This window comes from Ixodes scapularis, unplaced genomic scaffold (genome assembly GCF_016920785.2).
Source record: "Ixodes scapularis isolate PalLabHiFi unplaced genomic scaffold, ASM1692078v2 PGA_scaffold10__122_contigs__length_95168666, whole genome shotgun sequence".
Lineage (NCBI taxonomy): Eukaryota > Metazoa > Arthropoda > Arachnida > Ixodida > Ixodidae > Ixodes > Ixodes scapularis.
In genome coordinates, this window is record NW_024609836.1 from 49,680,743 (window position 1) to 49,732,965 (window position 52,223).

At 47.4% G+C, this 52,223-nt stretch overlaps 3 protein-coding genes and 1 non-coding gene across 4 annotated transcripts in view; 1 reads left to right on the forward strand and 3 right to left on the reverse strand.

The window, feature by feature from the left end:
- LOC120842406 overlaps positions 1 to 3,709 on the forward strand; it is a 3,832-nt gene extending 123 nt beyond the window's left edge. The window contains 2 exon segments of the mRNA XM_040213500.1: positions 1 to 3,008; positions 3,011 to 3,709. The exon segment at positions 1 to 3,008 is cut by the window's left edge and continues 123 nt beyond it. Coding sequence (XP_040069434.1) covers positions 1 to 3,008; positions 3,011 to 3,255 — 3,253 coding nt within the window. The 3' untranslated portion in view covers positions 3,256 to 3,709.
- Positions 3,710 to 28,128: 24,419 nt separating this feature from the next.
- Positions 28,129 to 28,316, reverse strand: LOC115329531. Its single transcript, XR_003920122.2, has one exon. It is a non-coding gene; the product is annotated as a U2 spliceosomal RNA (small nuclear RNA).
- A 127-nt stretch (positions 28,317 to 28,443) lies between these two features.
- On the reverse strand, positions 28,444 to 32,307 carry LOC121834778. The gene has a single exon (XM_042288551.1). The coding sequence runs from the start codon at positions 32,305 to 32,307 to the stop codon at positions 28,444 to 28,446; it is 3,864 nt and encodes a 1,287-aa protein (XP_042144485.1).
- A 15,683-nt stretch (positions 32,308 to 47,990) lies between these two features.
- LOC8043278 (glutaredoxin-related protein 5, mitochondrial) lies at positions 47,991 to 49,227 on the reverse strand. The gene has a single exon (XM_002416171.4). It carries the CDS (start codon positions 48,854 to 48,856, stop codon positions 48,404 to 48,406), a length of 453 nt encoding a protein of 150 aa, XP_002416216.1. The 5' UTR covers positions 48,857 to 49,227; the 3' UTR covers positions 47,991 to 48,403.
- Positions 49,228 to 52,223: the final 2,996 nt, after the last annotated feature.

The window sequence follows — 52,223 nt, forward strand, 5'->3', positions numbered from 1 at the left end:
TTCGTCTCTTTTAGAGGACTCGGTTTCTTCTTCTGGCAGAAATAAAGGGTGTTCTAGTGAGATAGTGGGTCAGATGCCTCTAAGATGCATTTCTTGTAATGTACCAACAGTGCATGGTCAGGCTGGTGCAGATGCTCCTGTCAGTGGTGCAGATAGGGTGCCTTGCACACCCTTTGGGTTAGGCAAATTAGCTGGAGGGGGCACTCTGGGTCTAGGCGTCACATTCAGTGACTATAGCGAGTTTGAATCTAGCTATAAGCAGTGGCTAGCTGCCAAATTCACTCCCATGAGAATTGGTCACTCTGAAAAAAATTTGTCTAGTTGCACAAGCCCTACATCTAAGGACCCCTTCCCTTATAGGCGTATCACTTTTGAGTGCTGCCGTGCTGGGAAGTCTCGATCTAGAGGAAACGGCATCCGAAACAAGCAGAGGTATCTTGCGACAGGATGCCTATGCAAGGTGTCAGTTTCTTTAATTGTGGAACCGATGCCTCATTATAAAGTTCACAGCATGGTAGAGGGCCACAACCATCCCGAAGGGCCAGGGTTCGAAATGTGGTATCCGCAGAACAGGCTTCTAAACAAGGCTGAAAAGAAAGAATTTGAAGACGTCCTTTCATGCAATGTTAAACCAAAGGATTTGAAAGAGTTGGTATTTAAAAAGACTGGAAAGCATATTACATCGCAAGACGTTAGGAATGTAAAGCATGAAAATGTGAGGAAAATCGAGAATAGTCTGCATCATGGTTCTCTCTTGTTAAAGCAAATGGAAGATTTAGTTAAAAAATGTCCTGGTTGGATTGTACACATTGAAAAGGATTCTAGCAATCAGCTTTTGTTTGTATTATTTCAGTCTAACTTAATGAGGCAGTTCACAGAAAATTATTCAGAGGTATTATTTTTCGATGGCACTTACAAGGTTAATATTGAATGTTATATTCTTCATTCAGTACTCTGCGAGGACAGCACAAGCCATGGGAGACCGATCTGTTACATGTTTGTGCAGCGGGAGACTAAAGAAATTCTTCAAGCAGCTATAGCGAAGTTCCTCGATTTAAATCCTGCTGTGGTGTCGAATTGTAATGTAGCGGTGATGGATAAGGACCTTAATGAAATGAATATTCTTGCACAGCTGCTACCAAATTGTAGAATTTTGCTATGCTCTTGGCATGTGGTAAAGTATCTGCACCAAAGAGTTTCGCAACTTTGTTCTAGCAGAGTCGACAAGCAAGCCGTTAAGTCTCTCATATCAAAGCTAGTTTTCTCTTATGATGACAATACTTACCAGGAACTCTTGGAAGAGCTTGAAAATGAAATGCAAAAGGAGCTTGAAAGTGAAAAGCAAAAAAAGTCCAGCTTTCTTGAGTTTTATTATAAAAATTGGCACGACTGTAGGGAGATGTGGGTGCATGCATACCGTCGTAACATCTATACCTTTGGGAATAACACTAACAACAGAATGGAAAGCCACAATCAAAAGATAAAGCAGTTTATGCACCAGCGTATGCATTTAGTTGATGCTGTCAAAGCCTTGGTTCAATATGTAAACCATGATACTTTATCTGTTAGCTTTGCACAATTCCAAGAAACCATGCTGTGCCTTGACACACGAAAAATTGATGCATTTCATATTCAGGTATCTACCAACTGTACAGGATATGCTAGCAACTTAATTTATAAGGAGTATGAATCTTACTTAAATGGAAATCTTGCATATTGTATGAATAATGGACAGCATACAGTCAATAGTAAAAGTAATTGTTACATTGTTTCACAGGATTTAACTGCCTGTACATGCACATTCCAAAATCAGTTCCGGCTTCCTTGTAGACATATCTTTGCTGTTAGATCTAATCTTTCAGTGGATCTTTTCGATGTCAAATGTGTTGCATTTCGGTGGTTAAAGTCTGGCTTTGTTGAAACTGATGTAGATACTGCACAGGCAGTAGCGCAAAAAATTAGTTTGAATGTATCAACTAAAGGAAATCCCAAACTGGACACGACGGAATCAAAGTATAATTACGCTTTAAGTGAGCTCTCGGAATCGTGCAAAAGCATAGCAAACACTTTGGCATGCTGTGGTAAATCTGAGCTGCTCGAAAAGTTATCTGAAATAAAGAGTTTTTTTAATAACCTGATAACCTATCCTAGGAATAAGACTTCCAAAACAGTATTCAATCAAGATGAACAGCAGGATTTGAAGCAGGCTCATTGCAAGGATGAAGATGAGCTAAATGAAGAAGGGTCATTTGGTAGTGAGGATGGCATTGTAGAGAGCCCTGCTAGTATTCCAAGCATTAAAAGGGAGGAAATTTGCAATTCGAGCACTGTTGAGCGTACGCAATTAAAGCAGCATTTTGTGGACCACAATTATTGCAAAAGTTTAGACATGAATACAAACTCTTCAGACATAATTACTCTGTCTCCAGAACCGGAATTTCATAATGAAAGAAAACGTGCTGAAGTTTCACATACTGTTGTAGATCTGACCTGTGACGAAGTATTGGATAAAGACGTATTGATTGTTCCATTGAATAAGTCTCCTCGTGGTAGGCCCAGTAAAAGAAAGAGGACATCTAAAGTGCAGGCATTGCCAATCATGAAGTCTGGTAAAAGTAGCACTAATTGTAACATCAGCGACCGCAGCATGCTTCGTTTAGAGCGTGCAGCACGTTATATTACGCAGCATGATTTATTGTGTGAGCAAGGCATTGAATGGTTAAATGACAATTTGATCAATGAGGCACAATCACTTATTCATACACAGTTTAACCATGTTGGGGGGCAACAGGATGTTCTTCTTGGCCCAAGATTGTTGTTTAAAAAGCAAGATAAATTTGTCCAGATCCTTCATATTCCAGATCATGAACATTGGGTGACTATTACAAATTATGGGGCCCCAAACAATTCAGTATTTTTATTTGACTCCCTCTTCGAAGAAATATCAAACAATTTGGTTTCTCAGGTCTTAAATATCATGGGATTAGATTTACATCAGCTCATTGTTTATGCCAGATGAACACATATGATTGTGGGGTGTATTCTATAGCCAATGCATATTGCATTGCATCTGGACAGGATCCATGTTCTCAAAATTTTGACCAGAGTTCTATGCGAGGCCACTTATTACGATGTCTTTATGATGGTGAAATTTTACACTTCCCTATTACAACTTCACGTGTGCCTAGAATGAAGCGTAGAAAAATTTGTTATGCTGACAGGACATTATTGCTAGATACGAGTGGACATATGTAATAGAAGCTGCATTTTTTTAAATACCAAGTGTAACAAAAAGGTGTGGCTTTAAATGTTTGATTTACCAGTCACAACCACCTAATGTTTGTTCCTTCAGAAATGAAAATCTTAAGTTAATGCTCATGATAACGATAAATATAAAATAATTTCCCTTTAATATAAAGAATATTTAGCTTTAAATTTAGCCGCAGCCAATGATGAAGGGTTGCCTGAGCCTCTACTTCTGTGTGAGCCATAGGTCCCAATCTGAGGCTTTACCTTTAAATTATTTTATTAATTTGCAAGAACCTGCATGGATTATCTGCAGGTATAGCCTAAATTTATTAAGCATAAAGCTCTGTGAACATATACTAAACTTTTATACATAAAACGGGTAGGTTCTGCTTTTGTTACTGTACTCTTGTTATTAATTGTGCCAGTCGGGTCTTTAGCTTTATTGATACTACAGTGTGAGTCAAAGGAATCAACGGCTGATTGACGGCTGATTGCAAATATTGGTTTCTGAATGTATTGTGCTAAGGTCCTTCACAGAAATGCTAAGCAATGTGCATTAAAGGTATAGAAGTTCCATTGATCAAACTACCTAAGTAAAAAATTAGGATGGAAAAACTTGAAATCACTACCCACGGCGGCGTCTTAATGGCGAAAAAGCCAAAAGATGTTGGCAGTGCTCTCTGCGTTGACAGGTGGGGATCAGCAGCGAAGACACAACGAATACTATTTCAGCATCAGCTTCGGTGATGACACTGCTGTTGTCAGTGGCTTGTTTTTGAGGTTTCCCTCATTGAGGCGCACCTCACCCAGCGTAGAATTGTAGAGGAGTCTGGAGGTAGCCGCCGAAACTCCACCCAAAAAAGTCAGTGGACCTATTTTGTTCTCTTACACTCTCCAGAACAGAGCAACCTTCACTCACTCGTTGGGAGCTAAGTGCACCCCAAAACAGCACGGATGAAAGTTGTAGACAAGAAAAGTGATGCGGTAACAACCAGAGAGTGCAAAGTAGACAGCGACATGTAGCCGAAAATAATTGCAGAAAGAAAATGAGACAACACAACTGTTTTGTTTGTGTTTTATCTTGAATTTTTTGTTTTATTGGTAGAATAAAACACTCATGCACTGACAATTCGTGCAAAAATAAAAAAAAGATTGCATCGCCTTTAGTTTAGAAACGTCATCCGCTATTGCACCCCTCCAGATGCCCATGTGTCAAGTTATTGTCTGCAACCGCAGCACGATTCAAGCGTACCGCCTGTAGGCTCTCTAACCGTCTGTGATTTTACGTGCCTCCATCTGTCGGTTGCACCAGACACCTTTTTTTTATAGCAGACAGCTGTCGAAGGTAGGGATTTCAAGATTTTGGTCTCTAACTCTTTACTCAGGTAAGTTTAATAAGTAAGACTTTTATACCCTTGATCAACGCTCTTCAGCCACCCCTCTAAAACATTTAAGTGCAATACATTCACGAACCAATTTATGCAATCGCTTCAAACGGTCATCGATTCCTTTGACTCGCCCTGTAGATACTAATTGCACTAATCAAAATGTGTTACGCGAATGTTTAACAGCTATCTTCAATTATTTCAATGTATAGAGCTCAGCAGAAGTCCTCCAGCTGGTTAAGCAGAAGGTATAATCGAACTTCAAAAAATATTTCATACGCTCGAAAACAGCCCGTCGAGAATTGGCCGGTTTTAATCATGCTCACTCTCTTTTACATGGTCACATGGCATTCAAACTGTGTACTAAATTCAAAGTCATGGGTCATCATTCAATATTAAAAATAGAAAGTAGCATGAACCCCATTTTTGTGGCCTCCAAATATGTACATTGAAAGAAAAAAAATGTTGCACAGGTCAGAGGAAGCACATGTACACATCATTCTGAACATGGCGACGTACCGCGGGCTAGACAAAACGATGGCGGCGCACGACGAACGTGGGGCCGCTACTTCGCAACTGTTGTTCATAGTACCGGCCAATTGATCTTCAAGCACAGAGCATCGAGCAGAAGAGATATAAGTGTGAAACAACCGCACGGGCAAACAGTGCACCCAACTTAGTTGTTGTCTGCTTCGCTTGCTGAAGAAGAAAAAGAAGTGCAGTTGGGTGTCGCGATGTGGCTTCTGATATCTCTCTCCTCCTCTACCTTGCTTCCTCCTCCTCGGTACAGATTGTCCACATGTCTCGGTCATGAGCTTCTGTGCTCATGTTTTGGTTTCAAGCAGTGGAGTTTTTTTGGCCTTGTTAAATATATATGTGACTGTAGCAAAATATTGATTTGGGTAGTCTCCTGACATCATATTAAATCGCCTGGCAAAAAATTAAGAAAAGCCTTTGTGTGTGTGGGGGGGGGGGGAGGGGGTTAGTGTTTCTTTAACCACAATTTCTATAAACTTCCCAACGTTATGGGACCGACTTGGCTTCTATTAGTATGTGACTAAAAGAAGCCGAATGGTTGCAGCTTTTCTTTGTTTTTCTTTTGATTTTTTTTTCTTTTTAACCTAGGCATATCAAACAGACAAGAAAGAGCTTGAAGATATTTATAAGAATTCTCAAGCAGCTACTTCCATGGGCTATGGTAGTAAAAGGAAAATGAATATAGATGCAACCATTTGGGCTGTTTAGTGACTCGTGACCAAGGAGCAAGTCTATCCTGAAACATTAAGTAGTTCACAGGAATCGTGTTTGCGGTTCCTAATTTGTGTCATATATTTGACTCGGGTCGGTAAACAAGGTTGTGGCATAAACACAGCCAAGCATGATTGATGCTATAAATAGTTAAAAAAATATGATGCAAGAAAAATTGGAGGGCTACAGCAGTTTGACTGGTTGGTATCCGGGCTGGCTGATTGTCACAATAGGATTGTGCGAGTTTTCAGAACTTCTGGTTGTGACATCAAATAACATACAATTCGATCTGATTTCGTATCAAACACTGAGTACTTGGAAGTTCTGCAATAATTCACATGTTTGTGTTCTGTTCTCGCTGGTTAGTGTCCTATAGAGCGCTTCTCGCTGTACACTGGTGTACTGTGGTGGAGCAAATGCCACGAAGCAGGCATTGCGATTTTGCGTGTCCTGCTTTGTTGCAGCACACCTGCATGCTAAGGGGAAAGCATTCCTCTAGAGCAAGACGTGACAATTTTCTAATGAAACTTCGGCTTGCATATATGGTAGATGGACTCTGATATTCTGACGATATCTTTTTCCATTCCTAGATTTAGCAAGGATGCTCCAAAATTGCAGAAATATTTATATGGACTTTTTAGGTTCATGTTTTATGCCAACTTTTTTTGTCTCGTTGTCACTTTTATATATGTGCGAGTAAATTGTAACTCAATTAGCTGAAGTAGTGGATGCAAGCTTGGGAAGAACCTTAAAGGAGTTTAAAATGTAATTTACGTTTGTGGGCAACCTAAGGATCCAAGTCATTCGACCAGGTGGCCTGCGTGCCAAATGGTCCACAATCATTCCCACCACGGGAGTCAAGTACAATTGGCCACGCGAGCGGCGCTCCGCCGCTAATAAACAGCTGTTGCAGCGGATGTGTGGGAATCTTGGGATCGCAGCGCGGGCGATGACAGTGAATAAATGATTACAGGTTGTTGAACCAGTGCATTGTGTCATTCTCCGAGATAGGTAGTACCAAGTGGATTCCCACGCATTTAGTAATCAAATGACGAATGCTTTTTTTTAATGTAGAACTGCAGTTTTATTACAGCCTCTAAAACTTAGAGGAAACAGATTTAGGTACTCAAAATTATTGTATTTTAACATTATTTCACTGGATGAAAACGAAGTGGGCGCTCATGCCCCAAAAGTTATCTTAGCTGCTTCAAGAGCTGTTCCAAAACGACTCAGACCAATCACATGACTTGTCTTCTGAATGTTTGCTTCTGGTGCATATCAAGACGCATGTCTTAAAGGTAACTACTGAATAGTTTCAGTAAATAAATTTTTAATTTATTAATTAGCTTAACGAGGTGAGTTCTATCCTATAGCAGCAAGCAGATGATGAAACTTTTTCTGCCATTTCATTTGTTCTTGTTTAGGTAAGCAAGAATGCTTCGCGATCCGGAATGTTACATTGCTTCACTCCTGTGCATCGTGTTTTTTGAAACCGACGAATCAGAGTCACTCACTCCTTAACCCTGGAGCCGCTGCTGAATGTGCCTATTGCCTCCTGGGACTTTAACAAGGTAAGCGGGCTTGTCTCATGCACTGCAAATCAGTTTTTACAGGTTGGAGATGGCCAAACAGCAGGATCCCTCAACATTGGCTTTTGTGACCTTCTGTGGTAAAGACACATCACCAAGTGCATCCTGCCAAGAGTGCAGAAGCTGAGTTTCAACTTAAAATTAATTGCAAAGGAAATGAAGGAAAAGGCTAAATATGCAATTAACAAAGTATAAGTCGAGATTTTCTAACAATATTTTTATTTGTAACCATAATTGGAAATTTTGTAAAGCCTAACCTCATTTTTACAACATATAATTTAAATTATTTTACAATTGTTTGATGTGTATTGATGAAGCATATAAATAAAATTGCATTTCAAATTGGTACATGTGTCTTTGTGTCATCAATCTAATTTACTGAAACAATACCAGCTGAAATGCTTTTGACAGTTTCATAACTGTGACCTATGTTTAGTTTCTTCATTGAATAATTTTTACAAGGCAAATTGTTCGATTTTTTATTTGTGCCGTGGTAGGATTATTTTTGCTCTGGGTAGTAAAATGTTATTTAACATTAAACAACCAAGATCTAGCATATGTGTGTGCAAAAGCTCGCAGGTCTTCGTCTGGAAGGCAGGCTTCTCCCACCGTTCACAGGTGTATTGCAGGGAAGTGTTGTTGGAACTTGAAAAATACTATTGGCCTGGCTGCTGGCCATAATTTTTTTTTTTGTTTTATTAACAATGTGTTTCTTTTTGGTTCAACATGGACACTAAGCTCTGTTGCAACTTAAAGACAGTGGAGGAGGCCACCCCTGCCAGCCACAATTAATACTTCTCCAGCGTCTGCTTTGCTATGGAAAGAGGAGTGATCTGTAGGAGGGGGTCTTACTAGTCTTGTAAAAGGGTATGTGTGCTGCAATTGCTTTCCTGCAGCATGACACTTCATTGGAAGGAAGAAGGCAAAGCTAACAATTGATGGGCACTGCAAATAGATGTGATGCATTTGATGAGTGCATCTTCCATTGGAACTGGAGAGCTTTCTAAGTGCTGGTTCTCACCGCCATGTGCAGGGCATTGCCAACACTTGACTCCTCAAAACATTAAGAATTTTTCAAGTATTGCCATTTCATCATGCGAACAGCACTTTTATTACAATCTTATTTTAGTTGTAGAATACAACTAAACTGCTGACCCACTTCCTGTAATATAAAGGCCCCATTGCCTTTTGGATGAGTACATGGGTTTTTGTTGCTACTATCCTTACTCCATAGCAGAAGCAGAGATGCCTGCAAGGCACAGTGATGCCCACTCTCCCACAGAGGGTATGGTACTAGACTCCCTCTGTATGAATAACATCTGATTTTGAATGTGTCTCCATGTGTTTTTGTGCCACCAGGGAAAAGTGGCAAAGTTCAATTTATAGGTGGAGTGTCCACAGTTTTCACAGGAAACGCTTGTGTGAGGTTCATTGGAGCAGCACTGACTTGTTCAACCTGATCCAACCTTGCTTTACAGGTTTCTATTTGTCTCTTGAATTTATTGGAATTTGCATATAAATAATGTGCAGATTATAAATTCGTTGATTGTTTCAAGAGTGTCATGTGAGCTTCTTTTAAACGCTAGTGGGAAAGGCGTACACGGATGCAATCATGTGAAGCTTGTGTGAATATGAAACGTAAATCTTGAGTATGTAGCAATTAAAATTCAAGAACTCCTATTCTCCTAACTTCTAGGTTAAAATTGTAAGTAACCAGAAATATTCCTTTAGATGCATACCTTAAATGCTTAGTGGAGATTCTTCCATATTCTTAATACGGTATGAGCAAGACCTAAAATAAACTCGTGTAATTTTTTCTGAAAAGCAAACGAAATATTTGTGAATTGTATCCCAATTATATGCTGACGCAAACCAAGCTTAAAGGAAAAGTGGAGTGCTCTATGCTCATGAAATGAACGACCCCCCCCCCCCCCCCTCCATTGTCAGCAAACCTCTTGCTAAATGTCCGTATTTTATATATTGACGTTAAAAAAAAGTTTGATATTGCAACACGTTAGCCTTTTAGTGGCAATTTCTCTCGCAGTTCCTAAAATGACCGCTCTCAGAAGTGCTTTGTCACATGGCACTCTTTTTTTTTTACTTTCGATTTTTTTTTTTTTTGGAAGGGGGGGGGGGTTAAAAAGAACCTTGACAAGAATAACATATTAGGAATCATTAGGTTCAATATAAAAAATACTGGCATTATTGGTTTCATGCAAATAAAAAAGCTCTGCCTTTTTTTTTTTTTTTTTTTTTTTAACGGTTGATTTGTGCTGCGGGAACACTCGGTCTGCCATGGAGTCCCGTTCTCACATCATTTGTTATCTGGAGTCCCTTGACAGACACCAGGAGCTGGGACTCCTGGCGTCTGTTAGGTGACTCCAGAGATGAAATGACTGATATGGGAGGAAAAAGCCAAATGGACGCGCCAAGAAGAGATATTAAGGCATAAGGCGTTTTTTTTTTTTTTTTTCCTTTTTCTTTTTATAAGCCATATTAGAGCTGGGCAATTCATCGATTATCCTACCGATTAATGCTTTAATTGCTATTATTTTTTTAACCGGTTAATCGGTAAAATTTTGACGAATCAAAATAAAATAAAAATTAAGTGCTTTCACCAAGCAGAAATGGACGAGCACACCTATAGGAAAAATTTTAGGTGAAATTTTAACCTATAGTAAACTGTTCAGGGCAAACTTTGTAACCCCAGACGAGTGCGGAAGGTTTCACGTGTCCCAGCCACCTCAACGACGTGCGAGTGTCCGTTCAGAGCAGCAAAGACTGCTGGGAGCAATCAAAGGAGGCCGCTCTTGCCGGAGAATATCAACAAACCTCTTTGCCTTATGCGGCTGAAGTAAGAATTTGGGAGTATGAGTGTCTCTTAACTGTTATCAACTACGTATTAAAATTGATTCATAATTACAATGATTGGGCCGTTTTACATGCACATATTCAGAAAAAAAAATAGGTGTCATTTTGACTTAAAAAAAATATGCATGGAAATTAACGAAACCGATTAACCAATTAATTAATTAATCGATTAAAGGGTGGCGATTCATCGGGTTAATATTTTTAATGGACGCCCAGCCCTACACCATATACATATCATAACAATGGCACAGCGTTTCGCCTCCGAACTTCGAGCACGCTTGCTCCTTCATTTTCAAGGGTAGGCTTTTCATTGTGCGCAGGAGCACGGCAGGGAAGGGGGCGGATCAAGTGGAACCGCAAAAATTGGTTGCTCGACATACTGCGCAGCGATGTGCTACAGAGCTACCGAAGGAACACGGGGGAGGGAGGGGTTGTACTTATGATACGCTGACACATCCCCCTTATTTAGAAATACCTGCGTCCGCCCCTGTGCACGCGCCAGTTAGTTTTACAGCGTTATTGGAAGTATTCACTGGCGGCCATAGTTGTGTGCGCGACTGCTGAGCACGTGCTGATGGCGAGCTTGCACGGTTCTTTTGCAACGTGCATTCCACACCATCAGGATTGCCGGTCTTAGCAGCCTATTAATGTGGGCTCGTTCTGAGCATTCCTTTAATAAATACGTTTTCTCGCTCACTCGTGCGCTCTAGACAGCACCCACAAATATGGCGCCCAGTGAATACTCCTTATACGTACGAAGCAAATTACCTCAATACACAACTAAAATAACAAAAAAAAATAATAGGTGAGTTTATTGTGGCAATGCAGCCAGAGGCAGAGCGCGTGCGGTTGTACCTTGAGCGCCGATTGCAGCTGTGGAAGCGCGCTTTTCAAGGAGCCGCGTGCATATTCTTTAATCGGTGCTAAAGGCGCGCGGTCACACGCGCTTTACATATGGCTGCATCGCCACAGAAAATAAACTCCTGACATATTTATGCAAGCACGTCTTTTCGCTTATTGTTTTTTCCAGCCGATAAAAAAACGCAATAAAAGTTTTTTTTTTTTTTTTTTTTTAGATAGAGAATTTTTTTTTTTTTTTGCTTCTCCCCCCCCCCCCACCCCTCCCCCGCCCCCCCGGAAAACAAATTTCTCTCTCAATCGGTTGGTCGGTTGACAAAGAACGGTAAAAGCACAAAACGTCTCAATCGAGACGTTTGTGTTTGTCCCCTTCGTCCGTCGTCTCCTATTTTTTTTTTTTTTTTCAAATATGCGTAGCGCCATTTATTGTCCAAAAGATACGGCTCAGTCGATAACCTGTGTATAAATACTCTTCCCTAATAAATAAATAAATAAAAAAAACTATCCTAATTTAACCTAAGGAAATCTGAACTCTGGCGATAGTAATCTTGTGGCACTGGAGAGATATCTGGTTATCCAAGGGCAGGCAGTTTGTAAATAAAACCGCCCCCCCTCCCCCCCTCCCCCCCCTCCCCCCCCCCCCCCCCCTCACGCACACAAACCCCTTTTTTCCGCCGGTTCTTCTCAAAAATAAAGGTTCCTATCCATAGAAATTTCATAGGCTCCAATTCTCTTTTCGACTCTTGGAAATTCATGACTGGTTGCTTGCATGACGTGCGAAATACTCGACGGCTACGACGCGGGCTCAGGCAAGCTGCTCAGGTAACAGCTAGCTACGCATGATCTTGCGCTTCCGGAGCTTCTGATAGAAAACGCGCTGGGCTTCACGAGCCGAAAGTGCCACGCGAGAGAGACGCATCCATGGCACGAGTGTTCGTGTAATGGGAGACATGTGTTGTCTGCAAAAAAAATTTCAGCACAAAAAAAAAATGCTTTGGACTTTAGACAGTGTTATGCTAAATAGTTCTGAAATATGTTGGGGTTAAGTTTCACCGCTGTTGAGGAGGACTTTTGCCACTGCAGTATTGCCACGAATTTCTAAAATCGTTGGCATATACACGAGGTAAAGATTTAAACAATCTACTGTGTAACGGACTAGGTTTATGCGAAATTGTCCCTAAAATGCCATATGTTGAGCATCCAGAATTGAATTAGAGATTCTAAGTTAAGTTGGCCGGAAACACACCCCAACTAGACTCTGTTTCACATTATGATGTACCGCAGGAAAGGCTACAAGCGCGAGCTCCTTGCTCTAGGGCACGTCTCGGCGGCACAAGCTCCCAACGCTATGAGCTCGCGCTCCTAACCTTCTCTGCGGTACAGCATAAGGTGAAACGAAGTATAGTGCTTGTGCAAAGGTACTTTGGTATTATATGATGGCTTTTATGTTTTCAGAAGGCACATCATTTGCTTCGGAAAAACATTGATCCTGACTTTGAAATGACCTTAATTAACAAGGTCAGTATTCCATTCGCAAGAGCGAGCGATAAGCCACGCATGCTCGCATGTTTAGGGTGAGGACGAGATATGGGTAAAGCAATGGAATCTGGCGAACACTCGATGCCAACACCGGCTTGATATACAGAGGACGCAGCCATGGCCGTCAGTGAATATTTGCGTTTCCAAAGGGGATTGTATTGATATATGTCTAGACAGCAGGGATGTTGGTGTGGCTCACGGGGGCGACGTGCCTCCTGCTGTAAGTGATAAATATCAGTGCAGTACTGCTAGCGCTGGGGTCTTTCAATGTGCACAACGCAGTGGTGATACACGACCGCACGTCCGTGCGATGCTCATCCAGATCGAAACAAGCAGGTGGTCCTAGGTTCTGGCAGCACGAGTTTTTGCTCCACTTGCTCCGCGGGCTGATGCGCGCTAAAGTCACTGGGTCCTGGAGTCACTGGATCCTGGGAAAGTAGCGCCATTGCCTTCCTACGTCTGCTAGCCGAATACAAACAAATACTAACATATACACGACCAAACCCTCGCAAGGCGATTGCCTAATCGGTTTCCGTTGCCATGACAATCAGCATGTCGACCCCTTTAAATCTTCGAAGCTTCCAGAGGGTTGTTCTTAACGTCTCACACCAAGATCAGCATATGTAGCATCGTCCTACTGAAGGCGTTCCTCGCCAATATAAGCGTCTTTGGCACTGTGTATATATGCAATCAACTTATCAAACATGTCAATGTCCACGAATCTCTTACAATTATATTGTTCTTCTTGAATATTTCAAAACAGAAAAAAAAAATATATGTATATCTTTTTTTAATGCTTTTAGGCTTTTTGCTTGTTGTGGTGGTACGAAGATGTACGCTTGTTTCGCCGGTGTGTGGAGAGCAAAATCTCTGTATACAAAAAACGAGTCAATAAAGTTACCCGTCACCAGAAAATTCAGATCGGCTCCCCAAGAATGGAGATCAAGAAGAAATTGTTCATTTCAATTGGGCCAAAATGGCGAGCGTACGAGGAGCTTGACGCTACTTTACCACGATCCGATCTACCATTTGTTTTATTACCCAAGCGTCAAGGAGAATGCAGGGATTGGTGTTCCGCGCGCCACACGTGCTGGCCTCAGCATTAGTGACTTTTCTAAAGCAAATACCTAAAACAAATGGCATCTTGCACACGCGTTCGTCAACGCTTTATTTTGGTTAGTTACGTCGAATCTTTTATACGGGGAAGGCGTGCGCGTGTCGCGCGTGTAACACCAATCCCTGCATTCTCCTTGATGCTTGGGTAATATATCAATAGGTCTATTACCTAGTGTGCGCTAGCCTAAAGTCCCTCGATGTCGGCGCAGCAAATGGTCGGCCCCGCCCTTCGGAGCGAATGGCGGTGGAGCACCCGCTCGTGACACGTGTCCTGTGCGCTTAAAAAAAAAAAAAAAAATAGTCGGCGGTATTTGTAAAAAAAGAAAACAAAACGCCTTTATTATTACGCTAGCCCTCTCGGCTACTGATCCGCCTACTCTGTTTCATGTTTAGTGTACAACGTTGTCAAGGCTGCGGGCCCGAGCAAGCCTTGACAAGCAATGGCTACGACTAATATTTTATAGTCTCCGGATAGCTCGTATCCTACTTGCTAATGACAAATCCACCACGCGGTAGATGAAGTCACGCGCACCGTCCCATGGGTGCTTGGCACAACGGGATTGAGACCTAAAAGGCGGGACTGCACCGCCGAAGTCGGGACCAACGCCTTGTCGGAACTTCTGGTCACTTGTCCCAACGGTCTCGGCTCTTTTATTCACATAGATCTTTCCAAACTGAGCTTGCACTGAGCTTATATTCTGTTTCATACTTAGTGTGCAACGCTGTCAAAGTTACTGGCGCGAGCATGGGGCTTGATCTCGTTGATATATCATTTGCTCGCGTTCTCGCGCAAGCAAAACCGTAGATGAAGCCACGCGCTCGCGCCAGTCACTTTGACGGCGTTGCACGATAATTACAAAACATAGTATAAGGAGTATTAACTGGGCGTCATATTTGTGGGTGCTGTCTAGAGCGCATGGTCAGAACGAGCTCACATTAATAGTAGGGGTGTCGCGAACCGGCCGCGGTTCGAGTTCGACCAGGTTCGACTTTTTCGAACTTTTAGTGGAAAGTTCGACGAACCTTGTATTGAGGTTCGACTCGTGTGCGCATGCGCGACAGGTTGGCCAGTTGGCTTCGGATTGGATGGTAATGGCTAAAAGATGAATTAAGTGCAGCGCTGATTGTCTATTTTAGTCAATACAGTACTAAACATTAAGTTATTAACTTATTCAGTGATTAGAATTAGTTTCTTTTAATTGCAGCTGTTCAAAAAATAAAATAACCCCTTGCATAAAAACAAAAATTCTCCAAACCTAGACATGCTTGTATTAAGGTCTGGCCACACTGTCCATAAAGTCGAACCGGTCGAATCTGTGAACTGTCCATAAAGTTTGGTCGAATCTTGTGAAAAGTTCGAAGGTTCGTCGAACCGGTTCGACTCAGTCGAACCCCGGAAGTTCGACCAAAAAATCTGGTTCGACAAAAGTTCGCGACACCCCTAATTAATAGGCTGCCAAGACCGGCAATCTTGAGGGTGCGGAATGCACGTTACTAAAGAACTGTGGAAGTTCGCCATCAGCATGCGCTCAGGAGTCGCGCACACAGCTATGGCCGCCAGTGGATACTTCCTATAGTTACAAGCAGCCAGTGCTGCAAGCACGAGAGCACGGGGTCTAGACCACTGTGATCTCAACACCTCAGCTTTGAAAAGTTCGTCGGCAAAACGAACGCTCGCGCAAGAAAGGAACGTCTCAAAGCCAGCACCGCGGTCTAGCTCGGGGCTCGGGCTTCTAGGTTTGGCTTTATTCTCACAGGTCTCACTCGCAAGCTTCAAAGTCGAAACGTCAGAACAGCAACCAAATGCCCCAAAGGTAGTACACCATAACAAAGGAACCAGCGCCAACCAACTCCCTCCAACAAGGCCAACACAATTGATATCAAAAGCATAATACTGCTGAGATGACAAAATGTTTGACTAGGTAGCGCAAGCTGCCGCCCGTTACAAAGGGTATTGCCATTACCATCCATCCACGTAACCAGGTGCTGCCGCCTGTCGCTGTCGGGAACCGTGCGCATCTAATTCAAGCCCCGACCAGGGCGCCCCTAGCGGCAAACGGGTCCATCGCATCGGGGAGCTTCTGCCAGTCGCTGCGTCGGTTGTGCGTTGTAGTGGGCTAGCGTTGTAATTTCTGAGATGGCTATTCCGCACCAAGAAAGCCGCAACAATTGCTGCGTGGTCGGCTGCAACAGTACGTCGAAGATCGCACACGGCACGAAGTACTACATCGTCCCTTCGAAGCCGTACGGCCGTACGAGGCGGAGTACTGCGCGACCTGCAGGTGCGACTTGTGCGTCCATACAGGTTAGTGGCGTTTCTTACCTTTCTGTTCGCGCTTTGTTTAAGCTGCTGACGAATAATACAATTAACTTTTTTCTATTCTAGCGACGATGGAACAGCATCGACACCGACGGCAAACTCTAAAGTATGCGGCAAATACTTCACCGGAATCGAGAAGCGGAGTGCGGTCGCCCCCCTAAGCCTACACTTGGATGTTTCCATCAGCCTACAGGAAGATAGTAGTGGGAATCGCGGAACGGCGCGAAAAAAATCGCCCAGTTATTGTCAAGCTGATTCAGAAATAAACGTACATAAGTATCACAGCCCACTCAACGCCAACTACATTTTTTTGCGGGCACGCTTAATTTTGTTAGCGGAGTACGGCGCTCCGTGACATCCACTTGTCCGTCGAAACGGACCTCCTTCACGTCGTACACGCGGCCAGATTCACGAAGGAGTTTTCCCTTCTTCATATTGGTACCACGGAAGAAGCTTTCTAGATTCGTAACCGCCTTAAACCCCGTCGTAATCACCCCGGGAACACTATCCGCTGTGCTAGCTGTGCTGCTCATCGCCATTGCTTCCCCCGATGATTCTGCACCGGCTACCGAAGAAGTTTTCCGGATTCGTAATCGCCCACTGTCCTCTGTGGTGTTCGTTGCTATTACTTCCCGATGATTCTGCGCCGACGGCACCGGCTACCGAAGGAACTTTCCGAACTCGTAACTGCCTTAAATTTCTTCGTAATCACGACGGGGACACTGTCTGCCGTGCTGTTCGTCGCCATTGCTCCCCGATGCTCCTGCGGCGGCTACCGCTAGGTCGCGGCGAACAATTAGGGAGGCTCAAGTGAGGGTGGGTGCAACTGCTAGATCGGCGATCACGGGACATGGACGCCATTTAATTGCTAAATTTTGCTGGGAGTCTATGGGGCAAAGGGTCGTTTTCTTTCCTAACTCGGATCATAAAAGCCCATTAAGGTGCTTGAATAATCTACACAAGGTATAAATGATTACTTTTCCATATCCACCAGTTTTGTTGCGATAGGTTAAGTATTTTTTTAACGCGAAAAATGGTAAATTCCGCCATCTTGAACGTTGCTGCTTGTCTGGCAACTTTGCTTTCTCCGCTCGACGTTTGCAATTCTCGGAGCGAGAAGGAAGCGAGAGAGGCTGCGCCAAGGCGCTCGTTGCTTGCAATGGGAAGCGAGAGGAGGAAAGGCGCATGGAGCAACAGAGTTGCAACAGAGCGGGCGCCTGCTCTCGTGCAGGCAACACTGGCGCATATCCTTTCTTGAATCCTCTCCCTCAGGCGCCGCCATTAAATTGCAAACGCTCACCAGGTTTTGAGTTGCGCCCACCCTCACTACAGCCTCCCTACGAACAATAGGCGACCGCCGCGACACGGCCGGCATGCTCGCTTCCTTCTAATGTTTTCAAAGAGCATTAATATTGCTGAATATATTATGCGTTGGTTATAAAACAGTTTATAAACCTAAATAAAACTAAAAAAAATATAAACTAGGCGCGGTAAAAATACAAAAAGGCGCAGTGCTTCTACCTGGCGTTGTCGGGTAGCAGTGCAGTCGTTCTGATTTTTTTAAAGCAATGCTTTTTCCGGGTAGGTCGCGCATTTGCTATATAAATAGTTTATAAACCTACCAGATATTTGTCATATCACAAATAAAGTCTAGTTATATGCGGCTACATTATACCGGATACGACGTCACGGGTGGCAGCAAGGATTTCGTTCCGGTAGTCGTTGCTACCACCCGGTGGCAGCAACGTCGGCCATATATATATGTATATATATACTTGTAACGGGTAGGCATATAGTTTCGGTTTGCTTCAGCTCGTTTATGCCAATTTCGAAACTATGCACTCCTCCGAAAACGGGACACGATTCTTTATTGGGCCAAAAAGACGGGACGGCAAAAGCGGATCTCAAAAACGGAACTGTCCCGGCCAAAACGGGACGTCTGGTCACCCTATCAATGCGCCAAGACCATTTCTCCAAGGGCGCCGCCATCTTGAATTGTTTTTGCCGTCGCCACGCCAGTTTTCGTCGCCCATACTAGAGCACTATATACACCTTTCCAAAAAACACTCGACCCCAGGGGCAACAAACCGTTTTCGAGCCCAGTCACTGAGTTTGAGGCTAGACTCTCACCGGCGTCCCTCCTAACCCTAACCGAGTGGACTGTGATTTCAATAGGCGCAGCCTGCGTAGGCGCAGTTTCAAACGCTGCTGGCGGCTAAATTCTCGTTTTTTCCCGCTATATTTTGTGTTTCATTGTACATGTATTTTCCCGAGGGCATTGAGAAAGCATTGTGTCACACTAAAAAAAAAACTAAGAAAACTGTAAACTGTTTTTGTTGGGTACGCGAGCGACGGAACGAGTGCGACTGGAATGTATAGTTCTAGTTATTTTTTTTTCTTACGATCAGTTTGACGACGCCGCGGGATTCGCCGCATGTGAAGCGACAAAGCGCTTTGCTGTCAAAAAATAAATTGCAACAGAAGACGGCCGAGAGGCATGCATTTTTCACGCTCACAAATAACGTGTTTACCGATGAACAGGAACATTCGAACAATATATCGTACGTACCACACGATGCAGCGTTATCCGAAAAGAATTTATTTGAGAAAGATCTCAAATAGCACAGTCACAGTCGACGACAGTCACATCTTGACGATCGGGCGGTATCCGAGATGACTTCGTTTGGGGCACGTTTCGGGGAGAGCTTCCTTTTTTCACAACCGTACCAAAGCAAAGAAACAAACGCGACTGACTCGTTTGTCACCCCAACCCGGGCAACTATTTTTGGAGATGACTGAGGATTCTACGCGGATTATCTCTGGGAGGGTGGAGAACAATGTTCGCAAAATCGCGTCGAGGGTCGTTCGACGTCCTTCACCTGCTTCGTTTCCTGTGAATGTCGAGCAGAAAAGCTTGAATGACAGGCACTTACCAGCCTTATTTCTCACAATGGAAGATAACACAAGAAGGGTAGGCAGCACGCATAAAAAAATGAAGTGGAAACTTTCAAGAGAGCGAGAAAACGTCGAATGCAAAACGGCTAAAATGCATGTAGAGAACCGCGCTGAGCGGGTCTTCACAGTCCCAGAGGGTGGCAGAAAACTTCTAGCTGATAGAGGGCGCGAGAGTCGCACCAGCCGCATCAGCATCAGCAACATGGCGGCGGCCTAGGAGCGTTTTTTGGAAAGGTGTATAGCTCCTTCGGAGCAGAGTAGCGTAAAGCCCCTCGATATGTTTGCGCTTGTCGTGCAAGTAGCGTCAAATGCGCGAGTGCACGAGACCCGCGTCTCGAGATGCTCTTGGAAGCGAATGGCGGCGGAGCACTGAAATGAGCGGCCCTAGGAAGCGAATGGCGGCGGAGCACCAGCTTGTGGCACGTGTCTCGCGCGGTTCCACAACAATGGTTGGCGGTACTTGTAAAAAACGCCTTTATCAAGGGGCTTTAGAGTAGCGCAATCTTGAACGCCGCCTCTCGGCGACTAGCGGCGAACGGCCGGAGGTTCCAACTGCGGTCAGAAATGCATGGAGAACGTGAGAAAATCGTTGTTTCTTCAGTATTGTGGGAATGTACGGAATGGAAATCGTTTTTGACATAATAATGGAACATTTTAGAACAATTTGCGCGAAGTTTTGTGCCCCGCAAGGACCTGACTTTTTTTTAAAAATTGCTTGAACGGCATCATGCAGCAGACGACACGGCGACGTCACACCATTCACGTGACCCGCTCCGGCCAACCCGAAAAGCCCATCTCCGCTGCGAGCAAAAATCGTCTGCTTCAAACGCCATTGCCTTGGAAATTGCCTTCTCAAAATTTGCACACGCATCCGATATTATTAAAACTTTGATAAAGTGTTTAGTGCTTTACTAACTTCACGACAGACTAGTTTTGAAAAGTGTGAACTCGCCGTTCATTTTTTAATCAGCCGTGTAGTATCGATCTCCATGTATTCTCCCATAGGGCGGGCCGCCTCCTGGAACCCTGAGTACCACGTGACTCGCGCCGAGCCGCTCTGTCGGCCATGTTGTCGGCAAAACACGGGGTTCAAAGGATTGCGCTACTCTGCTCCGTAGGAGCTATATAGTGCTCTAGCCCATACCGGATACGCCTATTAGGTGGCTGGGGACGAGAGTACACAGAAAAGGGATCACCGTTAGTAGGGTGGCTAGAGAGTACCGTTAGATTCAAAAGGCAGAGCTGAAAATTTTTATTTGTCTATATAAAAATCAAAATTCCCGACAGATGGCAGCACCTCTCCGGAATACGCATACCTCTATATGTTTGTAAATGTGAAGGAATGGATATCATCTGCCGTGTAATGAATCGGACGGTAATCCGCGCCACCTGTCTGGTATGTATACGTAGGCGGAGACTACGGGGGGCACCGGGGCCCGTGCCCTGGTAAAATCCGTAAGGGGGGGGGGGGGGGGGGGGGCTCCCCCCCCCCCCCCCGGGCTCGGGCCATGATCCTTACCGAGACGCTGTTTACGTGCCATGTAACGAGCTTCTAATAGTGTCATCTAAACAATATAACGCCCACGTGGGAAATGGAATCCCAGCGTGCTCTCGTTAGTTCTAATCTCCAGTCCTAATCAGTTCTTTATTATTTATTTTAATCAACTTAGAGTTCGGTGTTAGGCTGTTAGCTACAAACTTTTTTTGTCCTTTGTTCTCAAAAAATTAATAATTGAATTTCACGTGTCAAATTTTCAAGGCCTCATTTTGTTGCTTTTTAATTAAATGACAAAATCTACAGTTTATGCAGTAACGGCCTTATTAAGAGCCAGCATCGGTGCCCCCAACTTTCAAAATAGCCAAAAGTTCGATCCAGGTCATCTCTTCGAGATATAAAAAAAAAATTAAAAAAAAAAAGTACTGTCGTGAGCAAAAGTCTGGATAACATGGGAGCGCCGACCGAATTGCATCGCGGCGCTCCCTGACGGCGCGGCGCCTGGTGCCGAGACCCGCGCAATGCGCACGCGCGTCCTTTCTTATCTGCTGGCCCACTCGTTCGCTCGCTTCAACGCGATGCGCTCCCGAGCGATGAAATGGGCACTAGGTGCCGCCCCGGGAACCAAGACTCTGAGAGCCTCACTCACCGCTCTGGACGAGCTCGCGTGCTCCGCGGCATGCGCCGTTCGCGCATATATCTTTCCCGCGACTCGGCGACGCGTTAAAAACTGTCGCTTCCCTCCATTCGTTATTTTTAAGCTTCCCATCCTAAATTTGCCCCGGCTACAATGCAAACAGCTGCTGCTCGATTTATTATGCACGCGTTGTAAAGGGTCAAGAAGTCAAGAAAACAACGAGAAAAAAAAAACAAAAAAACATGGTACTGGCCACAAATTCTCAGCGTCTATGCAACGATTTCCGGACAATGGCCAAATAATTATAGGAGTTGTTCTCCGACACTTCTAAGGTAAAGAACAGAAAAGCGATTTAGTCTGTGTGCCCTAATTATAATTTTAAACAATAGCAAAGATTCAAATTTCCGGCACCCCTCAACTCTAAATGACGTGCTCAGTGACGTCGACGTGAGGATGCACCGGTTTCCGTGCGCTCTCCCCAAGGTTGTTTACTCTTTCTCTCTCTACTGCTCTTCGTGAGGCGTTAAGCTGCAGCGATCCCCGCGTCACCGTCACGGCGCGTTTACCATGGGCGCCGCGCACGGCTGCAGAGGGGGAAATATTTCCATTTCTGCTTTGCGATTACACAACAGAATTGCAACATTTCGCAGGAAAGTGATGCTTTTTCGAATTCTTCTGACGCTATCAACGATATAAAAATTACAAGCCACCCAAAACTAAACCAGTGCCTCTTTTTTCTTCCGTTTTGTTTCTTGTGTTTTCTTGGCGGGGGGGGGGGGGGGGGGGTTGAATAAATATTTCTTTCTTATTTGGCGTTTTCTTTTTGCTCGTCATTCACCACTTTACCGCGCGTGCATGATCATTCGGAAGGAAGCCCAAGGCTGCCTCGAGTACGCGAATACAAGTTCTGCAATTCATTGCTACTGCATCAACGTAAGCGACAGTTTTTAACGCGTCGCCGAGTCGCGGGAAAGATATATGCGCGAACGGCGCGTGCCGCGGAGCACGCGAGCTCGTCCAGAGCGGTGAGCGAGGCTCTCAGAGTCTTGGTTTCCGGGGCGGCACCTAGCGCCCATTTAATCGCTCGGGAGCGCATATTGTTGAAGCTAGCGAACGAGTGGGCCAGCAGATAAGAAAGGACGCGCGTGCGCATTGCGCGGGTCTCGGCACCAGGCGCCGCGCCGTCAGGGAGCGCGGCGATGCATTTCGGTCTAGGGTGCCTACATGTCTGTCTGTCTCAGGGTGAAGACATCCAATGTTACCCTGAATGTGCCAGCGCGTGACGCTCTCGCGCACTTGGTGCGTGACTTGGGCGGTGAAATGGCGTCTATGCATTAGCCAAAGCTACGCGCTCGTGCTGAGTGACACCGGATTGCGCGCACTTCAAAATGCATAGAAAGAACGATTGGGCGGAAAAATGGCCGAGATGTCACCACTCAAGCAAAAGCGCGCGTGTGTATGAAGGCACTCTATTTCGGTCGGCGCTCTTGTGTTATCCAAATTTTTGCTCACGACAGTACTTTTTTTTTCAGCGCCCAACTTGTAGGCGACGCACGCCGGCGTTCGCCAACGAAGCGTCAACGGTGTGGGACTCCGCCGCTAGGTCTTCTCTCCCCTGAAAACACTATTCAGTTGAAGTGGACGTTATCCTGACATCCACGCATCAGTATCCTCTTTACCCTCTTTACCTTAGGTAATGATGCAGGCGTCTTATTTTCACTCTACTGAACAGGTAACTGACGACGAGCGCAGGCTTCGTCATCTGCTTCCCGAATTTGGGAATGCATACTGCGCGTCGGCCTCGTCTGTCATATGTCCACATGTAAAAGCAATTCAGCTCTTCACCGATACAGAATGATAGCAGTGAGGTCGCTTTCTCATTGAGCTTAGATATATTTGTAGAGAACTAAGATGTGTTGAAGTTCGTAGGCGCATCCACCAAGGACGCGCTGCCGAGAGAGTGACGACTCAACTAGGTGGCGCAAGACACCGCCAGATTTTAAAAAGCGGAGCCGAGAGCTTTTCTATTTGTCTATCCATACAAAACAAAAACTTCAACAATTCCCGGTAGATGGCAGCACCTCCCTGAATGCGCATATATCTATATGGTTTTAAATGTGAATGAATGGATATAGATTGTCATATAATTATTTGGACGGTATTCTGCGTCACCTGTCAGATTTGTATAGAAACTGTACCACGTTTAATGAGGCATCTTGATAAACTTAATGTGAATGTCCAGAAAATTTCCTCCAGACCTGTTCCTCTCGACGTTTTCTTTTCTTTGAATACGTATTTTCTCGATACGCAGGCTGGGCAAACGGATTTTGCACGTGTGGGCCTCATTTTGCAGACAAACCGTCGCAGCGCAATCGTAGAGCATCTGCCGTTGCGCAGCTGAAATATCCATTGAAATCTTATTGTGGGATTGCTTTTGGCTAGTATAGCTATTGCCTTAAGCCTAGTTCACATGCAGCGGTTTTGGCCCTAGAGCGGCGCGATTTCTGCCGTCGCGGCGCTCTGGCCAGCACCAGCAATTCTGCGGCACGAGCGCCGCGACGGCAGAAATCGCGCCGCTTTAGGGCCAAAATCGCTGCATGTGAAACACGCTTTAGGTCGACTAGGAAATTAATATTTGTGCAAAACGTTTATAGCGTTGCTTGAAAAGCACGTTCATATACTTTTTACAGTGCAAATATTAGCTGCTCCGATATACATCTCAAATGATTTAAAAGAAAATCCATAGATTTCAGTGGTATGCAAAACAAGTCTGAAGATTCCCGGTGATTTGTGAAGCTTTATTTTCAAAGGGGTAGGCAAGCATAATGGGCAGCAATGTCTTGTTATTTTCGCTTAGCCGAGAATGATGGCTTAATAGGCAATCATTTCCCGGTCAAGTGCCCTTCCATTTTCGAACAGGCAACGGTCTAGCTCCTTGCCAGTTTCCGAGTAGGCCGCAATCTGACTTGCTGTAAAGTTGCCAGTTGATGGAGACGACAGAGTTACCACAATGTTGATCCGCTAATACACAGAGGCGAGGTCATCGGCATACTTGTTGCAGATTCTGCTGTATATTACTCGAAAGGGAGCAGATTCACACCATTCATTGATGTGCAAACCGTGAAAACAGAGCGAGCATTGGATTCCCAGAGTGGTCGCCATTCGACAAAGCGTTGCCCCCATGGCAATGAGGTTCTGGAATCTGGGTGCATTGTAGTGGGCCAATGTATACAGTGGCCCATCTGGCACAGGGGCTTGCATACGAGCAGGGGCGGATTTAGGGGAGGGGGGGCAGAGGGCAAAGGCTCCCCAAAGTCAACTTCATTCATATAAAACCATTGATATACCCCAGCCAAAACTCGTTTTTGGTGACATAGCAAATATTGGGTCAACAGAATAGATCTGGGCGATGTTTAGGCCGTAACTTCATTGCCACCCCCTCGCCTCCGCCAGCCGAATGCCTACCACCCCTCCCAGGCGTGACCAAGTCCGCCCCTGAATGCGAGCGACAAATAATCGGCCCTGCAGTGCCTGGAAGCAGTGCCATAGCAGATAGGTGACTAACTTTTGCAAAAGCCAATTCTTATGCCTTGCAGATGCACCAAACCACAGTACTAGAAGATTGGTGCTGCAGCACCGGCACTGGGGAGGCACTGCAGCATCGACTGGTCACCTCTTGCATATTCTCTTTGCAGGTATAGGGCACCTATAGAAAAGTTTCCACAAGAAATTTCGCTGCAGATGATGCATGCTTATCAAGACAGAAAGGGCGTACATGCCAAATCAAATATTCCACAATATTTTGAGCGACCTCGACTGTGTCAAGGAGTGGCAAAGGCAGGGGGTGGTTTGGGGGGTCAAACCCTCTCCCCCACCTGAAATAATCTTTCTTTTCTTTCTTTCAGTAAATAACAAATGGTTAACGACTACTGAATTGTTCCAGCCAGCCGGAGGAAGTTGGGGACGGCAGTGTCAGTACCCACGAATTGTACAGTACGTCGACTACTACACACGAAGATGGGACAAAGCCCCCCACCCCTCCCCCCCCTTGTTCATAGAAATAACAAACCCCCCCCCCCCCCCCCTCTAGAAATATAATTCCTGGCTACGCCACTGGTGTCAAGGCCCGATGGCATTCACCACTCATCAATGCAGTGGTCATTTCTTTTATTAAAAAAAAAAAAAAAAAAAGCACGTCTGAGTTTCGTCGAAGTTAATGGGAGTTGTAAGCAATGATAGAGTGCAGGCAAGCTGGTAATAAATCGACATCTTGTGGACCTTGAGATGGGGAACAATAAAAAACCGGATGAAGACAACAGAATCTCAAATGCAGCTGAAAATTTATGATTTGAGCACACCAATAAATAGACTTCCAAACACATGAAGAAAGAGAAAGGGAAAGAAGGAACTCAACCGCATAAACAAGAGAGTAACGAGTTCGACCCAGACAGCATAAGCCACTCCCCGGCTCCACACCTTTGGAAAGGGAACCGCCACCCGAACAACAACCCCAAGGTCCAACACACAAGGACCTCCAAACCGCTAAAGGCTAAGCTCAATTTCCTACTTCCAAGCAACCGCTTCCCAGTCCCGTCCCGTCCCCTCCCGTCACTTCAAGTTTACAGGCCCCCTCCCTCACACAAGGGAAAAACTCTTTCATCCGATCACTGATAACCACAGACTGCTGGCCTGGCTTACACAATTCCCCCACTCACGGATGCACAGTCTCCTGCGCATCCGTGAGTGGGGCTACAAGTGGGGCTGATAATGGCCGTCGTGACAACACGACGGCCATCATCAGCGAGGGAGGCACGACAGAGCCGGTCGCCATTAAAGCAGGGATTGGGCAAGGCTACCCACTCTGTGGGCTCCTTTTCAACCTCGTGCTGGACCCGGTGACCCGGGCGGTGCAGGGAGGCCAACGGCAGCACAAAATCCTGGCCTACACCGACGATCTCACCCCCATGGGAAGCAGCCCTGCAGAGCTTCAAACAAGGATCAACGTCGTCACCGCACTGTCTTCCAGGCTCAGGCTCCAGCTGAACCCATCCAAGTGCCAAACCCTTCACTTGACGGGGCAGCATCCTGTAGGCACGAGGCCTACAACGTTTCACATCGGGGAAGCAGAAATTTCCCACATGACAGACTTCGAGGCGCACTTTCCTGGGCCGCCCCTTGGGCTACAAGGTCCTGCCCGACACCGCCTGCGTGGACGACGCAATCGCCCTGAGGAGATGCCTGCTGTCATCAATGCTGGCTTCCAGGCAGAGGCTGGATGCTCCGAAAACATGCCTCTACCCGGCCTTTGATTTCGCCATGAGAGTGGGGCCGTGGGAATAAATGACGATGCCGAGACGACACCCTGCAGCACCTCATCGAACGAACGCTGTACCTGTCAGGAAACTCCCTAAACAAATAACTCTATGGGAGTGCAGGTGCAGGAGCTGCAGGGATCCCGGAAGCAGCCGACATAAGCGACGCGTGCCGCATTGATGGCACGTTCAAGCTGCTTTCGTTGCCAGACAGCAAGGGGCTTGACCTGGTACTGCAGACGGTGACCAGGCTGACGGAGAAGCGGCTCAGGAGACCAGTCGCAGCAGAAGACGTGGTGGCCTGGCTGTCCGATGACACCGAAGGGGACTTCAGAGCAACGTCAACGCAGCTCCAGTCGGCGTGACCTGGGAGCTGGTGCTCGAAGGAGCCAGGATCGCCTACGGAGGAGCTGCCATCTCCCCCAAGCATCGCCACAAGGTGATCCGGACATTTCGAGGCATCATATTAGCAGCGAACGACACAGCGCTGCACCAACAACCCAGCCAGGGAAAGGCAATGGAGTGTTGCCGCTGGCCGTGCCAGATCTCTCTTCGTGCAATCGGGGCGATACATCAGTTTCACCGACTGGCGGTTCATCCACCGGGTCCACACCACCACTCTCCTGCAACTTGAAGTTGTGCTTGAACACACCACAATGAGGCAGGAAGCCCTTCTGACACTGTGATAGTATACAGAAGTTACACAACCATTACCGAAGCCAAGATGTGAATTACTTTATATACAGCTTTGCAATTGTGCGGCAAGCTACAGGGCACTAGTTTATAGATCTTGCCAGTTGATCACTCTTGTCAAGGAGGGTGGTCTGCAACTCCCTCCAAGCAGCTAGACTGCAACAGGTATTGAAAGGCACACTGCTGCTGCTGTTCACTGTACAGGAGCACCAAGCTTTCAACAATCACTTCACAGGAGCACCAAGCTTTCAACACTGTGAAAAGACACTGAAAGGTATGCTTGCTGCTGCTCTGGTCACAAACACTGACACCTCACAGGAGCACCAAACCAACCAAACTTTCAATGCTGTGACAAAAAGTTCAGATGCACACCACTACTGCTATTTGTCAATGCTGACACTTCACAAGATCGCGCAGCTTTCTACACTGAAGGAAGGCGTTCAAAGGCACACTGCTACTGCCGTTGTCGCCAGTGCTGGCACCTCACAGTCACTTCACAGGAGCACACCGTCTTCAACACTGCAAAAAGGGCCTTGTCGCAGTGTTCACGGCACACCACATCCACACAACTCTGCTGACCACGGAGACAGAGGTACGGCTTGCCACAGGTCACAAAGATAAACCCTCGAACCCTTGATTTTTTAAACACTCCAACACCGTTCACCAGAATCCTGTTTGGGATGAGCAAAGGCACAGAATATGAGACTTCCAACATGTACCAAAACTCCACCGCACTCATCAATCGAAACACGCTAACCCAGTCGCACATGACTGTACGACATTGAGAGGAAAACCTCAGCAGTGCGAGCGAATGTGATATTCATGATTCTTTCTTTGGATTTATAGATTTTCCCCCCGTGAGGGGGGTGGGCCGATCCCGGAGGCAGTGCAATACCGGGCCAACCCGTGGCATAGGTGAGGTAAACCTCAAGCACTACGCCGCATTCCACAAATAAGATTAATATCTTGGGTCCAAATAGGACCCGTATCAGATATTAAGCTGATAAGAACAGAGATTTTATTGCATGTTATTTACATATACAGGGAGTATGGGAAGCTGTACAAGTCGTAATGTTAGTGGGAATTTTATACATTGGCTAGCTAGGGAAATTATACACTGGTTATAAGAGAAGAAAAATGCTAATACAATGCTAAAAATACGAAAATATACATATTCTAAAGGCGCTTCCCAGCAATGTGGCTAGCATATATGTCCCTGGAGCTTGCTATCGTCTCACTCACAATGAGTTTCTTCATTAGTCGTAAATATGACCTGCTGCATAGTCTCCTGAGGGTGGCATCATTGTCTGGGTCCCAGGACCCTAACGCACCCACGATCACGGCAGCAACAGTCACGCGCTGGTAGCGGCGGCACAGGTACTGCTTGATGGCCTCATACTTCTCAATTTTCTGTTGCCGCGCCTCCAGCAGCGCTGCACGTCTGTTGTCAAAGGGGCAGGTGACGTCAATGATGATGGCCTCCTCACCCCTCGCCAGCACCAGGTCTGGACGCAGGCTTGACTCCCCGACCGGCTGGTTTTCGTGCGTCACCGTGAACTTGGGCGTTGCTGCTGCCTTGATGCGGTTCACGATGTTGTTGTGACGCCGCGTCAGGGCCTGGCTCTGGACCATGCAGTGGCAGACGACGTGTGGCAAGGTTTCTTGCTGGTAGCCACACGCCCTGCAACGTTGGTCGACGGCCGAGGCCCATGGACGCGCTCCGTTGAGTGGCAGCAGGTTGAGACGTGCCCGGTGGATGAACCGCCAGTCGGTGAAACGGGTGTATCGCCCTGACCGCATGAAGTGAGAGCTGGCGCGATCAGCGGCGACACACTCCATCGCCTTTCCCTGGCTGGGTTGTTGGTGCAGCGCTCTGTCGTTTGCTGCTGTCGAGATGCCTCGGAGTGTCCGGATCACCTTGTGGCGATGCTTGGGGGAGATGGTAGTTCCCCCACAGGCGATCCTGGCTCCTTCAGGCACCAGCTCCCAGGTCACGCCGGCGCGTCGGGAGGCTTTGCGGGCCTCTGTCCACACCGACTGGAGCTGCGTTGACGTTGCTCTGAAGTCGCCTTCGGTGTCTCCGGATAGGTAGGCCGCCACGTCTTCTGCTGCAACTGGTCTCCTGAGCCGCTTCTCCGTCACCCTGGTCACCGCCTGCAGTGCCAGGTCACGTACCTCGCTGTCTGGCGACGAGAGCAGCTTGAACGCACCATCAATGCGGCACGCGTCGCTTATGTCGGCTGCTTCCGGGATCCCTGCGACTCCTGCACCTGCACTCCCGTAGAGGTACTTGTTTGAGGAGTTTGCTGGCAGGTACAGCGTTCGTTTGATGAGGGGTCGCAGGGTGTCGTCCAGGCGGCGCCATTCTTCCTTTCCCACAGCCCCAACTCGCATGGCGAAGTTCAGGGCCGGGTAGAGGAATGTTTTTATGGCGTCCAGCCTCTGCCAGGGAGCCAGCATTGAGGACAGCAGGCATCTCCCCAGGGCGATCGCGTCGTCCACGCAGGCGGTGTCGGGCAGGACCCTGTAGCCCACGGGGCGGCCCAGGAAAGTGTGCGCCTCGAAGTCGGTCATGTGGGGGATTTCTGCTTCCCCGATGCAGAATGTTGTAGGCCTCGTGCCCACAGGCTGCCGCCCCGTCAGGTGAAGGGTCCGACACTTAGATGGGTTCAGCTGGAGCCCGAGCCCGGAGGACAGCGCGGTGACGACGTTGATCCTTGTTTGCAGCTCGGCAGGGCTGCCTCCCATGGGGGTGAGGTCGTCGGCGTAGGCCAGGATCTTGTGTTGCCGTTGGCCTCCCTGCACCGCCCGGATCACTGGGTCTAGTACGAGGTTGAAAAGGAGCCCGCTGAGTGGGCAGCCCTGCCGGATCCCTGCTTTGATGGCGACCGGCTCTGTTGTGCCTCCCTCGCTGATGATGGCCGTCGTGTTGTCCTCGTACAGGTCCTGGATGATGCTGGCGAAGGCGTCCCCAGTGCCCGCACCTCGAACCGAGTCGACGAGTGCGTTGTGGGCCACTGACCCGAAGGCGTTGGCGTAGTCGAGGAACGCCACGCACAGGTCACCACCACCTGTTCGCGCCGCGTCAAGGCGCTCCTGCAGCACGAAGTTGTGTTCGAACACACCGTCGTGCGGCAGGAACCCCTTTTGGCATTGCGACAGGATCCCGTGATCGCACAACCACCCCTGCAGCCGGGATGCCAGGCATCCAGCATACAGTTTGGCAATCGTGTTACCAAGGGATATGGGGCGCCAGTTTGTGGGGTCCCTCTTCTCGCCTTTCTTGTGGATGAGCACCGTACGGGACGCCTTCCAGCATGCAGGAACTCGCCGGTGTCGTAGGCAACAGTTGAAGACAGCCGCTAGGAAGCTCCCCTCCGGGTCCACGGTCCTCCAGTGGTGGTAGGTGAGCCGGTCGCCACCAGGAGCAGTGTTCTCACACCGCCGCAGCCGCGCCGCCACCTCATCCTCCGTGAATGCCGCCAGGCTCAGCTCACCAGGGGCAGGCATCCGCCGTGTTAGAAGCGTCGTGTCGGCCTGCTTTGGTGCCCAGACGGTGCTGAAATACGCCTCTAGTTCGTCTGGTGGGATGGGGCACAGTGTTGAGGGGCCCTCCGCAATCAGTCGTACCGCACGGCGGCGGTTGCGGCGGTAGAGAGACTGGATTTGCTGGGCGTTCTGCGGGTTGACCTCTCGCCGCGGTCGTCCGTCAGCAGTGGCATCAGGCAATTTCACTGTGGTGGCTATCACGCTGATGGCATCGTCCAGGATGCTCCCGAACTCGGCCCAGTTGTCTGCATTAGGGGCCCTTGTCAATAGTCGCCGGAGTTTTTTGGTGTGCTCGGCGAGCACTGAGCTGTCATCTTCTAGTTTGGCAGGTGCAGTCTCCACGGTGTCCTCCTGCTGGTCGCTGTTCTGCAGGCTCCCTCCTTGGCTGGGACAGTCCTGGGTGAACAGGCGAGATGGAGTGGCCATCGCGTCCATCGGACTTTCCGCCAGGGTAGAGGGGGTCTCGCCTGTCGCCTGGGTGATGGGGGTGCTCGCGAGGGTGGCTCTGGTGTTGTAGTCCTCGGGGGTGGGGGTGCCGAGCAGGCGACTCTCCTCCGAGCCGTCCCCACGCACTGGACTGGTGCATGGCAGAGGTTGTTGCTCGAGCGTCTTAGGCTCGCCGCTTACTGGCGAGGCAGCTGGCGTTGCAGGTGGTTGTTGCGCCTCTTCCATGGGGGTAGTGCTTGCCTGGGAGCTGGCTGAAGGGCTTTCTGCCAGAGCAGAAGGGGTCTCGCCTGTCGCCTGAATGATGGGGCTGCTTGCGAGGGTGCCTTTGGTGCTCTGGTCCTCGGGGGTGGGGGTGGCAAGCCGGCGGCTCTGCTCCGAGTCGGCACCATGTACTGGGCTGGTACATGGCGGAGGTTGTTGGTCGAGCTCCCCAGGCTCGCTGCTTACTGCCGAGGCAGCTGGTGTTGCAGGCGGTTGCTGCGCCTCTTCCGTGGGGGTGGTGCTTGCCTGGGAGCTGGCTGCTCGCAGTTGCTTCGCCTCCTCTTTGCCGTGCCACTGCAAGTGGTTGTGTAGCCCTTTCCTGGAGGGGAAGGACTGTGGACACTTGTTGCACTGGTACCGCTGCTGAGTGGCTTGAGCAGCTGCTCTGCCATTCGCCAGGCATGGGTGTGATGTCGGCCTTGTCCCCAGCGTAGCCCCACATAAGGTGCAGAGGTTGACCGTGCGGCGAATCCGCATGCCGTGGTCTCCCTCAAGGTGCCGCTGTAGGGATTGTCGTTTTGCAGTCCAGGCAGCCGCAGTGTAAGCAGCTGAGCAGCCTTCCTCTGGGCACTTGAAGACGTGTGGAGCCGGGAAGGAGACGAAAAGCATCTCTCCATCCCGGCGCGGCTGCTGACCTTCACTGAGCACCGATTGGGGTGGGCCTGGAGGGTTCGGTGCCGTTGGCGTCCGAGGCGATGGTACCGGGATGCCACTGCTGCGTCTCCTCGTTCCCGACATCTGGTTGGGCGGCATCGTTGGACTGCAGGCTGCAGGGTCTGCCATGGTGGGGCAGGTCCCCCATCCAGCTCCTGGTTGACCGGGTAAGTCTCAGGGGCAGGTTCCCAGAGGCAGGTTCCCAGTGGCAGGGTCCCAGTGGCAGGGTCCCAGTGGCAGGGTCCCAGTGGCAGGGTCCCAGTGGCAGGGTCCCAGTGGCAGGGTCCCAGTGGCAGGGTCCCAGATACTACACTTTGATCTTAGCCAAAAGGCCGAGAAGCGATAACCCCAATTGTCTTTTAATTTCAAGTCCTTCAAGACTTGAACCCCAAGAGCACATACCACCCCGCCGAGAAGTAAACAAACGCGCACGGCTTCCCAACGCCAAAGTGGGAACCGGTACGTTTTTCCGAGGTTACGCCGAATCAAATACAACTCTCCGACGGTATATAACCTCGAAATGTCCCAATTAAAACAAAATTAATTAAAATAAGCCCTCTAGACACGACGTCGAAGAGGACGACGTCGTACGAGACCTCCGTCGCCATCTCTCGACTCGCCAACAAACTCAAAAGGTCTACCGCAAATTACAGGAAATCCACATAAAACTGCGAGAAAAACAATTCGGAATAACATGCGAAGCACGATAAAAATCAAACGCAACATGTATTCGCACAGGTTCAAAATCCGGATATGTCAAAGTGCTTCCGGCGAAACGTCGTCTGCTATCACAAATGGCAGACGATCCCGTTCGTCCACAAACCGAGCGCAGGACTGCCAAATACTAATACTCTAGAAAAGATCCAGTAAGATACACCAAGAGGAAAACACGCAAATATTTAGTGACGCGAGAATCCCGGAGTTGATGGAAAGCATTTGACCGAAAAAGGCCTTCGCCCAACGTTCAGGTAACGGTTGATATAATTTTATAGTGAGAACTTTTGGAGATAAGCACCGTTGGAACTTTTTCGTGCAATACACATGTGGCGAGATATGTTCACCCGATTTAAGAACGTCGAAGCGTCGGTACCACAGCTGAGAAACCAGTGAAACCTGCGAAGCTTTATCGAGAAAAACTCGTGAATGCTCCTGAAGACGACGCCTGGACGACGCAGACCCAGCCAGCTGACCCAGCATATTCAAGACAGTTCTGAGCGGTTTACGCGAGATGGCGCCAGCATCGTTGCGCCACTTTAGTTTGCCGCTTATTCACTAGATGGCAGTAGTCCCCCGTTCGGTCGCTCGGTCTCATTTTAAAAGGCGGGTAAATCGCTTTAAATAATAGCCCCGAGAAGTTCGCCTGGCGCCCCCTTACGGCGAACCGGGGTGACGTCACGGCGAGGAGAGAATTTTTCCCCGACTCGCCCCGCTCGCCCTGTGGAGGCTGTGACGACGCTAGCTGTCGGCGCGCTCCTTTCTATTTAATTTTTTTTGGCGTGTTTTTCGTAGGAAGTGTAAATTTTTATATATGCCTTTATTGAGGTATGGCCTGTAGCTACAGGCGAAACTTCAACGAACATTTTAAGCATGGCTGACAGGCCAGGCAACGCATGAACCACAGCTGGTATATGAAAATAAAGCAATATGGCCACAATTGCAGGGGCATCACTACAAATTTACATCTCGCACAATAAACGCTGCTGATGGTCCGAATGAATTGGCAGGTTATGTATACTATTTTTTTTTTTTGTATCTCTGTCTTTAAACAAGATCGCCGAAGCAGAAAAGCTGCATGCTGCTCGAGCAACGTGCTAAATACAGTCTCGGCCATGGGGAGAGAATCACAAGTAAAACAGCCCAAGTGCAGGGGCAAAGTAAAAAAAAACAAAACAAGGAACATTTGTTATATACATTGCTCGCACTTGACCTTTGCTGGATTCGCATAGTATTTCAATGGACTACACGGGTGGTGTCTGTGGACTTGTTTATATCAATCCTCAAGTAATATATAACAAACGTAAGTTAAGGTGTCTAGCTCGTTATGCGGAGGGCAAGTTCGTCTGCTTCTTGCGCAGGGGGTAGCGGTGACGTCAGAACGCCGAGCCCTGATTGGCTGATCGCGACCCCCTATCTGAGCGTCGTCTGCTCCTTTGCAACGTCGTCTGCTCGCTACGTCGTCTGCGTCTGTCTTACCTTTCCTGCGGCTTTCGGAAGTGCAGAGGCCAGATTCACGAAACGACCTTACGCCAAAAATGTGCGGAAGACAAAACTTAAGAACAAATTCGTATTCACGAAACAAAATTTTCGTAAGTTTTGCGCAGGATGCAACGAAATCCTACGACAGCTCCGAATCTGTCTTACGCACCTCTTACGATCAAATCAGCATGGCCGACAGCGTCGCGGTCGCGACGACCCACGGACGTTTATTTTTCTACGTGCGCTTCTCACGCGTCCCGACTTCAAGCAGCAAGAAAAAAGTAAAAAGTACTTGAAACAGACCAGAACGAACAAGAACGCTGGATCCACAAACACCTGGGAAAAGTTCCAACGGCCACGATTCCACCGAACGCGACCAAGCGAGCTAGGCCTAGCAGGCACTCCGCGACTCGGCGACCGTCTGCCCACGACCGGCTGGCGTGCTGAATGGAATATGTCCGCGCGACCCTTGTGAACCCTTCCCGTATTATACTTTGATCGCTGGCCTCAATTTTAGATTAAGAGGTCAATTTCTTCCTCTTGTTATCTCCTTGTTTCCCTGTTTCCCAAGGCAGCGGTGACTCTCGCCGGTAAAAATGCGGTGAATCTCCGACAGACCCAGGAAAGGTAAAGCAGCCATCGCTTTGACTAGCAGACGTAAAGCAGACGACGTTAACTGCGCCAACCCGCCGACGCCGTTAAAGAATGAAGGGCCTCGCCGCTCACGAAAAGAGGAAAAAAGTATTTGGGAGGGAACTTGCGGACACTAACACGCTCACCTCTCGGTTCTTAGCAAACAAACCTCGGCGCCTCGGGACACCTCGCCAGTGAGTCCTTTGACTTCCCTCCTTGATGCGCGTCTGCTAGTTGTTAGACAAAAACAACGTACCGCTCGAGTTATTTCGTCTGCCCTCTCTGAAATGCGAAGTCGAGCTCGTTCGTAAGGACCTGCACTTCCGAAAGTCGCAGGAAAGGTAAGACAGACGCAGACGACGTTTCGAGCAGACAACATTGCAGAGGAGCAGACGACGCTCAGATAGGGGGTCGCGATCAGCCAATCAGGGCTCGGCGTTCTGACATCACCGCTACTTCCTTTCTCATGCGCAGAAGACGAAAATGAGCCCACTTGCGAGGCGTATTAGTCCACTAAGCCCTAAATTTGAGATTTTACTTAAATCGAATTGTCCTGAAGCTAAAGTACCAAAGCTTTTCTCACGCAGACTGTCGCCCTTCACAGGTTCCACATTTTCTGCTACCAGTGCTGCATCTTCCACTGGACAGACGTTCGAATGCTTGCTTTTACTCCTGTTTTCCTCTGTTGTAAGAGAGTCCAGTTGCAGGGAGTTTGGAGGCTGAGGAAGCTTTTGGGGACCTGCGGCAGTGACTCTTAAATGGAAATGACAATTCAGACTAAACGGTGTATTTTCCGAATACCAAAGGTTGGAATAAAGAATGTCAGGAAAAAGTATAAACATTCCAAATTACGGCACTATTGCTGTGCATATTTTGGGCAGTTTACTACATATCATAGAGGCAACTGGGGGAAATTCGGCCGTTTTTGCTGCTACCATACAAACTAATTTCCAGTAATTGTGAATCCTCTAAGAAATATGCCTGCATACGCGTATAAACTATATAATTAATTAAGGAAGAACCTACATTTATGTAAAACAACCCTGTTCCATGAGCACTTCAAAGATCATCAGACGCACGGCCTTTAAAACATCTGCAAACCAGCGCATGCAGAGTGGCAGCGCAGAGTCGGGGTCGCGTGCTAATTTGCCGACCACGGAAAGGCCCATGATATAAAGGCCACTTCAGATGCCTTGAAAGCGGGATTTAATGTCGTCCTTAATCATGAACATGCAAGGAACAGAATTCCAGCGTCTGAAACACTTGCGTCACCGCTTCACCGACCCCTCTCAAGATTGCCTTGCGTCGTGTGGACGGACGGGGAGATTCATCGGCGTAATTGCCTCCGCCGATAGTTTTCGGGATTTGTAACCCAATTTTAAAGGTAAAAGGGACAAGCGGGCTTATAAAATGTACGGAAGCACGTTAATATCGGCCTAACTCAGCGTCTTGTACACCGGGTAAACGAAGTCCGACTCCTCGAAGAGCTTGCGGCACACAACGCCAAACCAGGAAACCGGTGCTGGGAAGCGACCCGATGCGAGATCGCAAAGCGGGGTACTCGCCCTGACGTCACGGTACACCTCACCCAGTCAGGGCGCGGCGACCGCAGCGACGCTTGTGTTCGCTCTCGGGGCTAATAGCGTGCGGAAGAACACACCTACGTTTCATCCTAAACATCATTGAAACTTGAAACAACACGCAGTCTAGCCGACGAAGGAAGCGACGGTTCTCGAACACGAGCGCGCGCACAAAAAGAACGTTCGGCACGGCGCCAAAACCACGCAAAAACTCTCCACATCTTATGGAATCGTGCACGAGGCAAATAAAACGCTCGCATTCCGACACTACCGGGTGCATGAAAGAACAATACCCGGCACGGCAACAAGAACAAACGACCGTCATTAGGCCTACCTGTCATCGTCACCCCCATCAACCACAGACTATAAGGTCTTTAAAAGTCCAGCCGCATCTTGAAACCTGAACCACCGCCAGCCGCACGTCTAGTACACACCACTCGGTTCGCGACATTTAAACCCCATGACACGCATGAAAGCCGTACCGAAATATGCGTACTCACACGAGGTTCCGCGACGCAGCAAGCCTGACGAAAAGACAAAAATTAAAGATATGACGATTAAAAAATCCGCGAGGAGGCGTGTGGAAACGAACGATGACGAGAAGCGCCACTTGAAGGAAGTGGAAGTCCCGCGTTCTGCCATTGGTTCCGCTCGTCAGACCTTGGTATGGAGGTCAGGCTTGTGTGTCCAAGGGGAGAATGAGAAGTAGAGCACTGCACGGGCCGGAATTTCTAGGCCCGGCCCGACCCGGCCCGGTAGAGACACAGCCCGGGCCCGGCCCGAGCCCGACAGAATTTTAAATTTCTAGGCCCGGCCCGACCCGGCCCGAAAGAGACACGGCCCGGGCCCGGCCCGAGCCCGACAGAAGTGTTAATTTCAAGGCCCCGTCTAGACGGTGGATTTGAAAGCGCAAAAGACTGAGAAGAGAAGGAGGGGACAGGACAGAGCGCTCTGTCCTGTCCCCTCCTTCTCTTCTCAGTCTTTTGCGCTTTCAAATCCACCGTCTAGATGTTCAACCAACTAGCCCCCCAATTAATTCTGATTCAAGGCCCCGCCCGACCCGGCCCGATGGCTGTAGCCCGAAACAACCCATTTCCGTTTGAACCCGTCCTGTTTCGACCCGCTCCCGAAACGAGCTCCCCATTTGAACCCGTCCTGTTTTGACCCATTCTTTAAACACCCTTCGCATATTACCCGTCCCGTTTCGACCAGTTCCCTAAACGCCCTTCTCGTTTGAATTTGTCCTGTTTCGATTTATTCCCTAAACGCCCTTCTTATTTGAACCAGTTTCCGAAACATCCTTTGCGTTTGAACGTGTCCCGTTTCAACCTACTTTTATAAGGCCCTGCACATCGCAACCTCTTCGCAAAAAGTCTCCATCGTTCTAAGCCTGGTCTGTGCACCTTTTCTGTTTAAGAATATGCTCTGAAGTAGCTTTACATGTCAACGCGTTCTTAAAATATACAACCCTTTCAGGCAAGCTTAAGTTTAATATATTCCTAGTTAACCCCTTAAAACGTTTGTTTCAAGATGGTTTCCAAAACGTGCAAGCGCGGAACGGACTTTGTACACTGCGCGACACTGATACCGCGAACAGGACGTTGGCTCTTTTTTCGAATTTTACTTCGAAATGGTTTTAGTTGGCACCAAAGTATACCGCTTAGGTCTGTGGCCCAGATGAGCACTTCTAAAGACACTAATATTTCTTAAAACAGCGTTTTGATTCTATGAGATAAGCATAAAAACACGACGATCGCTTGTTCGCGCTAATATAGTGTCGCGCTCTGTGCAATAAGGGAGTCTTAGAATAACGTACTCAAGCACTTTGGGCAAGCTAAAATTAGCATCGCCATAGGTTTTACATCGCAACGCTATTTTTACGGTACCCAAAGCGCTTGCGTACGTTTTTCTAAATCTTCCTAATAGTGAACTAGATATTTTTGAGAGCGATGAATCAGACAGGCTGACAAGCATATGACTGGGACTTTATTTTGTTTACAACTTATAACACAACCCTCGCTCACACGGAAAAAGCTTGAAGGCTTTCTAGCTTCAAGATGTCTTTTAGTTATTATTTTTAACGACGCTGTAGTGAACTTGCACTTCGCTTTTTTTTTGTATTCAATGAACCTAAAAGATTAATGAGCAAACTTCTTGCTATCAACAACAATTTATGATTTACGGCATAAAATTGCCCAGGCACGGCTCGGGCCGGCCCGGGCCGGCGCGGCCCGAGAACTTTTTTGTTCAAGCCCGAGCCCGGCCCGGGCCCGAGAAAATACGTGCTACCCGGCCCGAGCCCGGCCCGCGGGCCGGGCCGGGCTCGGGCTTTCGGGCTGGCCCGGGCCCGTGCAGTGCTCTAATGAGAAGGACACAGCAACAACAAAACAAAACAAAACAAAAAATCCTTTTTGTTGGGTTTAGGTTAGGTTGCACACGCCCGCTTGCTTGTGCTTTTCCGGGGGGAGCCGTGGGGATTTTGTTCCGCTGCGTGACGATTAGCTTGGCTTTGGCTTATCTTTTCGTTCAGCCTTGGGAGCGAGCTACGGGCGTTCGGGATGGACTGCTGCCTCTTTAAATTTCGTTGTTTCTTGGTGCACGCGTCTTCCAACGATGACCGTTCGGCCCATGGCTGTAACTCCAACGATGTTTTTTTCCTCTTTTGCAAGACTTCTCTCTCTCTCTCTGCACGCGTCTCTCTTTGCGCGTGCGTGCAGAAATACACACCTACGTTTCAGGCTAAACGTCAATGAAACTTAAAAAAAAAAAAAAAAAAAACACGCAGTCTAGCCGAGGATGGGCTTGCAAACGAAGGAAGCGACGGTTTCCGAACACGAGCGCGCGTACAAAGATCGCCATTTCGGCGTGACCAAACCCACGCTTACGAAACAAAAAATATATATATATATATATATATTTTTTTTTTGTAAAATTGTGCGCGATGCAACAAAAGCGCTCGCATTCTAACGTTACAGGGTTCACGAAACTGCGGGTGACGGACCAGCACACCGACAAGAACAAACGACAGTCATTAGGCCTACCTGTCATCATCAACCCCGTAAACCAGAGACGATAAGGTCATTAAAGAGCCCAGCCGCATCTTTGAACATGAACCACGATCAGCTGCAACCATTATACACACCACCCGGTTCGCGACATTTCAACGATATCACACGCATTACAGCCGTAACGAAATATAGGTACTCACACGATGTTCCGCGAAGCAGCAAACCTGACGACGAAAGAAAAATGACGCACATGTCGATTAAACAACCGCAAGAAGGCGTCAACGAAAATAAAAAAATAAAAAAAAGAGAAAAAGAAATGGAAGAAAAGCGCCAGCACGTGGAGACCTGAGACCTGGGCAAGGGAGTTTAAAGGAAAGGGCAATTATTTGTCACGCGTTCTGCCATTGATTCCGCCGTTCAGGCCAGAAGCTTATCCTTGAAACGGAGGTCAGGCTTTTGCGCCGAACGGGAGATGGGTGGAGGGGACAAAGCAGTAATGGGTGCGGCAGTGGGGAGACCGGACTTTGGGGCGCTTCGTTGGGGGTCTGATTTCTCGCTGACAACGTTGTTTTTGTTTGCTTTTTCGTTTGTTTGTTAGCACTTACGCCAGTGCAAACGCAGAAATGAAACCTTTTTTTTTTTTTTTTTTTTGCTTTGAACACGGACGTTTGCTTGCCTTTTACCATTTTTACCCAAAAAACAAGATTCTTTCTGGTTTTTTTTTATTTTTTTTGTTTTTTTTTTGCTTTTTTTGGGAGTGCGGTATGTGCGTTCGGGACGGGCTGCTGCCTCTTTAAATTTTGTTTCTGAGGGTGCATGCGTCTGTGTGTACGCCTCTGCCCCTGCCCGTATGTGCGCGCGTGTTTGTGTACCTGTACGTGCGTGATGCTAAAAGTATCTCTGTCACCGCGCACGCTAGCCTGGTTCAATAATCAGTCGAGAAGGGGAACAAAGGCGGGGACAGGGTTCACCTTGAGGTTTTGCGTTTTTGTCTGGGGCGAGGCGGGCGAGGGTTTGTCTTTCCCTGTGAAGAGGGTCACACGGCTTATCGCTCAGCGTTCGGACATATACACCACCGGCGATATTTAATTGCTTGTCTTTTCTTTCTTTTTTTGTTACGGCGTTAGAGTGGGAATTTGATCTCGGGCGCATATGGGGTAGTAACAAGAAAGGAAATCCTGATCACACACGAATGACGGAAACACTTTACCTTTGAGAATTCTGTGACCGAGAGTCTTCGTTTCCCCGGTAGCTGGACACGACCACATGTCCTGGTTCGCTATTTACATATTTGTCTGTAGTTATTCCGATAGATTTTCTTTCTTTCTTCTTTTTCCCCCCCAATATGACTTTAACCCAAAACCGGAGCAGAAAAAAAAAAAAAAAAATGTTGGCAACGGTAGACAAAAGAAACAGGGACAGACTCACTTTCCCAAAGAGAAGATTGGGAACACAACTGGGTAGACCTGTCTTCGTCGCTTACGCGTAACCGGACAAAAGCTCACCGGACAAAAGCTCACCGGACAGAAGCTCACCGGACAAAAGCTCACCCGTTTTTTGACAGACCCGGAAAAAAGCTCACCAATTTTTTGACAGACCCGGGCAAAAGCTCACCTCGATTTTTATTTTCTTTCCTTCCCGGGCGAAACACGGGCTGAAGTAAAGTGCGGACGCAATGGACATTCGACCATTTTTAGGATTTTTTAAAAAGTACTTTGAAAGAACGGGAGTTCGGCCTTTTGGAAAAGTACAAGACAGATGACCAATTTGAAAAATTGTGCGGGATTTTAGATAGGCTCGGGTTCCTTCCACCACAGCTTGTTCCACAAGAACTAACCACCAGGGAAAAGTTTACCGGTGACATCGGCTACCTGCTGGACTATTTTGATTGCACGTATTTCAACGGCCGCTTCCGTCATGCTTCTGTTCCATCTGCGGCGGCACTCAGAGCGAATTCTTCCCTTCGCCTGACTCTGCGCCGACGGCGACCGGAGTTTCCCCCGGTACGGTGGAATATGTACGACACCAATCTTCAAGATAAAAACCGGATAAACACCTGCGAAAGATAGAGTACCGGGTTCCAGAAGCTCGTCGGCCACGCCCATCCAAGAGTCTTGAGGCTGATTGAATGCCTGCAGCAAAATCAGGCGCTCGTTGCCACGGCATTGACAAAAGCCCGGAGAGGTGAGCCCACCGTAAAGCGGGTGCGAAAGATTACTCTGCACCTGCAGAATCGTCTTAGAAATATTTGCGAGGGCTTGCATGTACATCGAGATCTACCAAGACTGCTGGAGCTAGTGGGGGACTGCTTTCGCTTCTAACCAATCGATAAATAAACTTGTTTCTACTAAAATCAACAAACCATGCGCCTGTCAGATTTAATTTATCGTTGCCTTTTTGTGTCGCACGCATGCACCTAAGTTGTCCGCACTCGTGTTAAAACCAACATGAAATTTTCTCGTGGTGAGCTTTTGTCCGGGTCTGTGAAAATATGGGTGAGCTTTTGTCCGGGTCTGTGAAAAAATGGGTGAGCTTTTGTCCGGTGAGCTTTTGTCCGGTGAGCTTCTGTCCGGTGAGCTTCTGTCCGGTGAGCTTTTGTCCGGGATTCCTTTCTTGAAACCGAACCAGCGGGTATGGGAATTTTAGTAGATCGTGCCGATGACTGTGGTGCCGGAGACCGAACAGGCCTCCTGCGTTGCCTAGGGGCAGCGGTAGTAGCAACTTGCACGTCTCAAGCAGTCACACCTGTAGACTCGTTCCTCCATAGTTCCTCCGCTAGTGCGGAACTCAGCGGTGCGGAACGCGATCCCGAGAAAAATGCAAAAGGAAAGAGCAGAAATTCGAAACCCGCCCACGCGCAGGTCAAAGCTAAGAGCGTGAGCCAAAAACCGCTGTTTCACGCGTTTTAAAACTTAAAAAAAAAAAAGAAAGAAAAAAAAAAAGACGCGTTGCGACGTCTAATAGCAATGGTAGCATAATAATTTCTGCATTTTCGATTGCTTTACGGCGTGGAATCCAGCCGTTGACCCCAAGAGCTCGTGCCGGGAGAGGCTCTTTGACGCCTTCCAGAGCAACAAATTAAAAGAAGAGTTCAGAACAAAATGGTTAGATGTCATCACCGTATGCCTGCCGTACACAAAACCAGTGCCGAATTGAGATACCTTGGGGCACTGGGCTAAGGCGGTTATGAGGCCCCTACTCGGGATAATAATAATGGCCATGGGGTTGGAGGTGACCACAGTGACAGCATGTATATTTACACACCCTGTGAAATCTAGATATTTTTTCATCGCATGATTTTTGCCGAACCTTGATTTGAAGATTCAATGGAATTCATAGATTATCAAGCTGGCAATGAAGCAAAGGTGGTCTTTGATTAGAAACTGTTTCGCAAAACGTCAACCGATCTAGCACATCATAGAGCAATTTAGACGTACAAAACTCAAACCAGTTAAATATGGAGGAAAATATTTAGTTGTGTCGATCACATTCAGCACCTTCATAAATCAAACTAAAGAACTTCCGTTAAGGATGGTGACCCCGTTCAATTTTTTTATTAAAACTTCTACTCGATTTGTAGGGTCTGGGCCAGCTGACACAAATTTATCATAACGTCGACTTGCAGTACAGGTGACCTTCTTGCTAACATGTAGAGTGTCACAATTACTCAGATATGAAGTGAATTAGGCAGCAACCGAAAGGAGAACTTCAACATTCCCATTAAAATTAAGAAAACAAAATATCGCTTCGCCTTTATGGCTTGTTTTGCACTTCGACAACTGCCACGAAAAATCTAAAGCTCTGATTCCCGTCATTGTTCCGAATGCTTGAAAGTTGTCTGACTAGCCCTTTGTCAATTAACTACTGACGTGAACAGTAAGGGAAGCAACACAGGCAGAAAAAAAAAAAAAAGAGTTCAATAACTAAAACAGCTTTCTTCTTTTTTTTTTTTTTTTTTTTTTTGGGGGGGGGGGGGGGGGGATTAAGCCACTAGCACTCATTCAAAGAATTTCTCATAAAAATTCAGGAAATATTTAGAATTCTTGTACCTACACGCTGTCTCTTTGAAGGGGGAAAATAGGGAAAATGTTTCGATCAGTTTTACTAGTAATCTTGTTCCTTCTAAATGCGGTAATTTAGATAGCGGCTGTAACTTCGCTAAAAGGTAGCAAAAAAATCTGTGTACCACGCGTATTGCTCGAGTAGTCTTTGACAACACTTGCTTGTCCGTAAACAGACCAAAAACAGTTCAAAAAAAGAAGAAAAAAAAAAAAGAGAACTCTAGTCCCGTTTCTTTTTCTTCTTTTTTTTTTTTTTGTTCAGTTTACATGAGAAGACTTCAAGGCGACCGCCAGCGTCGACAGCTTCACCCTCCGACAAGGGGCATGGGAGTCCATCTTGCGTATTGTTAATCTGGCACGCTCTTGTACAACGAGCTCACAAACACCAGCTTGTCTAAAGACGGGACCCTTATAGTATCCCCACCTCACTACAGGGAAAAGGAAAAAGGAAGGGAACGAGGCCTCAACGCCAGAGGCACTTCTTAGTGATCCTTCTGCTCTTGGTCTGAGCTGTGGTAAATTAAACACGATTAATTTGCTATTAGCAAATTAATCGTGTTTCCCGGGGCTGCAGCCCCCTTAGCCCGTATCTTAATCCGGCCCCGTGGAAAGTGTATATAAAGGTATTCGCGTTCTCTGCCTAAACGTCCAAATCTGCCAAATGATGAAATTATCCAAGCATCAAGTGAAGAATTTCCCAAGCAGCAAGTCCGACATTGGACCAAGCTCGGTAAGTCATCGCTGGCCAACGATGCCGATGAGTTGTCCGGCAAAAGCATCAGAACTTACTCGGGCAGTTGTCACTCAACGCGGAAGGGGCCTTGGCCGGCTGAACACCACCTAGCGTCCAAGACCAACACCACCTAAACTTTAAGAACCCCTTCGCTCTTCCTATGACGTGATGCTATGAGCCCGGCCAGTCCCGGCCGCCTGACATCTCAGTTTTTCAGTCGTTCGGCAATGGCGGCGCAGACATGGCTAGGGTGCCTCAATGTCCTTCTGTGTTGGGCGATGCCACCCTTTGTAGTACCCGATGCCGACAGCACGCGCTTACGGGTAAAATACAAAGAAGTCGACGAAAACAAAATGTCGCCATAGCATAGTCAGCGCCACAAACGCGTGCTGGGACACGCTCTTCCAAGCGCTTCTGAACTAAAAATAAAAGTTTGAGACAAAATGGCCAGATGTCTCCACACTAAGCAAAGCGCACATGAAGGCACCCTAAACATGGCGTAATGCGTTTCGTCATTTTTTTGTTTTTTTAGTTTGAAGTGATTTTGATTGAACCAGGGATGAAAGATGATACGTGCGTGACAATGTGAACTCCCCCCCCCCCGAGGATGACTGTGCCTGCTAACCTCGGTTTACAACCACACCTCTCAAAAAGGATGGCGAGACTGCGCGAGGGCAATGACCTCATCGAGCGCGTGTTCTCTTAGCCTGTCTTTTATACATCGGCGAGTCTGGACGATGTACACGCTGTTACATGGAAGGGGTATGTGATAAATGACACCCCCCCCCCCCCCCCCCCCCCCCTTACACTGTTTTCTGTGTTTCTTCGTACATGCATGACCCCTCTGTTCACCGCGATGTACTCTTGCATATAGCCTCCCCAACTTCGATAAGGCTGAAAACACCATCGGGACGTTACGCCTCCGCCCCTTTTTAATCGTCAATATGCAAAACCAACTCACCCAAGTCTTCACCCTACTATGACAATAGCCTGTCATTACATAACGTATTTTTGTTTTTCTTTTTCAAATTTGTGGATTGTGTTTTGAACTTGGAAGTTGTACTTTCCTCAAAAAGTACCGAGAAAAAAAACAAAAAAACTCAAAGTACAAGTACATATTCGGAGAATGTACTTCAAGTAAAGTACAAGTTTTCTTTGCCTACTTTAAGTAGTGCTCTACGTACAATGTACTTAAAGCACTTCCCAACACTGCCCCTGGGGTAATGCATATCAGTTTAAAGGAAAACACTGTACAGGGGAATGAATGCTCTCGTTCGTGCGCGTTCTTGATGTCATGATGAACGAGAAATTGAACTTGAATTGTCATGTTTGTACCGCCCCGTTGTCATGTTCGTCGGTGTCGGTCGGGCATCGGATTCGTCACTGGCCTCCGTTCCGTGATCCATTTTGTCTGTTTGCCTCGTACAGGAGCCTTCTCTCGCTCAACCTTCAGTCTGGAACGTCCCTGCAGCGGTAACTGGGGTTGTACAATGCTTGCCATCAGTGACCAAGACAACTTGAATAAGGAAAATCAAGCGGCAACATTTGGGCATGCACAAAAGAGACACGACACAAACCATATTCAATCCTTTTCAGTATAAAAATGCACTGATCCACTTTGGCCTGGCCAAGCTAAAAACTAAACGCAGTATGACACTTCTTTTTAAAATGTCTGCATGGGTATTATGACTGCTTAGCTATGACCTCCTGCATCAATTCGTGATACTTCTGATAGGCGTTTTCGCAGCACCTGGATGCGGGCTCACGGCGCATTCGCTGCGATTGCTTTAGCAGGCGATGACAAACGCACAATGACGGCGAACGTCATTGCGATGCAATTCTGCAGCTGCTTGATTGGATTTTACTACATTGTACACTAAGTACATTGATTGGCTTTAGAACGTTTTGACATCACTCTGAAACACACGTTTTTCAAGATGACCTCACATCGTTTAACAATATTGTTCATGTGTTCAGTAGTGATGTATTCTGACTAAGCTGTGTTCTATTTTTGGTGTATTTTTGTTTTTTGTGAACTGACGTAAAAACAGCCCCAAAAAATTTAAAGAAAAACACGAAAAAAAAAAAAAAAAGAACTGGGAATGTCGAAGGGGGAAGTGAAAGGGTGGGCTTCACCACTTTACACCGGCGCGCGCGCGTCGAACTTCTCCGCCTTGCACCGGTGTGGTCGGAGAAGCGACAGATGCGCGAGGTTGCACCTTGGTTAGCCAGGTGGGCACCAGAGGTCAGGGGAGGGCGCTTGACATGTCTTTGTCTATTAAAAAAAGTTTAGAATTGGAAGCATATGTTCATCTGCACTAATTACTTCATTAATTAACAATGTGTATTTAATTAACCGACTGATCGTGATGGTTAGCCCACTGTTTTACATCCACCTGGCTGTACAACAAATTTGCACAGGCTGCATTAATCTAGCTTTTACGGATAAAAAAAAAAAAAAAAAAACAACTGAAAAGTTTAAGAGTAGTAAAAGGGACTATTAAAAGATCTATAAGAAGTGGTTATTGCTTCTATTATCTCATGTCGCCCATTAATAGACAACTAAAAATAGACTTGCAGTAAAAAGCTTATGCAAATACAAAAGCAAAATTTCGCTGCAAAAAATTTAAGTATTAAGATCTATATATAAGAGTCTTAGAATATTTTGTGGACTCAATAGTCTCCCAGTGAGACAAGTAGACTTGCTACATTTTTGCTGATAAGAGCCAGTTGACCACACTGTACTGCAAGTCTAGCTTTTGGCGCCTGCCTCCAACCTAACTCCAGAATTTCGTGCATTAGACTCCTCGCATTCATTCTAGTCCCAGCATATTCCATTTAGCTACCGACGTGGCATGCATAAGCTACATCGTAAACAACATAATGAGGTGGGGAGAGCTAAAAGTAGCAACCTCGGCTTGAATATGCATATGTGCCGCAATACTAAATGCTTAAAAACGGAATTGCTCTCCACTTTGCTTCGCTAATAATACCAGTCAGAGTGAATGGTTGAATTATGAGATCAAAGACAGCTGCTATGAACCATATTAGATCAAGGTCGATTTTCAAGCTTCCTAAACACCTGGCACCTTTTCGTGGAACGTTGGATGCATAATGCCTGTGGTGGAAAGAGATTCCTTCGTGGTTGTTATGGCGAACATAGTTTGCAAAAAGAGCGCCGTTCCAGAGGAGTCCCTCCGTCGCCCGTGGGAGTGGTGCCACTAGCATCGCTATCCGCCTGTACCCACTCATGTGCAGGTCAGGAAGGAAGACTGTTTTTGTGTAACGCCCTTCCGTAGAGCTTGTCAACTAATGGATCTAAGAATGTTGGCTGTTAACATCATCAACATAGCAGAATTAACCATAGAGAATATAACAGTACAGGCAAAGTGATTTAGGATCTTTTTGGTGTAATCACATCTTAACTAAGTTAAGAAGTCATCACATAGTTGGCTAGAACATCAGTTAACGATCTGGTCATTCAATTCATCGATGAATTGATTTATAATCCGCCTTACTACCCTGCAACAATCAACAATTTTGTCCCACATTCAACAAAAAATGCATACAACCCTGACAACAAGTGAGCCACACATAGGGGTGGGGATACAAGTCGCGAATTTTTATTCTTCTACACAACTCCAAAACTATAAAAAAAAGAGACTGATTAACTGAAACATTGACTTCCCCCACAATATTCCAAAACCATACTTTCAAGAGGTGGCACTAGAGGTGAACTACAGAGCGAAGTTCACGGTAAAGTTCGCACGCTATTTACACAAAGCCACACACGGGCGCCGCCATGATGAAAACAACGCGACAGGCTCCTCCTATGGGCGCTGCCATTGCAGAGAGCAAGCTCCTCACGTCCGCCACCTCCGTAGCAGGCGAGCAGCGTCGGCAAGGAGTGCCAGCAGAGGCGAGGTCGTTGGCGTGTCCTGGGCAGCTAATTTACCACCGCACAAGCGAAGACCCCGGATTAGAAAAGGCGGTCGCAGTCGTGGCCAGTCGTGGCTACTTCTTCGTCGTTTCTTGCTCGCTGGCCGGCGCTGCGTCGACGAGAAGCGACTTGATGCCGACTTTAGCCAGTTCGTCGATCAGTTCGCCGTTCTGATGCATCTGTAGCAGAATGTCGCAGCCGCCCACGAACTGTCCGTCGATATAGACCTGTGGGATCGTCGGCCAGTTGCTATAAGCCTTGATGCCTTGTCGTAGATTTTCGTCTTCCATAACGTCGTGCGCCTTGTACTGAACGCCGTGCATCCGAAGCACTTGGACGACGGCGTTGCTGAAGCCGCAACGAGGACTCTCGGGCACCCCCTTCATAAATACGACCACCTTGTCGCCCTTGACGAGGTCTGCGATGTTTTCCGTGCTTGTGGCGAGGCAGCGGATCGCCGCAGAAGTGCGTCGGAGGAGAGCCGATGTCGTCGCTAGGCCTAAACTACCAGCGAGAGAGAACGCCATCGTCGATTGTGAAGCGGGTCGGCAGCTGTTATCAACAGCTATCTGCTTTCTGCTAATGAAGCTCTATCCGAGCAAAGTGATATCCGCAGGGTCTGCGGCTCGATCGATTTTGACCTTGTCAATACTTGCCGAGGACTTCGTCTGACTAATCTCCCTGCGCGACGAGCTGCAAAAGCTGCAAGCAGCCGCTTTTTGTAGTTGCCAACATCACATTCAAAACCCGCCAAAGTTGAGCCGCTGCCGTTGATCCAGTTGAGCGCTAGGAGGGGGCACGTTGCAATATGTGACACACGTGACATGTCACGTGTGAGATGGATGGTTGATTGTAGAAGGACTCCTTGCAGGCTTGCGCCGCTTGCGCGCGCTCCATCCGGTAGGTTTTATCAGATCAAAGGCTAGACTGTGGTGTATTCTATACTCCGCGACAACTTTTCTTGGCAATGCAGTGGAAGATACAGGCCCGCGTCCCCTCTCCCATTTTGAGTGTGCGCGGGCTCTCCTCCTCTCCCCGGAAATGGGGGAGGAGGAGAGCCTGCATACACTCAAATTGGGAGAGGGGACGCGGGCCTGTACCTTCCACTGCATTGCCAAGAAAAGTTGTCGCGGAGTATAGACCGTTCCATTAGGGTCATAGCAGAGAGTGTAAAAGAGAAAAAAAATGCACTATACCTCTCCCCCGCAAGCCGTCCGCTCCGCCGAGTGGGCTGTAGCTAGCGTCCGGCTGGCGTGCAAACTCTGTTTACAATCGCGTCATTTTGGAACTTTCAAGCGCAGATGCGCAGATTTTGGTATGCCAGTTATCGTGTAATACTATGCTAGATAAAAAGACTCACAGGGTCCAATTGCACTATTACCAGCGCGCAAAATAAAAAAAAACAAAAATAGGGAAAACTGTGTCAGATTGGCCGGTCTCTTTGGCGAAAAGAAAATCCGGTTGCTGTACCTTTTTTACTATACAAAAGTTCGTACTGGTGTAGGCCTTTAGCGACCATGAGTGGAAGTCTGAAATAATAAATAAAAACGGGCTCTCCTGCCGCAATACACGCAGTAGTTGAGGGTAGTACTGCCGGCTGACTCAACTGCTATTTAAGTAACGGAAAAAAGATATGCTAGTTTATCATTTAGCAAAATAGAACATCCGAGAGCTATAGGCTGATTTTGGAGTAGCCACAACTATTCTAAGAACGCGAACCACTTCACAACGGCAGCCACGAGCGAGAGTTCGGTGTTCGGTGGAGCCCGCCAATACAGCCCAAAGATGGAGAATGGCAACCTCCCGGTTTGTCGTCTGCTAGCGGAGTCGGCGGCGTGCCCTCTCTCTCCTTTTACCCCGCCGAACCCGCTGAACTTCCCGGATGTGTGGAGAGGGCGCTGCGGTCTAACAAAATGGTGCCGCCCAGAGAGCGCTAAATGGAATGGTCTATAGTACCCCACAGCTAGACGAAGGCTAGCTACGGTCACGTGATGTGGTCACGTTGGCCTGATAAGTGAGGAGAGTAAGGAGGAAAATGAGAAAGAGGCGAGGCGTCAAGGGAGCATGGCTTGTGGAGGCTACGCAGCTCCCTCCTACCCTTCTATCCTTCTTGGCGCCGGTACAGAAAGGTCACGGTTGCGGTCAGTTTTTAATGCATCCTCCTGTACTTCGTAAGCCGTTTAAAACAGCTGAAAGGTCCAGATGAGCGATGCTAAGGGCGCATCCACAGCATTTTCGGAAAGGGAATTTAATTGGGAGTGTCCACATCCGCGTGCGTGGACGTAGCGCCAAATCGGGAAGAGGAACGGCTCCATCCAGCATTACTAGGTAGATTAGCTCAGTTACGGAACGGACCATAAACAGGCCAGCTTGCACAAGCATTACCCCCAATCCCTCCCCCTTAAACCCCACGGCACGCTTCCCATCGTTCGATGCAATACTGGTTTGAGGCTGGCTGCTATGATAACTGCAGTGTATTCTATAAAATGCATATGTTTTAAAGCACAGCGTCTAGATAGCGTTTCACTGTACTCTATGGAATGCACAGTTTTGTAACGACCACCTAGACGACACTTTAAATGATGGGAGGCGAATATATGCTGCCATTGCAGAGGGCAAGCTCCTCACGTCCGCCACCTCCGTAGCAGGCGAAGGGGGTACCCCCCACCACCGGAGTTTCAGAACTGACCTAATCTATTAATGTGGCTCCATTCACGCGCTACGTCACTTCTGGAGTGAATGCAGCCATTTTCGCCATTTTCTTTCTCGTTTTGGCGACGTCCACGAGGAATGTGGAGCGCAAGTTCGTCTGCACTTTGCACAGGGGTTGCGATGATGTCAAAACGCCGAGCTCTTATTGGCTGATTGAAAAAAAAGGGGCTAGACCTCAAAGCTAGATGCCTTGAGGTCTACCCACTAGCCTTTCAATCAAAGCCAGTCAGTGCTCGGAGTCATTCTGATGTCACCGCAACTCCTGCGCAAGAAGCAGACAACTTGCTCTCCAGATTGATTTTTGGTTTGGTCCCCTTTGTTTTGTTTGGTTTGCTACCCGCTCTTGGAGGCATACGGTTTAGAGAAGCTTAATTGTTTTAGCAAACGCCGTTTTACTGACCCTAGTGCATCAAATCACATCATAGCGAAGTTAAGTTATGAGAAAATGGCGATGAGCCTCCTTTTGGCGAATTCGGCTGCAGTTAATATTTTTGTAATAAGCCACCGCAAACTGTAGCCACGATGCAGCATAAAAGGGGGGGGGGGGGGCAGGGGTCGGCTGGGTTAACACGTGCCCCAGTGGTACTTGCACATTTTTTTAAGCAGCATCCCCTTTTCAATAAACACCTTTTCTCTAAACTGAGGCTCCGCTTTTTTTGAAGCGAGCTCTAATAAAACATGCCATTCTCTAGAACATCTTTTGATGAAATGGCGTTCGATCAATTGACCGTGGTAAACCCGCCCGCTTTGCCAAATGTGCTCGATGTTCTTTCCTTGTGCGGACAGCTCTTCCAGAATATGGTTTTGTGAAATTTTTTTGCCCGGGGATGCATTACGGTGTTAGAATACTACCCAAACAATATTTTATTAAAGCGTCACACATATTTTTAATAAAGTAAAATATGTAACTGCATGAAACCGAAACTGGACTGGGGAGGAAGAAGAAATACAGAGAAGGAGAGAGTTGGCGGAAGTCACGTGGCTATGCTACTTTTTTTTTTCTTCAGTCAACATATTTGCGGTTTTTAGAAGCCGCAAGAAATAGGTATCATATTTCTTTTCTATTTTTAACATGGAGTCTGTGCTTTCGGTGCCCCACAACTTTGATTATATTTGGTGGTTGTGTCTAAACCATAAAAAACGGCACATAACCACGGAGAAGAGAGTTAAGTGCGACTCAAA

Excerpts from the sequence above, each read along its gene's own strand:
- LOC121834778 (XM_042288551.1), bottom strand. The coding sequence starts at position 32,307 with ATGGCAGACCCTGCAGCCTGCAGTCCAACGATGCCGCCCAACCAGATG.
- LOC8043278 (XM_002416171.4), bottom strand. The coding sequence starts at position 48,856 with ATGGCGTTCTCTCTCGCTGGTAGTTTAGGCCTAGCGACGACATCGGCT.